This window comes from Cupressus sempervirens, chromosome 4, assembly GCF_028749045.1.
Source record: "Cupressus sempervirens isolate cs-2001-9-10 chromosome 4, ASM2874904v1, whole genome shotgun sequence".
In the NCBI taxonomy this organism is placed as follows: Eukaryota; Viridiplantae; Streptophyta; class Pinopsida; order Cupressales; family Cupressaceae; genus Cupressus; species Cupressus sempervirens.
Genome location: NC_143121.1, coordinates 508,013,540 through 508,085,628, shown reverse-complemented (window position 1 = coordinate 508,085,628; position 72,089 = coordinate 508,013,540). Strand labels below are relative to the sequence as shown.

The window sequence follows — 72,089 nt, the reverse complement described above, 5'->3', positions numbered from 1 at the left end:
TAACTTGCTTGCATTATTTACTTCATATGAATTTTGAATGGTCATAAACATTTCATATGTGGTTGTAGATTTTGCTATAAATGAAAGAATATGATATTTTACATAATCAATCATTATTTTCATAGCTTTATTATTATTTAATGAAAATAGGCACCTTGAGAATGAGTACTCTCAGTGTATGTATGTATATGTATATGTGTGTATGTGTGTGTGTGTGTATATATATATATATATATATATATATATATATATATATATATATATATATATATTCAATTTATAAATTTTAAACCTCTCATTATTATTTTTAAATTAGGTTTGAAGTTTATATAATAGTTGTAATAATGGTTATAATTAAGGTATTGAAAGGTGTTAATATTTGGGATTAGAGTTAGGATAATTGTTTAGTTTTGCATCATGGTTATGTTAAGGATTGGGTTTATAATTTGCATTATGATATTGTTTAGGATTAGGGTTTAATTTTTTTGTTAAGGTTAAGGTTAGGGTTAGAATTAGTGTTGGGATTAGAGTTATCAAAAAGGTTTAGGGCTAAAATTGTTGTTAAGGAAAGACTTTACATCATGGTCTCTATTATGGTTAGGCTTATAATTTTAATTTCCATTAGGCTTAAGGTTTCTATTAAGGTTGGATTTATGAATATGGTTAGTTTATTCTAAAAGTTAGGGTTTGATGTTATTATATTTATTTGTGCAACTATCACTTCTTTATTTAGGCCTACTATGGGGAAACATAATTTTTTTATTAATTGACCTCTTAAATATCTTCGGCATACCCATTGCACCCTAAGGTGTGATTGCTAGTAGTAAAGTTCATTGTGAAACATTGGGTTTGTCTTACTAATAAAATGAGAGAAGTTTATGATTATTTTTCAATTAAAATTCTATCATATCTTTTTTTTATTAAATTTACCCCAATTAAATATCTACTCCCTTATTGGTGTCAGGCAAGGTGTTAATTTATTAACTTGTGTTGCTTAGACAAGTCTAATACTTTTAAGGTAATGGACTCACTATTGTTACATTTTGGTGAATTAACTATCAATGTGGAGTACATTTAACAATATTTTTTTAGAAATTCATTTTCCTTTAAAGGCCTTTACAATTTAAAAATAACTTAGGTCCAAGACCACCTTCTTCCCAGTGCCCAACTTGGGGACATGACATCACTAATTTATGAAAATAAAACTCTAAAGAAAATAATTTAAGAGTACTTTATAACATCATACTTGAAAACTTTTTTGTTTTTTCATAAAAACTTTGATTACAATATATTTATTATACTATCATAGTTATAGAGGAAATGAGAATCTCAATGAGAAATTATCTAATATCTTATATTTAAATGAAAACTATTTTTATTTGAATCTAAATAGTATTTTTTAAACTCAAATTTTTAATATAACATCAAAAAATATAATGTCTTATACCCATCCCAAAAAAAAATGATATAAATTGGAAAATAAATCTAAATCCAACAATAATCTTTAATTTTAATATTTTTTATAATATATAAGGTGAGTGCACCAAGTTGGTGTACAAGAAAGTAGATACCCAACAAAAAAAAAAGAAAAAATCTCAATAACCCGATCGAGTTATTTAAAAGTGAAATGTGAGCCAAGCTTGGTATCCAAGCCTGGCCATTATAATTTGGAAAACCCGATCGGGTTTTACAATAAGTTTAATAACCTGGTTAGATTTTGTAAAACTTGATCGGGTTATTCAAATTATGCTTCTTAAAACCTGATCAAGTTTCTTAAAAACCAATTGGGTTTTAAGAAGTATAATTTTTTTCTTGTTGCTTGTATTTGAGGGCATTTTAATACCCTCAAATGACAGTAGCAACATGGAGTGCGAAGGAGAAGGTCAAAACTCGATCAGATTTGGGAGGAAAAGATATTTTTTATTACATTTTCATATATGGCTCCCTGCAAATGAGGTAGGTCTTCATTATTTTCATCGTTTATGTATTTGTCCATCAAATTTTGTAATGTGGTTTTGTAATTTATAAGTTTTGTAATATTTTACATAATTTTTAACTATTTTTAAAAAAAATAATATAGATGCATCAACGAATCCAAGAAAATGAAGGAGAGGTGAAAGACCACCTCCTGCATAATCAAACCCTCCACCCATCATGACACAACCACAAAATACTCCACCCAATGTGACACAAACACAAAACCCTCCACTCATAGTGACACATTCATAAAACCCTCCACTCAATGTTCTTGTTCAACAACCACTACCTCGTATAAACCCTTCACACATACAATTACATCATTTAAATACTACACAAGAGGACCTCATAAACCGCCTTACACAAAATAGTGCTAATATTACCCAAATGGTCTATAGGTTGCAGTTATCTACATTTTCTTACCACTCAACCCTAGTTAATACACTTGAACAAATGGTCCAAAATGTGAATGAGGTGTCTAGGGAGGTTATGAAATGGGGTACATGGAGGGATAGGTGTCATGTATTTTATGTTGATGGGTTATCATATCAACAAGTGAAAGGTAAAGACATAAAGAAAGGTATTATATATTCTCTTTTCACTGATCTTATATATGATGACTCTTTATTACACACAAAGAAAAAATTTCCTATCCATTGGTGCACTCATACTAGGATGAGGTCATATTTTTGGGATAGGTGGTATATAGTATTTGACCTACCACCATGTAATAATCATGAGGTGCCTCTATATCTTTTGAGAAAGCTATATTGTGAGTTCATCCTTGGCAAGAAGCCAAATTACTTTGACATCCATGAGTTCTACGATAGAGGGAGAGGCTTTGCTCAGGATAGACTTGGAGCTCATAGGGTGGTACCAAAAAATGAGAGGATATGTACAACATGAAAAACTATACATCATGTTGTGCTCCCATCAATTCTAAAGGACTCTATTGATTTAGAGAGTCTTCATGCAATTACATCATTGACAGATGTTATCATTGAGCATAGCTCAAAGTTAAGTGGTTTTCCTTCACCTATGGCACCTCAACCATCATTAGATGCACCTTTAGGGTCATCATAGCATGCAACAACCCCATCATCATCACCTATGGCACTTCAGTCATCATAGCCTATGATAGCTCCATCGGCATCACCTGTACCACCACTGTCACCTCTTCTTGCGTCACCTACACCACTAGTGTCATCCTCACTTGTGCTACCTGCATCATCATCACATACATCATTATAGTCTTCAGGGAATTTTATTTTTAGCTATCAGTGCATGTGTGATGGGATGGATATTGAGGTGTCTCAGGATGGAGTTTCATCTCATCCATGTGTACATTGTGGGCTTGCTTTTTATTCATACAAAGGTGGTGATTTCACACTTACATATGATTTGATGGTGATGGTCTTCGATGTAGGAGACACAGGTTTGTTTGTTTGAGTTTTGACATGATATTATTTAATCACCTAAATATTGTAAAAGTAATTAAAAAAATTATAGATCACTATAGATTGATATGTGAACAATATGCAATGTAGGGTGTAGCAAGTGATATGAGAACACCACAGAGTACTCATTCTGCTAGAGGTGTGAGGCTAGGAGAAAGAACACCCAATGTGAAAAAATAAAGAATTCTTTAAAGTACAATGATGCATTGGCTTTAAAATATTGTTTCTTAATTGGTATGACACTAACAACACAAAGTTCCCTAAATGTTGTTTCTTAATTGGTATGACACTAACAACAAGTTCCCTAAATGTTGTTTCTTAATTATTTTACAATGAACACCCAGTCTCTAAGAATTCTTACAAGGAAGCCAATAGAATATCCATGTCCAAGTTAAATTTACAAGGACATCACATCTAGTTACATCATGTGAAGTTTCTATCACACTAAAACCTTTCCATCTCCCGCACTCATCATTCCTCTTCCATGTCCCATAACTATCGTCCCTCTTTCATCCAACCTACTTATAGATCCTCTTCCATCTCCTACCATCATTTAAACCCCTCTTATAAATCCTCTTTCATCTCCTACCATCATTGAAACCCTCCCATTCATCAAATCCATCCAATTCCCATCCACATCTCTTGCTCCTAGAATTACCCAAACCCCATCTAATGAACCTCATGAGTTTTGACATTATATTATTTGATCACCTAAATATTGTAAAAGTAAATATTTTTATTTTATAGATCACTTTAGATTGATATGTGGATAATATACAATGCAAGGTGTAGCAAGCGGTACAAGAACACCACATAGTACTCGTTCTGCTAGAGGTGTGAGGCTAGGAGCAAGAACACCCAATGTATATATATATATATATATATATATATATATATATATATATATATATATATATTCTTAAAAGTACAATAATACATTGGCTTTGAAATATTGTTTCTTAATTGGTATGACACTAACAACACAAATTTTTGTAAATGTTGTTTCTTAATTATTTTGCAATGAACACCCAGTCTCTAAGAAGTCCTCGAGGAATCCAATAGAATATCCATGTCCAAGTTAAGTTGACAAGGAAATATCATCTAATTACATCATGTGAAGTTGCTAGCACACTAAAACCTTTCCATTTCTGCACTCATCATTCCTCTTCCATGTCTCATAACTATCATCCCTCTTTCATCCAACCCACATATAGATCCTCTTCCATCTCCTACCATAATTGAAATCCTCCCAAATTCATCAAATCCATCCAATTCTCATTCACATATCTTTCTCCTAGCATACCTGAACTCCATCTAATGAACCTCATGAGTTCATCCTGCATATACCCATCTGCATCGAAGAACCTCCATATCACATAGGGTATCTTGAAAGAGTGTGGAGATCATGAATATCCACTTTTAATCCTCTTATTTTATATGTGTTTCTTCTTTAGGGTACTCCACATAGCTCAAGGTTTGGAGGAAAGGGAAGGAAATCAGCATGAACACCAAAACAAAAAAAAGGTATTAAATACAAGTCAAGTTTATATTTTGAAATTTATTATGAATAATTGTATATACATGTACTCAATTTTGATGAATATGTGTTGACTTGTTTGTTGAATATATGTAGAAACAATTTTGTTTTGTAGAGTTGAAGAATGCACCTAAGACTACCAATGTTGAGGCAATAGAAGAGGTAAATTTTTATATTTTTCTTCTCATAAAATTTAGGTTATAGTATGCATTTGTTCTATATACATATTAAATAGTTGCATTTACAAATGAGTACATTTTTTTTTTAGTTTTATAGTAATTATCTACAATTTGTCTAATTAACATGTGTTATTTATCTTTTACCTATTACAACACTCTTTGATACTTCATGCAAATCCTTTCCTATTTCATTTTTTTAGGAGTCCCAAGCATCAAAGATGGGGTCAAACACAATAGAGGCCAAAGGTATTTATGTAGATTCTTAGTTGAAGCCCTATTGTGATCTCAATTTGGATTTCTTTTGTGTGTGATAGAAATCCCTAATGCCTACTCTACAATTCTAACATTTTATCTCTTACCATAAAAGCTATGCCTCATACCAGCATTGATTCATTAGTGGTTGTGCTTCTTGCTAACACAGGAGATCCAAATTAGGCTACAATATATTTTTTTGCTCTATTTGGAATCCCTAGTGCCACTCTATAATGCTAACATTTTATCGCTTACCATACAAGTTGTGACTTATACCAACATTGATTCATCAATGGTTATACCTCCTACTAGCATGGGAGATCTAACTCAGACTACTTTTTTTGTTTTTTTACTCTATTTGGAATCCCTAATGCCACTCTATAATGCTAATGTTTTGTCACTTACCATATAGGTTGTACCTCATACTCGCATTGATTCATAAGTGGTTGTACCTACTACTAGCACAGGAGATCTAGCTCATGTTGCAATACTTTTTTTAAAAACTTTATTTGGAACCCCAAATGCCACTCTATAATTCTAATATTTTATCACTTACCATATAGGTTGTGCCTCATACCAGCATTGATGCATCAGTGGTTGTGCCTCCCTTGAGCATTGATTCATCCATAGTTGTGTCTCCCTTCGTCACTCTACCTCGTCATTTTTTTAGGAGTCTCACCCATAGATGAAGGAGCCCATTATCGTTATCATTCAGTATAATAGTGGTAAAAGGGGATTAGGTAGTGAAGAACTCAACTATTCACAATTTAGAACCCAATTTCTAGTTATTTTTATATTACATATAGATAAGATATTTGATAGTGTATTTTAATTTTTCTTCTGCAGACACCTAGCGAACCACAAACTTCTTTAAAGAGGCTCAATTTTGATGATCCTGCACAATCATAGATATTGATAGTGATATACATATGTAGTTGTGGTCATCACATGACATTGACATATATTCAACTTTTGTATTGTATATATTCAAGATTTGTATTGTGCACATTTGGCATTTCTATTGTACACATTTGACATTTGTTAGGTATTTGACTTTTTTATTGTATATAATCAAGATTTGTATTGTACACATTTGACATTTCTATTGTACACATTCAAAATTTGTCAGGTACTTGACTTTTGTATTGTACCGATGAGACATAACATCTTTTTGTATCTATATGATTGAAATGGCATAATATATTGTTCATTTTTATATACATTAAACTTGGATTCCCATCCAACTTGTTCAGTGTGTGGATACAAACTTGTATTCCATCTTACTTTCTTGCAATTAATCAAACACATGAACATTCATTATTTTATATCAAAAACGTAACATGTTTATCAAATTCATTATAACATGTAATAAAACTCATATGTCACTTATTTTGATATAATAAGACATAAACAGTAAAAATATGTCATAATTTTTGTATATATGTCAAAGACCACAGCCTGATAGTACTTAGAGACCATTAGGGACTCTTCCATTCAGTGTGGTTGATACCGTTGGAGGGATCTTGTGGCTAAAACAAGGTTGGTCTTGGTCTAAACCCAACCAACTAGAGCTAATGGAGTAGATGATTTGATCCTAGGACCAACGGTTTGAAATATCCACAACCTTGCTCATCTAAATTGAGCAACATTATAACTTTTGGAAATAGGTGAGATACGGATGTCAAATCCAAACAAAGTTGAATCTCTACAAGGTGAGATAGATTTTTGTAGGCCTAGACAATGTGATCCTATAGCACCTGATAGTTCATCAATACCTCACATGAACTCAAAGAAATTATTGATCAAAGATCGTAGCCCAATGGTGCTTAGAGACCCTTAGGGCCACTTCCATTTAGTGCGGTCGATACTATCGGAGGGATGTTGTAGTTGAAACAAGGTTGGTCTTAGCCTAAACCTGACCAACTAGAGCTAATGAAGTAGACGATTTGATCCTAGGACCAATGGTTTAAAATATACACAATCTTGCTCATTTGAACTGAGCAACATTGCAACTTTTGGCAATAGGTGAGTTACAAATGCCAAATCTAAACAAAGTCAAATCTCTAAAAATTGATGTAGGTTTTTGTAAGACTCCTCTTAAAAGTTACATTTTTTTGCAACTTTTCACCAATTTGGTCAAATGACCTTCTTATCTTCTCAAACCTAACCACAAACCTTGCCTATGGTAAAAACCTTGCCCTAACTCTTCCTAGACCCTATTGAGCTCATGATGACATCAGCATCATGCCTTGTTACAATCAAAGGGCTATTTTAAGCCTAAAAAGGGGTGTCACAGTGTAACAAAAAGGACACGGTCCAAAATAACCCTATCCAAGATTTTCATATGTTATAGAAAAGCCAAATGCGTATCCAAATCTATCATTTATTTTCCTAATGTTTTGGGAAATTTGGGACAAAAATGCAAGAGGACAGCCATCTAAATCTATATAAGTTGAAGATAATTGAATTTTTTTAAGGATGTCATCAAACCCACAAAATGGAGTTTAAGAGATAAATTTATAACAAATTTATAAAAATAATGTACAATATTTAAATCTCTTATCGGTCTTATATACAAAATTTGGTGTCTAAATATGCACATGTGACATCTCTTATCAGATTTTTATACAAAATATGGCATATAAATATGCACATATTACATGTCTTGTAACACCCTGACAAGGGATCCAAGAGAACTAACCTAAAATTTTACTACATTTGCCCAAACATTTTTTTTAAAAGATAACATATAAAAACAATTCTAAAATAGTAGAAGCAATAACATACAATCATAAATAAGCAAACATAACATATTACATTCCTTAAGGATCCCAAGACATTGAATCACATTTGAATTTAAATAATACTAAGTCAAATAAATAACACATCTACATGAAAGAATAACTACAAGTTTAATTCATTTAAGTAATATACATTTGTTCCAATTACCACTTGGCATCAATCAGAATGCATAATCATCCACTGTAGATGTCATAGGGTATGAAAGGCTGAAAGAATATACATTTATAAAATAGATTACATCATCCCTTTCGGATCCATGAAACAAGATACAATACAATCAGTAAAATCATCCATCATATAGATATAACCATTCATCATAATACACAAGATAGAATGAGAGGACATGTAAATAAGAAACTCCAACCATGGCATCTATGGATGGATCTCAATGCTAAAAGTAAAAAGCACTACCACCCGACCTCATGGTAACCCAAAAAGATCCACTCCCACCGCACTAAGGAGATAGTCTCAAGTCCTAAACAAGATATCAATCCCAAAAATCAAAAGTAATATCTAGGTCAAGAAAAACCCTAAAAGTAATCCAACTCAAAGGTTCCAAGATAAATTGATATCTAAACCCATAGGCAAACAAAGACATGTAGGGAATCTATACTGGTAGTGGGCAAGTGTCATCGCACGAACCAACTCTAGGGTTACTTGACTAGTCTTTTAATCCTTTGGCCCCCTAGTGACTCTATATGGTACTAGTATCCTTTCGTACTAACAAGGCATACTAATGATGCATGGTGGAAATCAAGCGTCCTCTCTACTCCCACCCTAGTTTGTACTAGCACTTGAGGCATGGGTGAGAAAAGACAAAGACTCTTATTAGGTTCAGTTTACTCTCATTTAGTTTAGTGTTTTTAACTTATTAACTACTTGCAATGGGTTACTAATCAACCTCTTTAGGGCCTCGGCCTCCATTGCAAGTCACTTCCCATCTTAACATACAGATAACCTACCCTAAGCTCAACAAGCAAAAAAGATCTCAAAAGACCAAAACCCATACATCAGTTCTCTAAAAAAGAAACTAACAAGTATAAAAATCATTCATTCAAAGTACAACATCACAAATACGATCATCCTAACAGGACTATTCCAAGAAGTACACATGTCAAAACATAATCACCAAAATAATACTTCTCGGCCTCTGGTAAACATCCTAGGACTGGTCAACATTCTAGTCCATTCCCAATTCTGACAAATAAGAAAATACTCAAAAAACAGTGTAATTCACAATTTTGTTTGATTTAGAAGACACACAATCTGAGTTTATAGTTGGGCTTAAATTTCCATTTCATTATACATTTTTTTCGATCTAATAAAGTTTACTATATTTCCCCATAAGCTTAACCCATTTTCACATTTAAGTGTGAAAACATCATTACCATAAACTCACAAAACAAACGTTATCTCTAAAAAAGATCTTAAATTTTATGTAATAATTAATAAATAATTGATTGGCAATTATTTAATATTATTAGATTTTAAATAGAAATTTCCCATAATCAATTTCTTTTATCACATCCTATCGATAATTAATTAATAACTAGATTAATTAAATTAATTGTTTATAACAATATTTAAATAAAAACCTCTTTTAAATTATTTATCATATTTTAATAAGTTAAGAAATTAATTAATAAACATATTAATAAAACTTATTAAAATTTAACTTTTAATTAATTATATTTTAACTTAAATAAATTTTAATAAATTAAATATAATTTAATTTAAACTTTAAAATAAATTAATTTAAAATAATAATAATTAAAATGGGACCATTTTTTTAAAGGCTCGCTGGCTTGTGAACTTGTGGTCACAGGTTTTACTGTTGCCACAGGTAGCAATACATAGTACTACTACTGCGTGCAATAGTACCATCTGCTATGCACAGCCTTCAATGGTTGTAGCAAAGGTGGGGTGTGGGAATCGGTGGCCCCGCCCCACCTTAATCAATTTTTTTTTTAATAAAAATAAAACCTCCCCCCTATGGAATCATATTTTATATTTTTTTTTAAAAACTAAAACCACAATCCCATAATATATATATATATATTATTTTTTAAAAGAAATTCATAAAAAATAATCTGATAGAGAAATTATGATAAACCAGTCAATTTAATATTCTAAAATTTTGATTTCTTTTCAAAACTATCATTGATTAAGTTATCAACATTTAATCTACAGAATGAGGGCTTTACAAATTTTCAATCCTCACATACAGATAGAAATTCTATATGAATATCAATAGAACACAATGAGAGATTCCTCATAGACGAATTTTGGAAAACAGATTCAACAAACATGATGTAGATAGGAATATCAAATAACATAATTCATTATGCAAATAAAGCACAAGATTCTACATGAATCTAATGCTAATGCATAACCACCTGAAGATTGTGAGAGAATTCTCTTTTCTCTCAAAACCTTCTCTCTGAAAAATCCCTTCTCCAAAAACCCGGTCCCTGTGAAATAAACTCTCAATCTCTGATATAGAGTTCTTCCCTCAATTTAGGGCACTAATTGTGCAATCGCACAAGGGAACTCGTTGATCACAATCTTTTTAACTCTTTATTTACTTTTTTGAATATTCATGCACACTTTTTGCAATTTAGAATATCTTTAATAAATTAATTTCTCTTTCACTCTTTAATTAATTTTTGAAGCATTTTTTGTTAAAATATTTATTAACTTAAGTAATAATAATATTTGGCGTTTATTTTAAAATGATCTCCTAAATATATTATTATTAAATTAAATTAATATTATTATGCTCTCAAATTAGACTATAATTTTCTCTTTAAATTTAATTTTTTTATTTAATTAATTTCTCAATTAATTAAATATAATTAAATATTGAAATTATCTTAATAATTTTTCAATAAATTAAATCATTAATTAATCTTATAATTTGACTTAATTACAAAAAAATCACCAAAGACCTACAAGACGAAATATGAAAACTCATCATAAAATACCTCATACAAGATCAAACTCAAGGTTTGTAATCACAAATTTATCTCCTATGAAAAATTTGGAAGGGTAATCATATCAGATATTTGTCCTAATTCTCTAGGACAATTGGTTTTAAAGGTTAGGATTTGGACTTAAGAATTTATCTACCCTCTCTTACCATTGAGATATTGCGATAGGGTACGCTCATCCTGGCAATTCAGGGAAGTCGATACCCTATACTTGCAATTTGCATAAAATCCACACATGTACAAACACATATATTCTAAACTAAATAGGCAATGGCAGGAAGTGGTACATTGTGTAGATCTCGACTAGCAAGTGACTATGACTCCCTTCCTTAACCACATCAGAAACGTCATACATAAGGAAAACATACATGCACACCATACACATGCAAGTATGGGGTAAGTATCCATATAAAAATGTGCAAATAATACATCCAACTAACATCATCAAATAACTAAAATCACTGTAAATAATCATCATCAAGACATAATCGTGCGTACATGAAGTAGGTAGTACCAAAGTAGTCTCATCATATAATCAACTGAGTATGAAAACAATATCCAATAATTTGAAAAAATAATGCTACTAATCATCAAGCATAAAAATAAACTGGCCTAAAAGAGTTCGGCAATAATAACTTAATGTAAACTAGGGGCAGGCACTACATGTCTTCTCTTTTTTATATACAAAATTTGGCATCTACATATGCACATCATTGCGAAGTTGCAACATTTCGCATAACATATATACAAAATTTTCAAAATTATTCTACCATATGTAGAATGATTCAATTATATAGCACAGAATCAATCAGGAGAACCTTTTGGATTAGCTCTAATCCTTATTGTATCAAGTATTGCCTCGTGATCAGATTCACGTATTTTCCACAACTTCTTGTTAAAAGGCCTACCACGATACGGTATCAATTGAATATTTGTTGCAACAATACGGTTAGAGTAATGAAGAATATGTTTGTGTGTCTCAAAATCCTCAAATAACCACATGGTAGAATTCTAGATAGAGTACCTACATTTAATTATAACGACAATTTAAAGTCAAAATTGATACATTATAAATGAAAATTTGACTTAAAGAGATCTTCATGGTAGGGAATAAAAATATACTACCTTCTAAGCCATGTGCCTCTCACAATGACGAATCTTATTGGGTACTCAATATCCTCACCATCAATGATTATAGCTATCAATTTATTTTTGGGTGCAATACACCAATATAAAGAGTAATATGTTCCTTCATCATTAATGCCATGTCCAATAACTGCATATACATGACCTGCATTACATAGAAGGATAAGTTAATACCAAAATTGAAAGTAATCTAATTTAACCAAGTATTAAATTGATAACTTAGTGCATGGTTCAACTAGGTTAGATAAATGTTCAAAATCTGTCGATGCTTCAATCTGGTTGAGTTGTAGGGTAAAAGCATAGACCTGTATCATTCTTTTGTAAAGGAAAAGGCTAACAAAAGTATAATTGTTTGGTATTATTATTTAGAATTTGAATATGAAGAAAATAAATGAAATGTGTAGAAATGGTTGAAGTTTAGGATTAAAATTTGTAATAAGTATTTGGAATAAGAAATGATATATTTTTCTAGTTTTTATAGATAATTTTTTAGTTGCTGAAAAACTCTAAAAATTAGGGGTTTAGTCCCACCACAAAACTATATGGAAATAAACATGCTTCTATTTGAACTCAAACTATGTTATAGATAATACATATAGCTAGAACAATCAACCATAAAATTTGACTTTAGAACTATATTTTCTCTTTTATAGTGATTCAAATTTTAACTCACCCCAAATCGATAGTTTTCATCTCCCACCACATTTTTATAAACAAATCTATTCTAACTAGAAGATAAATTATACATTTTGAAAGAGGACTCTCTCCTCTAGAACATCATATGATTTTTTAATTTTTTTGATATGATTTAATATTTTCCTTTCTCAAAATTAACATTTTTTTAAGTGTTAAAATACGTGCTTGTAGAACTTTTTAATTGCAATATACTATATCTAATTAAAACACTATAAACTCTATATGAGAATATTCTTCACTTTGAACTCCATAAAATGGTGTTTTTATGTTACCAAAAAAATATCATAAAAAATAGTAAGAGATATTGAAATGCCAGTAATATTATATCTTTAGTAATTGGATAAAAACTAGTATAAAACATGCATTTAATAGACATTTCCAATTGCAAAAGTGTGAGACCATATATAACTTAGCTAGAATGAATTTATCTAGATCATGTGTTTGAAAAATTTTGATTTTTGGATAGAAATACTCAAATTCAATCGTTCTGATAAATCAACCTAAAAGGTGACACAACTTTGTACTTTTACCTTATAGTGTTGTAGGAAGTTGATATGAATCAGTTGGATAAAAAGGTCTACAAGACCATTGTTCAACCCACTCTTTTGATTCACATTCATCCCATAAATGATGCATACAAGAAGAGAAAAAATATGCAAGATTTCTAGTATGAATAGCTAGTGATGTTGCATTTGAACTTCAAAATGAATGCATCTCACTTGATCCTATAAGTGTACAACAATCTTGAAAATTTTCAATGGTAGGTTCATGTATCAACTAAAAATATGTAGAAACCATAGACTTACCTGGTCCCATCGTAGACTTGCACCGTTGGACAATTGTTTCAGCATTTTCTAATATTGTGTCATCTTTGTACTTTAATTCCTCTCTACTAAGGGCTCTTTTCACACATGCTCTAGCACCATCATGCTCTCCCTTTCCATGTCCTGCCTCAATGAAATTCTAAAAATGTTGCACTCCACTTGTCACACACATCCTATCAACCAATAGAACATCCTTGCATTCTTGAATTATGTGGTGCAATTGTCTAACCATATAATGTGTTGATTGTATCTTTCATCTCTTTCCCTCAAATTATCATAGAAAACTCTAAACATCTTTGCAAAAATTCTGTTGAAAGAGTTCGATCATCGCTGATATAGAAGTGATACTCTCCTAATACTTTTCTATCATCCTCTATGCTATCATGTGCATGAATAAATTATGTGTGTACAAAAATTGACACTTGTATAGAGTTGTAATACAATGGTTGCACTTCATTTTGAGGTTTTAGTGTATATTTTTTAGTGAAATCAACAATTGACACAATCGTACCCAAGGGAAAAGTGTCCTTACCAACTTGAATTGTTCATCTAACAATCTAGATCTATGTGTATGACCTATGTGGTCATAAACTATATTCTCTTCAAACAATTTCATAAAATCAGCTACACATAAATCACTTTTCACTAACTCACACATCTTTAATTCTTTTCCATCTTTAACACCATATATAATTGACTTGTACTTTCCAAGAGAAACTAGTGTCTTACCAATTTCATGTGTACTATCTAGATGTAGGCATCTACGCAACTTTTACAAACCACCACATTGAAGACAAAAATCTTTCAAACACATGGTCTTATAATAAATGCACCCATCATTTACATAGTACACTTACAATAAATTCTCTTAATGACTTAGGAGGTAATTGCAAACCACATTCTTGCAATATTGTATTGGTATGCAAAGTACAACACATATAACAATAAACAGCATAATGTATAGAAAACTCAACATGAACCCTACAACATGTAGTGCATGTATGACTTATCTTAACATAGAATGGTTTTCTCATCTCAAAAAACCGTTGAATTATTTTAATTTGAGGAAATCTTTGAAGAAACATTTCATAAAATTGTTTTTGAGTCATATCCAAAAAATGATTTGCATATGACTTGCAGTTTGTTTTTCCAATTCGCCTTTTGACAACATCTTTTTGGTTTGGTGAAGCCCTTGTGTTGTCATGCCAAAAAAATTTTATTATTTTTTCTTAGTGGATTCACAATAACTTTATCCTTATGTGGGAGTCTAACTTGGAATGACCAAATAGAAGTCTCATTAGAATTCTCAATTTTCTCTCACCTCACTAAGCCTTTGACTAACGTTGTTCTACTTATCCTTAATTATTTACTTATTTTTCTTACTATACGAGTTTTTATCATTTCCTTTCCCATTATGGTTGATGTGAGGACCCATCGACTTGTATTAGCATCTTTAGTATGTGGTTTTGAACCAATGGATTGGTATGCATCAAAGGGATTTCTAACAATGCTTCTTTCACTACTATTTTCAGATGTTCTTAACCCCAAAACTCTCATTGTCTCTCTAAACTTCAAATTTTTAACCATTTCAACAAGAAGTTGGCATCTTCCACTTGGATTTAAATTTTTTAAATAGTTATTCCAAATCTTTTGAAAAATTCTCCTACAATTTCTTTTTGAGATTTTATCATGCATTGGATTAAAAATATTTTCATCAATGTCAATTAGAAACTTTGGTTTTCTACAAATTATTCTAGGAGATTTTGATGCACATGCATGCTCTATATTTTTATTACTTACATTATGTGTATTCATCATCTCAACTTGAGATGTTGCATTAGGGGCATCAGGTGATGTAAGTGTATTTGTCATAATCATTTCAATTGGAGTATGTTGAACATTTTCATTTGTCAAATTAGGTGTGTTTGAGACATCAATATCAGTAGGTAGATTTTCATCACTTACATTGGAGGCATTTGATGATGTACCTTCACGTAATCTCCTCATATGCTCCCTTATTTTTGTCTTTGTTGTCTCTCATTTTTCAATTGTTCCTCTCTTGTTCTTTCCCATGATTGTAGATGTAAATTACCCTACAAACAATAAAATGAATAAAACAAACACTCAGATACAAAACTAAACAAATTTGCATGATTATATTATGCTCAAACACAAGGTACTAACATAAAATAAGATGTTGGCACATGAAAAATATAAAATTTAGGATTTCCAATCACAAAAAATCTTACACTTGCATACCTGGTATAGAGATACAAGTGAAACAACAGTAGGATCTAGTGGAAAACATTGAAACAACATAATAACCGTTATTTACAATTTTCAATAACTCAATCAAGTTATTGAGTTATAACTGCATTGTCCATATGGACTAATAACCTGATCAGGTTTTGTAAAACCTAATCTGATTATGTATTACTACTACACAAAGGTAGATTGAAGGAGGAAGGGAGTGATGGAGAGAATGAGAGAGAGAGAGGGTGGGGATGGTATAAAGAGGGATAAGGGGATACAAAGAGGGAGAGGGAATGTGTGTGTGTGTGTGTGTGTGTGTGTGTGTGTGAGAGAGAGAGAGAGAGAGAAGGGGATAGGAGAAAGAGGGAGTGGATAGGATAGAGAGAGAGGGAGGGAGGGAGGGAGGGAAAGGATGGAGATGGAGAGAAGGATTAGAGTATATGATAGAGAGAGAAAGAGAGAGATTAGGTGATATGATAGAAAGAGTGAGATCTAGATGAAGAGAATGAGTGAGAGAGAAGGGGATAGGAGAGAGAGAGAGAGAGAGAGAGAGAGCAATAATCTGAGAGAGATGGTGGGATGGAGAGAAGGATTAGGGAGTGTGTGTGTGTGTGTGTGTGTGTGTGTGTGTGTGTGTGTGTGTGTGTGTGTGTGTGTGTGTGTGTGTGTGTGTGTGTGAGAGAGAGAGAGAGAGAGAGAGATTAGGGGATATGCTAGAAAGAGTGAGATCTAAATGAAGAGAATGAGTGAGAGAGAAGGGGGTAGGAGAAAGAGAGAGAGAGGGTACATGTGTGTGTGTGTGTGTGTGTGTGTGTGTGTGAGAGAGAGAGAGAGAGAGAGAGAGAGAGAGATTAGGGGATATGATAGAAAGAGTGAGAGAGAGAAGGGTATAAGAGAAAGAGAGAGGGGATAGGATATGATAGGAAGAGAGGGCGATAGGATAGAGAGAGAGAGAGAGAGAGAGGGGGGGGGGGGGATATAAAGAGTGAGAGAGAAGGGGATAGGATAAAGAGAGGGAGGGATAGGAGAGAGAGAGAGAGAGAGAGAGATTAAGGGATAGGATAAAGAGTGAAAATGAGAGAGAAAGAGAGAGAGTGAAAATGAGTCACAAGGATTAGGGGATATGATAGACACTTGTGTAGTATAATCCATAACCCAATCTCTATCTTCCTCACTCCATCCCTCAATCTACCCTTGTGTAGTAGTTTTACAAAACCCGATCAGTTTCTAAATGCATTTTTAATTTTCATAACCCGGTTGGGTTATTTGAATCCAAAAAACTCAATCAGGTTATGGCTTGGTGGTAGCCTAGGGAAATGACCCAAAGCCTTGGGAGATTGTTATCCCTCCATTTTTTTCCTTTAGATGTTTTTTCATCTTCTAAGATGAATTTTCATCTTTCTCTTCATCAGGTAGCTAATGGTGAAGTGGGTATCTCTAAAATCACCACTATAAACTTACACGTCTTCTTAGCTTTTTAACCATATAATTTTTTCTTTTTTTTGGACAACATTAACATTGTAAACTTTAATTACTTTTACCAATGCCTTGACATTCTTCACAGACATATGTCTACCATTTTTTTAATAACTTTTGATATACTTAAGCAAATTCAAAATAAATTACATATTATTGTTCTACACTTGATTATATACACATTTTAAAAAAAAAGGTTTCCATTTTCAATTATTTTGATGCAAGTTATGCTTAGCTAACGAACAGGTACCAAAATTTCAGAATGTAGTTTGTTCAATAGTTCATAATAATAAAATACTAGTCATGAAATTACAAAAAAAATACATAACTTCTAGATATGATTATTAACTATCATCCTACCAAAGGGATATGCAAAATACATAATATAACTCTGTCATTTGTGCTGCACATGAAAATAGCTATGTTATGTTTTCTAAAAAAATTAGGAATTATTTTTCGTGTGCGCAGGGTTTGACCCACATAATCTTGTCCATTTTGTAAAAACTCTAATAGTTTGGAAAGTAGATTAGGAGTACTAAAATTTATATGTTTTACACATCTTGTCATTTTTAGTGGATGGCCCTCAAATGTCTCATCCAAGTTTAGGTTTACCTGATTTCAGAAAAAAGGTGTCCATTTATACCCCCCTTTTTGTACACCATCTTGGTGCACTCACCCTATATAAATATTTTTCACGCCACACAAGTTGGGGGAAGTCTTTAGGTTAGAGGAGGATGAGGTTATTCACATCTGAATAAAATGTTTGGAGAGGAATTTATCAATGGAGACTTTCGTCCATGTACAAATGTGAACATTTTGTCCATATTTTGTGTGTGGGCATTCCTATTAGCCCAAAACAAGGAAGAGGCTTTGTGTATGGTGGAGCTATGTGTTGAGTCTATGTCGCATCTTTGAATCATGTAGTGGTTGAATATGACAGATATTGGCATGGGTTTTCATACAACAAAGGGACAATGGTGTCATATCGAAGGAGTGTGGAAGGCTTCTAGCCCTTCTTGGTGTTTGGCACCTCGACAATGATAGTGTAATGTGTGGACAAAGGTAAGATGACTTGGATGAATTTGGTGGCTTTCATGGATCAATGGGAGGTTGACCAACAATGACTGGCAAAGTAATGAAAGCACAAACGCAAACACATGCCAAGTAAGGTTCAGGAACGAGATGCAAGAGAGATTCCTCAGGAGGTACCTCGGCCTTTGATGGGAACGAAGAAGCCCAATGTGGAAAACAATGTAGGGATTGTGGTAAATGAAACTAGAGAGGAGATGTTGGCAAAGTGGAGTTTCAATGATTAAACATTTGGTAAAAGATATGTCTGGCATGTGTGCCCTTTTATTTAGTAGGGTTATGTTCTTTGCTTCCATCTCCGTGTAGTGTTGTGATGGTGTTGTGGTGATGGGTATGAGCGTAGATGGTTGTTGTGTAAGGGGTTGGTAAAAGACTATCCAAGCTAAAGGCCTATTTTTGGAAAATGTAGTAGTTTTCCTTTATGAATCAATTAAATTATCACTTATCAAAACAATATATAAATGGAAATGTTTATATAATACATAAAACTAATTTATTAAAATATTGTGAATGCAAAAAGCTCCACAATTGTCATTAACAAAATTATAAGAAAATATTTAATTTTATAAATTTAAATTAGTTAAATTAGTTTTTTAAATATTATCATAACTCTTGCTACTAGCCAAAGAGAACACAGTTGGAGCATAAACATGTGGAATTTTAATTCAAAATACAAAGTGGCATAATACAAGAAATAGTATACTTAAAATGATAGATTCAAAAGTTTTCGAATCTTAAATTAGTAAATTGGATAACTAATAAATGCACAAAATTTATCACCTTTTTTTAACAAAAGGCAAAGACTCTAGCTCAATTAGAGATCTTATTTGCAATAGTCTTCACGTATCGGTGTTTACTTTAGAATTTTTTGAATTTGAAACTATGCAAAACAAACTAGTGCATATGAGATCATTTTGTCTCTCTTCGTTTGTTAATCCCGCCTAGCCATAGGCAGAGACTATAGTTTTCGGGAAACTTTTTGCGTATTAGTCCTTTCTTTGGTAATTGTGCAAGTAGTTATAATCTATGGTTTGAAAGGGATTTTTCATTAAACTAATTTCATTTCATTTTTCTTCAATTTTCTGATTGGACAACAAATTTTTGGTGGTAGTCTATTTAATTTTCCATCATCAAAAATAAGGAAAATATTCTTAATTTCCATCTTTCTATGTTGTGTGTTGACGGTTTTTAATCCTTCAAATCATCATTTTGTTTATGTTGTCTATTCCTACATTGCCAAGGACTATATTGCAACCACGTACTTGCCAAATGCCAACTCTTCTATCTTCTGTAAATCCTTTATTTTATACTTTGTCTCCATAACAAAATCTACAATATTTTTTTATATCTCCATTTAATAAGAATTTCCTTGCCTTTGATTACTAAAAATAAATTTAATCATTAATTGTTTCATGTTTGATTCAATGTTTTGATTAAGTAAAAATAGGTTTTGATAGGACCCAAAACCTTTTACAGAGTACGAAACAAAAAAGCTAAGAAAGCCCTCGAGAAACTGTGCATCAGCACTAAAAAACAATACAAACTATGACAAGTATCCTTAAAACTCAAATAGGAATGAAAGACAGCAACAAAGCAGCATAAAGATAACATCAAGACAGCTATAAGGTCTTCAGTAAATTAGCAACCTAATCCACAAGGATATTCATGTTCACAGCAGAGGCCCTCAGCTCATTGATTTCTTTATCATCCATAACCTTTGTCTTATTTGAATTTTCCCTTGTGCATTTATAGGGGCTTTGATCCTCTTTCATATCCTTAGAACCCCGAATGCTCCCTTGTTCCAGTTTATCTAGCAGATTCTTGATGTTCTCCGCAACAATCTTCAAGATGGAACAACTCTGTTCTGCAAATTTCTTTACCGGATTCTCAATACTATCAAATTTGTTTCCCATCACATCCATCTTTTTCTACATATCCCTCATCATTTTCTCCATAGCTCTGTTCTTCGCTTCTAGAGATGGGATGTTTGATTCAATGTTGATGGCAATGGCATTTTGATTTGTTTTCTGTTGGATGCATTATAAAGTTATTGATATGCACTTGTATTTGTAGAGGACTTTGGCTATAGTCTCAAAAAAAATCTAATAAAATTCCTCCTTAAATGTTCAAGATTTGTGGCTTTCAAAACCTCTGCTCTTAGGTGTTTAACTACTGAAGTAGCCCATGTCGAAGCCATGCCTCATTTCTCAAACTTTGCCTACAATTTTAAAAATTCTTAATAGTTTAGTTCTATGTTCTTCTCAACTTTCCAACCTCTTTTTTCTCATCAAAATTCTTCATATTTTAGTTCTTTTCAACTTTTCGGCCTCCTTTTTCTCATCAAAAGCAATAGAGAAGAATAAATTTTCCAGCCACAGTTACCGAGAAGATCTACAAAGAAATATTCTAACTATAGGAGATAAGGAAGAAATGGCACTCATAAAAGATAGAGAATGAACATGTTGAAATGGGTGAGTAACGGTGTAAGCCATGATAGGGAGCAACTTTCCATGAAAAAAACAAGTGCTTTATTTGAAAGAGAATTTTGCATATTTTAAAAAAGCAAAGGCACATTTTTGTTATAAAGTTGGTCTGCAAATTCAAGAGAACAATTTTTGAAGTGCAAATTTTATGCAAGTTTAGGGGGAAATAAATAAATAAATTTGCATATTAAATTAGAGGGAGCAATTATGTATGAAGTCTACGTATATACAACACACACAATTAGAAGGTGGTGATATACATTTGGTGTAAATGGTAATCTCTTGGATATCATTTAGGTATTTGTTTTGTGTTTGTTTCATTCCTAAACAATTCAAAACATTATAGTATGTAATGGAACATGAGTAATTTATGTTTATTATTTCATTGATTTATGTTCTTTCTAGCCCTTTCTACTTTATTTGGGGACACATATTGTGGGTGTTGGAACTTACCATTCCTTCTGAAAACAATCTCTACTGCTAAATTTCAAAATAAAGAACTTTAGGTTTTCTCTCTTCATAGGTTGTTCCGAAAAACCTTAGATAAAAGGCACGTGGATTTAGGGATAGGTTTGATAGATAGAAGAGGATTATAACCCATAAAGTAGAATCATTTTTTTCCATACCAAATCCCATCATTAAAGTTGAAATAAAATTTTCCATTTTTGTAAGAAAATAAGGCTACCTTTGAGTTTTGATGGATAAACTTCCACAACTTTCTCCAGATTTTTAATAAGCTTTTTGGGCCTACATATCCATTGCCAGAGCAATTATCGAGCCAAAAAATATGAGGGATTTCCACATTTCTTCATGGATCTAGACAATATTTTTTTATTTTGATGGATTTGCACTTTTTTTTATTTTTCTACCTAATCCATTTTTAGGCTTTTGTCATGTCATAAATGAGGACAATGTATATAATGAAGAAAGTTCCCAACCAAATTAGGGCTATCATTTTGAAAATTCAACAATATCTTTGTTTTGACGTTATGAATCTATGAACATATGAAACTATAAAGGAAGTGTCTTTTACTCTATATCTATATTTCAATATAATTTAAGTTATATCTATATTTCAATATAATTTAATTGTTACTAACAAACAAATATCTAATTTAAACTATCATACACCTTCACAAAATTTGAATATTAGTACCAAAAAAATTTATCTTTTTTGAAATATCATATTCTAATAGACTATAAATCATTTTAATATAAAATATATTGGACACTATAGCTTTTGGTTATTGATGAGCGTTACTTATAAGCAAGCGTACTTGAGTGACATGAAATAGAATTAATATTTTGATACCTTATTATTTCAAAGTTAAAATAATTCAAGTGGATGATTATTTTATGAAATTTCTAATTAGTATAAGGTTTATAATTCATGTCTTAATATATGTGAATTTAATGAATTGCAATATTTCAAAAGTATTTGAATGTTTATCTATGAACAATAGAATTTGTTAGGCAATTTATTAAAAAAAAAATCAAAATAGTGAACACTTTTGTGATTGAGAATACTTTGGATCATGTGTATTTCAATTTATATTTTATAATTTCATAATTGAAAATTTTGGATATACATCATGTAGTTTAACATTTAATGTTTGTCAATTGATCATAATTATTTGAAATTTTTGCTAATTTTACTATTACTGTTGTCTTTTCTATTTTTTTCCTTGTTATTTTACATTAGGCAGTACTCTAGCTGAACTGCACAGCTCTTGTTTATTTAATAATCTTTTTTTATTGTTTCATGAATACAAACAGTATCTTAAAACTATAATTATATGAATTTTCTAAAATGTAAATGTCTCCCCCTCCTTACCTCCACCCCTCCCCTCCCCTTTTACATTTTTTTATTGTTTTATGAATACAAACAGTATCTTAAACCTATAATTGTACAAAGTTTCTCAAATGCAAATGTATCCCCCTCCTTCCCTCCATCCGCTCCCCTCCCCTTTTAAATCTTCCTTTTGTTTCCTATACTGGTGGCAAATTTACTATACAACTTTATTATTAGCTCCAATTTATATTTTTGTCATACAATGATATCTTTTGTATGTTTTATCTCATTCATCTTATTATTTGCCTACATAGGGGCAACAATATCACATGTATAGTTAACAACGTTACATGTTTTATCAATTGTTTATGTATTTTTCTCTCCTTCAAGCCATTGCATACTTCATATAGAACAAATTGAAGGAGATTATACATACATGATACACACTAGCATTGCATTGAGTTCTAATATATTTAAGAGTGGCATTTTCCTTTCAACATGATAAGTAATCATTAGCGACTTATATTGCTTAATCAGATTCTTCTCTGAATAGTTGGTGCTTTTGTATCCTTTGCATAAAAAAGCCAAAAACTCTTACATCTATGGAGCTCTACCTTTCCTATTATGGCAATAACTCTATCATCAACGAAATTGTAATTAAAAAAATCTATCATAAACAGTGACCAACACTATCAGCGTGTCGTGTTCTTTGTATTGCAAGTTCAACGGGTGTTCATTGCAAGAAGCATCGAAGAATGATATATTGCTTCATATCGATCAATACATTTTTTAATGTCTCAAACATATAAATTTACACATTCAACTCAATTTGACATATTCACATTTAAGTGCCGCGAATAGTTCTTGAAAAATTTGCATGCTAATATTTTTTTGACTTAAACGTTGTAAATGCAATAATTCACTTATAAGTTGCAGAATTGTGCTGATCGTGACATCCCGTAGCTTATTCTATATTGACACTAATCCCCAATTTTGCATTTTTCTGATCCCTCTTACCTTATTTTTTTACCATCCAAGCCATTGGTGTAGACTTAACCCGGGTACCTTTAAGATGTAAATATTTCGTTTTCAAAATTTAAAATTCAAATCCATTATTGACACATTGTGTTCGTTTATTTTTCAATGGATGTATTTAAAATCCCTCAATTCGCCAACCCCGCATAACATCACTCTTCGTGCCTTTGCATGTTTAGAGGTTTTCCTCAATTTTCACGTCCTAAATCTAATCCATCCATACATTTGGCTTACGAATAACACAGACTTTAAAATCTGGATGGTTCCATTTAGGTATTTATGACCACTTCTAGTCCTTGCAACAATTCAAATATTAAAATCTAGGCAACGAGATAAAATCAAGACACGTTAACTTAGATCAGCCCAATTATTTAGATTTATTAAAGTGATCAATGCCACCTCCATTATTTAAGTTAATTTCTATTTTAAATTATTCCATTTGTTTAATTAACCTAAATACAGGTAATACAAAACATTTTTATTTTCTTCAAAATAGTAAATTTACACAAGACGAGCAACATCACTGACAATGAAAAGCATGAGCTGTGCATTCAGGTATATCATAAACCATTATAATCCAACATTAATGAAAACAACAAATGAATACCATATTATTTTTCCCTGAATAACAGAAAGATTAATCTGGCTTCCAAATCCCAGTTATTTTCTATCCATGGACAAATAACAACATTAAAAATCATGTCCTTCAGGAAAAGTTTTGCCACATGAACCGTAGATCAATCAACAACTGCAGTTTTTGGAGCATTTCCAGTAGTATATGGATAGTACTCTGTTCCATTATCAATCCTCGTGGTCTGCCCACTTGCATCCACAAGCGCAGCAGTAGCTGCCAGTGCAGCACCAGCTTTAAGGGCAGCAGAAATACTACGGCCTGTCCATTCATAGTATTGATAGCATTGAACACAATTAGCTATCTAAGATCTTAAGTAATGAATTATTCAATACATGTAGGCAAGTAAAACCACGCAGCCTTAATTGCATACTATATATCAACTTAACCATTGAGAGATCATCTAGTGTGGTAGACAAATATCCTGAAGATCTCATTTAGCTCAAAAATAGGAAATAGAAAACTTGACATTTGTACAGATATTTCTTACAATTACTTGTTAAATTATACTAGGTTAGATATCATTGATACAAATAACTTTTAAATGCTAAGAAATGCCAAATGGGAGTCTCTTACATAATATGTTTGCTATCATAGGCACCTCATAGTTGACATCTCTCGGTGAGAAGAGATTTCTGATTTACGATATCTGAGCTAATTATTTCAATTAAAAAGATGATTGTATTGAATAACTCAAAAACAGCCGAGGACAAGTGAATTGAATATTTTGTAACACCTGTGGATTTGAGGATTACAAATTTCCCTTTCTAGTATGATAAATAATTTGACCGAGCCTAAGGAACGAAATACTCTGAAGGAATTCTTAGTTTGCAAACGTACAAAACATGTGTGCCTTCATTTGCACAATAATTAGAAGTTATTGTAAAATATATATATATACACACACACACACACACACCATTTTAGAAATTTGATGAACTAGAATGATCAAAAGATTAGGTGGAGGGAAAAGGATTACTTCATCCATAAGAGTTCTAAGGATTACACTTCATTAACATAGATTGCTGAAGAATAGGCACAGAAAACTCCAATTGTGCCAGAAACATCACTATCAACTTGGAAAATCTTGTTAAATCTTAGTACCACCAACACAAGCTCCTCAATCACTAAAACACCTTCAAAAGTTCAAAATGCTTGGCAACAACAATAGTCTTATACAAGCTTGCCAACCCACAAAAACTTCAAACTTATGCAACAATCTAGGTACTGACTATTCAACTATTGATTGTCTTTTTTAGGTGCAACCTCAACCGATATTAAGATATTACAAATCCCAAACAGACAAGTTCAATCCACGCGAACATAATTTGTTCTGGTTCAATAATAGTATCCTTTCCTAAGTTGTGCAAATCACTGTCATCGGTGGACAACATGCTCCTAACCTATCTTGTTGAATGCCAAAAATCATCCAAAAAAACAACTGCAGACTTGCCAAGAAACAGTCCGAGGACCTTGTTCATCAATCTCACTAGAGTGTTTGGCAAACCAAATGGTATCACCATTCATTCATACAATTTATCCTTTATCTTCCATTCATTTCCTTCATTGAATCTGATTTGATATAACCACTCTTCAGATTTGTCTTTTGGTAAAATAATGTGTTCAACCCAAACAATCCAGGAGAACATCCCTCCAGAATAACAAGAACCAATATTTTTCTAGTGTTTTTGTTAATAGCACGAGTGTTTGTAACCTTGTACAATCCTTTTTTCAGCTCAAGTACTGCAAAAAAATGGGACTCATACTTTCCACAATCAAGCCTTTCTTCAACAACTTCTCAACCTACTTGTAATGTCCCCAAATTCGGAGAACCCAAATTTTATCCTAGATTATAATTTCTCTATAAAAACAAGCAGGGTTTGGGTTGCCATTGTTCTCTAATTGAGAACCTGCAAACAAATTAGGAAACATTATAATCATAATTCATGATCAGATTAACAGATTGCTCGAATCAGATTTAAGATGTCTCAACCATAGAAGTAATAAGGTAGGGTGATTCAATGAGGTGCCTAAGGGACTCCCTACCCCAGGTCCAAGAGCAGATATCACCTAGACACAATGAGTGCCAAGTATTCCGTTCATTAGCATGAGAGATGGAATCTTGTGAAGCACTACTCATGAAGCATGGATCAATTAGTTTGACTCAAAAACTACACAGTAGAATCCTGGTAGCAATATCACAATAATATATTAATTTCCAACTTTATATCTCCTTCGAATGTAGGGAGACACACCCTTCCAAGTGATAATGCCCTTGTGAAAGGGCCACACCCTTTAATTATGAAAAGATACATCTGATTGACAACAGCTGCTACCCCTTTCACTTCTTATTTAACCTTCACCTATCTCTCACATCTCAAATCTGTCTTTACTGCTTTCCAAATCTGCACTGCATGTCCTCATCTTCTAGATATACATATCTTATTCTCTTGTGTCCTCAATTCTCATTTCAAATCCCTCCTTATGCTTCTTCACCTCATTATACTTCTATTCTAAATCTGCTTTAGATCTCCTCTACTCCTTCTCCATTCCATTTGATCATTCTTCCCCTTTATATCTTTTGTGAGGACGAGTTGTGCCTCTTCACCATGTCTGCCAAGCTTTACAATGGTCACACCCTTTCACAATCACCACTTTTTGAAGAGTCACAGCCATTCAATCTTTTAAGTCACTTTCTTATTTTCTTCCTTTACCTTCCCCCTTCCCTTAATCCTTTCTTATTTCTTATGCTTCGTCTTCTTCTTCTCATCTTTTCCCCCTCAAATAAAGTTCTCTTCCCTCCCTTTTATACCTCATGTTTGTGAGAGACACAATTTTCCTTTCAAGCCTTTTGACCATTTGTTTAACTTAACTAAATTTAATTGATTTTTTTGTATTCTTTATAATTTTAATTTAATTATTTTTGTTTATTATTTAATCCTATTTCAGGAAGGGGGCATGACATCATGTTTTCAAATTGTTATTCTAAGGAATATTTTGTGTTAATATATCTTCCAACAAGTATACAAAAGCTGAAATTATAAACTAAGATATCTTGTTGGATGATCAAATATATCAGGCATCAGTTGAAACTGTTTTCTTGCCCATAAACTCTATATTAAAAAGTATAATTTGAAGAAACAAGATTTGGTTGAACCATGATTTCCTTATTGTGTTAAGAACATTATGAGACTGGAAGCCAGGCATTGTCATAAATCTGTATTAGTAGGGAATCATACAAGTTGTATATTAGATTGATAAATCTCAGAAAAATATATATACTGAATCAACGGGCAGTGTATTCGGTTGTTTCAGTTCTTAAATTGTTAGTACAAGTAACTCCCAGTTATATAAACTGAAATCTAATTTTATATTGAGAAAACAAGGAAATTTAAAAAAAGGCTAGAAAAACTTCCAAAGCCTTAATTTAGCATGTTCCATGACGTTTCAGGGATACTGACAACAGAATGGCTAGTGTTAGCTCTTTGAGCTTCAACTGCATTTGAATATGCTCTTCTAGAGAACTATGGGAAAGGGGGGATGACCAGTCCTCCCTTTTCTCATATATATATATATTATGCTGTACCAAATTTAATGGTAATCTATTTGTAAATATTAGAATGTTTCTAATATTTAGTTAGCTGTAGATAACTGTCAGTTTTCTCTTTAGCTAGAATGCAAAGTTTCTATTATTTATGATTGTTTCCTAAGGAAACATTGTTCCATTCTTTTGTATATATATAGACCTCTCGGTCTCTGTTAATTAAAAACAAGTATTTTACCAATTACTTCTGTAATATAGTATCAGAGCCAATACTTCAATTTTTTCAAAAAAAATATAATTTCTTTTTGAAATTATTTGCTAAAGATTTTTCAAAATTATTTCTGAGATTTTCTCGAAAGCCTGTCTCGGGTTTCCGTTTTTTCAAGAATTCCTCTATTCTCACTTGGTTCTTGGCTAGGATTTGAGGATCTGAAAAATCGCATTCATCCAAAAAGATCATTTTCTTTATCAATGCTTGTTTTTCTTTTGTTTGCAAAAACTAAAAATCTTGCCCTCTTTGCACAAATCATGACTTCATTTGTAAATGGCGCTCTCTACACATCAATCGCGATTTTGCTCTCTCTGACTTCGAATAGGTTAGGAATCTTATACTTAAAGTTTTGCTCATGATTTGCTCATAGAGAAAATCACGTACGGAAAGTTCATGATTTTCTGCCTGCAACTTGTGATTTTTTGTGTTGTTTTGTTGACGTCTCTACAAACTCCTGTGACCTCTCAGCAAGCAACACCCGTCCCTATGGAAAATCGGGCATTTTCTCCATCAAATCCACCATTTTTGTCTGCATATCCGACCTCCATGGCCACCAACCTGCTTTTTTGCTCGAAGCCCTAATTTTTTTACCTCAAATTTTTTTTTCTAATTATAAATTCTTGGTGGGCTTTACGAGAGCTCAACTAGGTTGTCTGATTTTTTTAGATGCCTTGATTTTCGAGCCAACAGATCTAGAAACTAACATCATATTCTTTCTTGGGTTTTTCGAGCTCTCTTCTGGGTACCCCTTAACTTTTCCAAATCTTCCATTTTTTGCCTCGTAGAATGTGCCTTAACAGATTTTCATGCTTTTTCATTGAAAAATGTGCTATGGCATCATTGACCAATATTCTGCTCAAGAGCAATTCAAAAAATTCAACGGTCAGAATTATGGCACTTGGAAGCAGTAAATCATAGCTATTTTTGAATATCGAAATACCGATCAAATTGTTCCGGGTTCTACAAAGCATCTGACTTGTTGGTTCCCAAAACCACAGATTGGAATCCTATGAGCCTTGCCAACTCAATGTTGGGATATCAAACCGGTTATGGCCAACTTGACGGAATTGAACAATGTGGTCCGAGTTCCCTGCACTTCTGGCTCTGCGAAACCAAGGTGGGTGTACCTGATCCTAGACAACAACCTTAAATCCAAGATGCTTAAAGCAGATTGCTTAGAACACAAACACAATGAAAGTTTTCCAAATGGCAAGAATTATAGAAAACTTCAAATTTGCAAATTACGAATTAAGAATAAAGGTAAATGACTGTATGAATGTTTTTAAAATAAGAATAAGTATAGACTAATGCAACAAATGAATATATTAACTCTTCAAAGGAAAGATATGAAATAATTGTCAACATATGGATTCTGAATTATGGAAACTATAAAGACCAATGCCGAAGGGCAATAGAGTTAGTATTATAAGTTTATAATATACAACTTTATAAAATTCTACACGCATTAATTATAATCAATTTAGTAATCAAGATGCGACAGATCAAATATATGGATGCAATTTTAAAACTGTCTGGAATGTATTTTAACTCCTATGGTTTGGAGACAAACCAAACATAGATTCAAAAACAATTATTCTCAATATTTATGATGTTCGATTTTAAAATGCTATAATTGATCCTATCCACTTACCTATCATATAAATTATTTATAAAATTAAAATAATAATTATAAAGGACAAAACTATATAATATTTTAACTCTAAAGCTTCATGCAAATAAGATAGAATAAATATTTCTTACTGATCATGCCGAAAATAAAATTGCACTGCAGACACTCCTTACGGATGATCCATCCAATATAGTTTGACTCCAAAATCGCATAAGAATTTAATAAATAATCCGAATTCACGAGCTTAGTTCAAAAATTCATTTATTCACCAATAAAAGAATAAAATATATCATAGAGCGTATATATAACTTGGCTATGTAAAAAATCTAGGAATATGAATTGTTGTTTTGATTTTACATCTATATTTATAGAGAAACTAAGGGCATCGGTTGGCTTTTCAAACATTGCCACCTTCTATAACAAATAACCAACCTTTAACCCTAATAAAATCCTGATTAAATATGATCAAGAGTTCTATAGTTTTATGTGTTATATTTTTTAAATAGAGGCCACACTAGGCTTGAAAATTTCTTTCCACGTGTATGCACTTCAATTCTTCTACTATATATATCGAGACTTCTTCAAATTTAGCGCTTTCCTCATATGCATCCTACATTGGATTCTATCCTTCCATCTGTCACGCGTATTCAAGGAAAAATCCCACGAGTATGTGCTCTCATGGTGTTCGCATGGTGATCATTTTATGTCCATGGAGGGTCTTCCGCAAATTTTCCTAAATGCTAAGATCATTGTCAAGTACAAACTTTCTGAAGTCCCAAAGCCTTTCCTTTTTAGCCGTGGATGCTTCCAAGATCATATTTCTCCATATGCCTGCATCAATAACAAAAAACCAATTAAAAATAAATTTATTAGAGAATGATTGAAGTCATAAATATATGGTTCATGCTCTGACGGCTCTATAAAACGTGGAAAAATGAGAACTCCATCATTCCAGCGAGCATTTTCCTAAATGTGATTGCTAAAATGTTATTGCTGCAGAGTTTATAAGTGTAGTTTTTGTCTTTGATCGCTTCATTATACCAAACCTTGTGCGTGTGCAATGTATACCAATTTATATAATTTCCCTTATACTCAATCTAAGTATAGTTCTTTGACATTCGATGATTCTCAAAAATTTATGGCATCCCTATGTGAGAGATCAAACTCATGGCTCGATGATAAATATTGTGCCAAGTATGAATAGCATCCTCCCCTTTTGAACTGTCGAACATGAGAACATCCAACTCTATTATCTTCCGCATAGACTGCATATACTAAAAAGATCAGAACTGTCAAAACAAATGGTGCCTTTTATTCATTCCAGAAACCATTACTATTGATGCTCACAATATCTAACTGGAAATGTTGCATGTGGAGCCTAATCAGCCTCAGAGGTTTATTCGGCATGATTTCTCTCCAAATTATTTCTAAGGGGGTTTGAGGGCAGCACCCCCAAGACGGGGTCAAAAAGCAACGCCCCTATGGGGTTCTGAGGCAGTGGCTACTATTTTTCTATTATTCTAGCCCTAATTTTGTAAGCGGCAAAAGCTTGTATAAAAAGGCTTAGGGTTAGGGATTTTTATATTGAATGGTGACGTTGTAGCTTCTTGCAATGGTATTGAGTTGCAAGGGATTACAGATTGTAATCAAGTTGTAATCACTAGATAATAATAATATTCAAATTCTTGTTGGTGGACGTAGCCCAGGGATTGGGTGAACTGCGTTAAATCTTGGTGTCTTGTGTTCTCTTTTATGTGATCTACCATATTCTGGTATTGGTTATATTTGCATGTAACTGTTATTTCTGTCCAAGGTTAATCCTAACAAGTGGTATCAGATCCTAGCTGGTCATCGTTTTTTTTTTTGGCCAGATTGTCGTCATTTTTTTTAGCAATCCTCTACAGAAAGGTCTCATAGTTGAGTAGGAGCGATGGCAGACGAGGGTAAGCTGAGGGTTGACAAGTTTAATGGGTAGAGCTTTCAATTATGGAAAATGCAAATGGAGGACTATCTTTATCAAAAGGATTTATGGAAGCCGTTGGAAGGAAAAACAAAGAATCAAGGATCTATGACAAATGACGACTAGGATCTTTTGGACAGAAAGACACTTGGAAGCATTTGATTATGCTTGGAACCATCGGTGGCATTTAATATTATAAAAGCAAAGACAACAAAAGAGTTGGTGCAAACCCTAGCGAAACTATACGAAAAGCCTTCCGCTTCAAACAAGGTATTTCTCATGAAGCATTTATTTAATATGAAAATGACGAAAGGTGAATCTGTTGCAGATCATTTAAATGAGTTTAATACTATTACTAGTTAGCTATCTTCTATGGGTATCAATTTTGATGAAGACATTAGGGCTCTCTTGATTTTGTGTTCTTTGCCTGAAAGTTGGAATGACTTGGTAATGGCTGTGAGTAATTCTATTTTTGGATCTAGTACCCTAAAATATAATGATGTGATCGGTGTTATTTTGAGTGAGGAAACTCATAAGAAAACATCAGGTGGATCTACATCAAGAAGTGCTTTGAATGCACAAAGCAGAGGCAGAACGACTGAGAGAGGAAATAATTCTGGAAATCGTGGAAAATCAAGAGGAAAGTCAAAGGGGAAGAGGTCTCAATCCAAAGGACCGAGAGATTGTTGGTACTGTGAGAAATCAGGACATAAGAAAAAAGATTGTTGGACTCGAAAGAACAATGAAGGAGATAGGAGGCAAATGTGGTAAGTAACAAATTCCAAGAGGATGCTTTGCTTCTGTATTTAGAAAGTATCGATGATTCATGGGTTTTAGACTCTGGTGCTTCATTTCATGCTACACCTCATAGAGGTTATTTTATTGATTATGTCCAAAGGGATTTTGGGCTTGTTTATTTGGGGTATAATGAACCCTATTAGATTGTTGGAAAGGGAAAAGTTAAGATTAAGTTGTAGAATTGGAATCATTGGCTACTACATGAGGTAAGACATGTTCCAAGGCTGAGTAGGAATTTAACTTCAGCAGAGCAACTCGGTGATGAAGGTTGTGTAATTACTTTTAATGATAAAAATTGGAAAGTTTCAAAAGGTTCCCTTGTAGTAGCAAAAGGTGTGAAAGTAGGGACCTTATATCTTTGTACAAGTCGTATTGTTCCTCTTACTTTGATTGTTGTAGAGAAAAACGAACGTTCAGAAACAGCTGCTGCAGTTGAGCAGGGAGAACAAATAGCTGTTATAAATTCTGATATAGGGTTGTGGCACAACAAACTTGTGCACATGAATGAGAAAGGTATGAAAGCACTTCATTCAAAGCAAGTTTTACCAAGTCTGAAATGTGTTAATATGGATTTTTGTTAAAGTTGTGTGTATGAAAAACAAAAGAGAGTGAGTTTTGTGAAGACTAGGAAGGAAAATAAAAGTGAGAAATTAGAGCTTTTGCATATAGATGTATGGGGACCAGCTCAGGTATCTTCTCTTGGTGGCTCTCATTATTATGTTACAATTTTGATGATGCCACTAGAAAAGTATGGGTTTATTTCCTTAAACAGAAATATAATGTATTTCAAACTTTTAAGAAATAGAAATGCTTGGTTGAAAATGAGACTGGAAAGAAATTAAAATGTCTTAGATTTAATAATGGTGGTGAGTATTGCAGTTATGAATTTGAAGATTATTGATCCACTAATGGTATTCTTAGAGAAAAAATTGTTCCAAGGACTCCGCAGGAAAATGGAGTGGCTGAATGCATGAACAGGACTATAATGGAGCATGCAAGAAGCATGAGGTTGCATGCAAAGTTTCCCTTAAACATGTGGGCGGAGGCTGTTAATACTGTTGTATATTTGATTAATAGAGGTCCCTCTACTCCTTTGGGTTGTGGTATTCTACAGGAAGCATGGACCGGTAAGAAGGTGAGTTATTGTTTTCTCAGAACCTTTGCTTGTGAAGCATTTGCTCATATAGATTCTGAAAATAGAACCAAGTTGGAAGCTAAGTCAAAGAAATGTTTATTTGTTGGATATGGCACTAATGAATTTGGTTATAGACTTTGGGATTTTGAAAATCATAAAATTATAAGAACAAGGGATGTCATATTCTATGAAAAAGTGTTGTACAAAAATCCGTTGCAACAACATAAGAAGAAAGAAAATGATTATGTAGTGTTGGATGATACTCCAGAAGCTGATGTTCCAACAATTCCTCATGATGTGCAACAACCGCAACAACAACTACCACACACCCCAATGAATGTTAGACGATCAAAAAGGATGAGTAGATCTCCAGAAAGATTTTCTCCTTCCTTGTATTCTATTTTACTTACTAATGTTGGTGAACCTAAATGTTGTGATGAAGTTGTGCAGATGGATACAAAGATTCAGTGGGAGTCCGCAATGAAAGAAGAAATAGACTCTTTGTTGAAAAATAAGACATCGAATTTATGCAAGTTGCTTGCAGGTAAAAAGGCTTTATAGAATAAGTGGGTTTACAGGTTGAAAAAAGAGGATGGAGGTAAAAAAAAGATTTAAAATCAGGTTAGTTGTATAGGATTTGCACAGAAAAAAGGCATCGACTTTGATGAGATATTCTCTCTTCTTGTTAAAATGACTTCTATTTGCACTGTTTTAAGTATTGTGGCTACTGAAGATTTGCATTTGGAGCAACTTGATGTTAAAACAGCTTTTCTTCATAGTGATTTGGATGAAGAGATATATATGGCTCAGCGACAGGGATTTGAGGTCAAAGGTAAGGAGAACTTAGTGTGCAAATTGTAGAAAAGTTTATATGGCTTGAAGCAAGCACCTCGGCAATGGTATATGAAATTTGACAATTTTATGTATGAACATAGATATAGCAGGTGTCATTCAGATCATTGTGTTTATTTTAAGAGGTTGGATGATGGAGGCTACATTATTTTATGTTTATATGTTGATGATATGCTTGTAGTTGGGTCTAACATAGATCACATTAAGGGGCTGAAATGCCAGTTAGCACATGCATTTGCTATGAAGGATTTGGGGGCAGCAAAAAAAATCCTTGGTATGAAGATTTGCAGACATAGGAAGAACAAGAAATTGACATTATCTTAGACTGATTATATTCAGAAGGTGTTGCAACATTTCTCGATGGAGAATGCTGAAGTTGTCGGCACACCTTTACTTGGTCATTTGAAGTTGACTAAGAAGATGTGTCCCAAGACATAAGAAGAGGAGGACAAGATGTCTAAGGTACCTTATGCCTCAGCTGTAGGACGGTTGATGTATGTTATGGTATGTACTAGGCCAGATATTGCACATGCAGTAGGAGTTGTTAGCAAGTATATGAGTCATCCAGGGCTTGAGCATTGGAATGCAGTTAAATTGATTCTCAGATATTTGAGAGGAACATCCAGTAAGTGTTTACACTTTGGGAGCTCTACTACTAATTTACAGAGCTATGTTAACTCAAATTTGGTAGGGGATATTGATACCAAGCAGAGTACTACAAGTTATGTATTTACTGTTGGTGCAGTAGTCATGTGCTAGGTTTCTAGGTTACAGAAAGTTAATGCTTTATCCACTACAAAGGCAAAGTATGTTGCTACTACAGAGGCAGTTAAGGAGATGATATGGCTTCAGTTCTTCTTGGAAGAATTGGGACACCCTCAGAAGGATACCTATTTGTTTACAGATAGTCAGAATGTCATTCATCTTGCGAAGAAATCAGCTCTGCATTCAAAGACAAAACACATTCAGTTGCGGTACCATTTCATTCGGTCAGTTTTGGATGACGGACAGTTAAAGTTGGATAAGATATATACAAATGATAATCTAGCAGATATGTTTACAAAGGTTGTGACAGGGGAGAAGTTAAATTCATCTTCAACTTCGGTTGGTCTTCTCAACTAAACAGAATAAAAGAACAGCAAAATCCAGGGTGGTTTGATATTCTAGTGGGAACTGCAGGTTTTGTAGTGTTATGATTTGTCTCCAAGTGGGAGGCTATTGTTGTTGAGTTTGATCAGTCTCCAAGTGGGAGATTGTTGTGATGTGGAGCCTAATCAAACTCAGAGGTTTATTCGGCGTGATTTCCCTCCAGATTATTTCTACGAGGGTTTGGGGGCAGCACCCCCAAGATAGGGTCAAGGGACAGCGCCCCAAGTGCACTCCCTGTCACAGTACAAGTTGGGGTCAAGGGGCAATGCCCCCACGAGGGTTTTCGGGGGTAGCGCCCCGAAGCCAAAAATACCCTTATATTGTTAAAAGCGTCGGCTACTATTTTTCTAGTATTCTAGCCCTACTTTTGTAAGTGGCAAACGCTTGTATAAAAAGGCTTAGGGTTAGAGATTTTTATAATGAATAGTGATATTGTAGCTCCTTGTGGCGGTATTGAGTTGTAAGGGATTACAGATTGTAATCGGGTTGTAATCACTAGATAATAATAATATTGGACTTGTTGTTGGTGGACGTAGCCCAAGGATTGGGTGAACCACGTTAAATCTTGGTTTCTTGTGTTCTCTTTTATGCGATCTACTATTTTCTCGTATTGGATATATTTGCATGTAACTATTATTTCTGTCAGAGATTTATCCTAACAAGAAATTCTTCAAATCTCTCAGAATTAATTTTGTTTATTCATGCTTGTGCCTCTGTTATAGTCATGACGAAAATCCCTAGAATTATCCCTTGGAGAATTCCAAAGTGAAAGAAATATAACATCTTCCAATTCTGAAAATATATTTCTCATGCACAGACTACTCTAAATGCTATCAAATTCACATAACAAGGATCTCGCATTTGTTCCAAATATTTCAAATGCTTCATCTTGTACATGGCTTCATACAACAAATGCAAATTAAGCATGGTCTAATGCCCAATCAATGATGCCAAGTAGAACAAATAGTTTGATGCCTTTCATAAATATACCAAAAAATACATTAGTCACTTCCAGACTTCACATGCTTTACCAAGGTTTATCCAAGTTTAAAAAATGTTTGTCTTCAAGGTTCAACACATATTTTGAGTAATAACAGAATTTGAATAGCTATATGTGTAGTAGTAGCATCCTTCATAAATGTATACACCGTTCACTTATCCCTCATTATAACTGGCATAATGATGAAACAATTTTAAAATATCTCCTTGTTGTAGTTGCTTGCATAATTCTACTTCAATCCTCTAGCACTATAAATGTGCATATATAATTAGTTATTACCATAACATCAACCATATCACAACAATAATTAAAATCTTTTTATAAATTTGTCCACAAGGTTTTCATATATTTACTTCAAGATTGCTCTATCCGTTGGTACTTCTAACTTTTATATCTTGCAAAATATATCAATGACAAAAAACCTCAACATTGTTTCACGAATGGAGACACAAATTTTAGGCTCCATCACAATTGCCCCTGGCATTGATCAGAATTCATGGGATCTGAATAATCAAGAGGTGATGATGCTTCTCAAATTATCCATTGCTGGTGATCAGCTTTCTCAGATTCCATCTGACAAGACAACTACCAAAATATGGGCACATCTCAAAGGTCTTAATTAGACTTCCGACAAAAGCAGAGCTTTCTTCCCTGAAAAACAGCTTTTTTCTATAATCATAGATGAGTGAATATCGCTTGAAGCTCACTTGAATAGGATTCAAGAAATCTATGATTAGTTGCTTGCCATTGATCGCAAGATGTTGGAAATGGACATTGTGGTTATCACTCTCCAAAGTTGACCAAAGTCCTAAAAGCATTTTATCGAAACTCTCAACATCACATCTTCTGGTGTCAATTAGAAGTTCACGAACCTCTGCACACTTCTACTTCAACAAGATCGGTGGAAACAACATTTCGGTAGCAATTCCAACTCCACCTCCATAGAGCAAGCCTTTGTTGCTAAGTCTTTTCAAATGGATAAAGGCAAATCTCAACAAAAATCCTCTGCTCTAGCTTTAGAAGGCTCCCGAAAGAACATTCAATGCAACTATTGCCACAAGTTTGATCACATGAAAGTTGAATGTCGGAAATGCTTAGCTGCCCAATCTAAGCAATCAAGTTCACAACCCAAAGCAAATAATGCAGAGCACACTAAGCAGACGGAATCTTCCTTGTATACCTTCATGGCTAAAAGACCTACAAATCATATGATGTCATCTAATTGCTACATTGATTCAAGTGCCTCTTGTCATTTCACCCACCCCAAAGACTGGTTCACTGACTACCAGCCTTAACAAATTCTGTTACTTTTGGTGGCGGAGAGGAGTACACTATTGTCGGTAAAGACAACTTTAGATTTAATTTGCTAGTAGGAATCTCATTTTCCCTGATCTGTACTATGTTCCAGGGATGGAACTAAATCTACTCTCAGTCAGTCAGTTACTACAACATTCTCCACACTAGATGTTGCAATGGATCTTGAGGATTGTGGTCTTTTTTGACTTACGGATTCTAGTGATTCTCAGGTTTAGCTATGGCTGCTCAGTGGTCTTCGGTTAGCACACTCTAGCATCAACGGTATGAGCACTTAAATATGCATTATCTCTCTCCGCTTGCTCGAGAAGAGCTTGTCCTTGGATTGTCAAAGATTCAGATTCAGCAACTTGGAGTTTGTGATGCATGCCTAGTTGGGAAGCAATATCGCACACCTTTCACTAGTGGTGATTCATGGCAAGCTTCTTAGGTACTTCAGCTTGTTCGTGCTGATATGTGCAGCCATAGGGCCACTCCTTTTGTTCTTGGGTCTACGTATTTTTTGTTGTTTGTTGATGATTTTAGTAGAAAAAAGTCATTTTATTTTCTTAAAAAGAAATCAAATGCATTTCCTATATTTCAAAAGTTCAAACCATTGGTTGTAAAAGAGTCTGGGAAATCTATTATTACTCTTAGACCAGACAATAGGGGAGAATTTTGTTTTAATGAATTCTCTAGCTTCTTGGATACTCATGGCATCAAAGACCAGTTAACCACACCCCACACACCACAATAGAATAGTGTAGTTGAACGTTGGAATAGAACAATCATCGAGATGGCTCGATCCATGATCGAACACAAACATGTTCCAAAGAAGTTCTAAGCAAAAGCAGTTTACACTGCGGTTTATCTTTTGAACTGATCACCCAAAGTGGCAACCAAAGGTACAACTTTGGAAGAGCCTAAATCAAGTCGCAAGCCCAGAATTAGTGACCTGAAGATTTTTGGATTCCTTGCTTTTGTTTGCATCCCTAATGCATTACGCACCAAGTTGGATGCCAATAGTCAAAAACGCATGCTTGCTGGATATAGTAGTCTTCACAAAGCCTATCGCTTGATTGACATTGAGACTTCTTGTCTCCTATGCAATCGTGATGAGCAACAAGGACCATTCATGCATGTTTCTCTTATTCTTGATCCAACAGACCAGCCTATGAGGGCTCGTGATTTGGGATTTAGGCTTATGTTAGGTCCATTTGATCGGAGGGCTCCAGTAGCTCCTGTAGCTCCAGCTATACCAGTGATCCTTGTACAAACACCTCCAGCTTCTCATGTAGGAACACCTCACTTTGTAGATGCTTCACCTGAGTTTGATTGGAATTCTTCTAATGAGAAATCTGATCACCAAGCATCTCCTGATACTAATGTCGGACATTCTCCTCTCCAGCCTAAGTGGTGGGCTAAGACGCTTGTTGATCTTCATGATGATGAGCTCATTGATGGGAGAATTGCTCGGAAGAAGAGCAAACCTACAGTCTGTTAACTTTGCTCTCATGGCCAACATTCATAATGTGTTTGAACCTCAAACATATTTGAAGGCTAAAGAAATTCCAAAGTGGGAACAGGCCATGACATCTAAACACCAGAGCCTGCTGAAGAATAACACCCGAGTCCTTTCTGATCTTCTTCCAGCAAGGAAGAAACCCATTGGCTGCAAATGGGTTTACAAAATCAAATACAAATCTGATAGTACTTTGGATAAGTACAAAGCTCATTTAGTTGTGAAAGGCTTTTCTCAGTTATAGGGCATTGATTATGAAGACACATTTGCTCCTACTGCAAAGATGAGCATAATCAGATTAGTCCTAGACATGGCAGCACAGTTTGGCTGGAACATCCATTAGATGGACGTCAAGAGTGCTTTCCTAATTGGTGATCTTCACGAAGAGGTTTACATGACACAACCTCCTAGTTTCATGGTTGCTGGTAAAGACCATCAAGTTCTCAGATTGGTGAAAGCTCTCTATGGCTTGAAGTAGGCCCCTCAAGCATGGTACATGAATACTGACAAGTATCTCAATGATCAAGGCTTTCAGAGGAGTTATTCAAACTCAAATTTGTACATCAAGTGTTACATCCCAATTCCCAAATTTTGGCCTAATTTTAATTTATTTATAGTCGTTGAATTAAATGGATTTTTTTTCATAATCATGTGAAAAGAGTGGTTAAGTATATCCATTGTATTCATTATGTTAAACATTTAATGATGATGGTTGTTATCCATTGTTTTTCATGTGATGATTAGCAATTGCTTGACTTCGGAATTATGCTTAATAACTAAATTCCTTATCTACATTAAATGTTATTATGGATTTATCATGGAACATGTTATTATCGTGGAAAATGTTGCACAGGTGATTGCAAAAGAAGATAAGGGGAGAAGCATTGCTAAACAGGATCAACGGAATGGGATACTAGCTTAGTCCAATTATCGAGTTGACAGGTATGACCTTTAATTGTCTTGGTAAGGACCTAGCGACTTGAACATCAAAACACAATCGATGGACCCGAATGAGTTATTAAATAAACATTTAAAACATTAATTATTTTAATTAAAAATAATGCATACTACAAATGGTTTTTAATTGACTTTTCCACTACATCATTATAATGTATATTTATGTACATGCACATAGATATAGAAATAAAGGTTACACCATAATATTATTTTTATACAAGATTTTATCTAGCACATCCCTGGATTTAGAATTCTGTCTTCATTTGTTCAACACCATAACGGCTTTCTTCAGTTCAATCAAACCTGGATATTGTTCAGGAACAAGAGGTTGTTGATATACATTACTTCCACGAATCAAAATGTCACACAGCCTCCCAGGATTAGAAAGTTCTCATTAGAATTATCGTGCCAAGAGATTAAGCAATTGTTCCAACTTCAAAACAAAGTGAGGACACCTGGCTAAGGCATTGAGCACAGGTATACTGCGATAGCATCTTCACCGAGACCTGAGTCCAGTGTGATCAGGAAATCAACCCATTAATTCCTATGTCCCAATTTTTTCTTACGTTATTCCAATTAGGAATTTGAGCTTTACGCAATTCCAGGAATCTTAATTCTTGGAACAACAATGACTGCTTTCACCTCCTATACCAGAAGCGTTACTCTGTGTACCTTCTAATTTTTCAATATCTCAGTTACTGTTACTTCTGTATTAATAATTTGATTGTAATGCTAAGAAGGGGATATCAAAACCTGCTTACCGTTTTGAAATATGAAGAGTCTCACAGGACATGGCATCTACACATTCTTTGAACAGAAAATACAAAGTTCCATTTATTTCCAGAGTCACTAGAAAAGCCTGTTTGTCTCCTATCTTCCTGTTCTGAGAACCGCAGGGTTGTTTTTTGTGTAGTCTAAACACCTACGACCAAGCTCTGTCTGTTTGAATTCTTTATTTCATTTACTGCAGAGTTTATGAATACCTCACATAAATTCTCCCCTTCATAAATGTTAATCTTGGCAACTATATTCCTCTTCAATACATTCCCTCAGGACCTTCTGCCAACAAACATCTATATCTGGCTTGAATTATTTCAAAGATATTCTTATTTCTCGCCACACTATACAATATTTGTCTATCCATATTCAACTGGCAATGCTCCCCCAAACAAGCCATTTCAATTCATTTTGCCTTTAGTTATTTGATTTCAAGAGCACACTCAGCTCATTTAATTGTGCTCCAATGTTGCACATAAATAAACTTATATTAGCCGTCCAGACTTGTGATAGCGAAATGGCATGAATAATATAAGATTATGTTGTATATTCAATTGTTCTCGATCAATTATTCATGGCAAATATCATTTTCACAGTGTTATTTCTTCAATATATATCAAACCCTATTACTCGTGAAACTGCACATGCTTGCAGGAAAAACGGCTCTGATACTACTATAATATCCCCCCCTAGGATATTATTTCCAGATCTTTCACCAAATATTTAACAAAAAATTCAAACATACAATTTTCATGCAAAACTGATTTCTATTTATCAATAGTTAATACTGAAAACACATAATATCTGAAAATAGAGATGAATATTGCTCTCAAAATAGCTACACCATTAAAGCCATGTGATTTCCAAACAATCATGGAATAACTCTAACAATTTCGCCCAGCTGTGAACTCCGTCAGGAATCCACCCTCTAGAAACGAATTGGGTTTCCATCCAATCCACTGAAAGAATCCCAAGGGTTTCTGTCCTCAAAAAACTAGAACTGAAACTAGAAGCTCTCAGAGCTCTACCAACAGAATCAATAAACCAAGCATGCTGAAATGAATATATCATTCTTTTTTTAAAGCCCAATGCAGTGACTTCATTTTCCCTTTGTCTATCTTTTCATCTCCTTTCTTTTGTCCCTTTTTAAATCTCTTTTTAAAAATTAAAAGGACTATATTAGTTTTCATAAAGTTCCAATTAAGTCATTTTAATACTTTTTTAAATTGTCATTTAATTTCCAATGTCCAAAAAAGTTTAAAAGGGATATTACACTTTGCCACGCCTGTCTATGAGACACCCTTATAAATATAAACAAATCCTTGATGGTGGACGATCTTATTTAAGAGAAAAATATCACCTCGAGAGCTATGTTACTGGATTGGCCCCTACAAAGCCCATGTCATGATCCCATCCACCTCAGGTTCAAAGTCTAGATTCAATCCACAGGACAAGTTTAAAACATTTTTAAAAATTTCCCTAAAAAGTACAATTTTGCCCCAAAACCTACAATGTCAATTCCAATGCATATTAATGATAAAAACAAATTCTTCTTATTGTGAGCAAATACAAAATGAAGTGCACCATGAAGATTTGTGTGGTTTTGAAGGACTTAATTTGGTTGTGGAAAAAGAACCAATGGCACTACCCTCGGACCCTACAAGAGGCCCTAAACCTGGAGCCACATGAGGGGTGCTGCCCCCAAACCCCCATGATGACGGGTACTCACATTTGATCCCATTAATGACACTACATAGAACCCTACCCACTGTAGTACTTATTAATTTGCTGATTACTCTCCAAGTCCAGGTTGGCCTGCAATGTTATATACAATACTGTCAACAATTGAACAATCTCCATTTATATTACTTGATTCTCTTGTTGTTTAGGAGATGACTAGTTTATTCAGGGCGTTAATGATTGTAGCTTCGATTGGATGATTCTAATTGATGAAATCAAATGTTTGAATGACCTATCGGCCTCAAACATTTGATATATATCCTACACTATTATTATCACAGAGCATTAGTATTATTAATATAAGTATATGAGATGTATTATATATAGAAGATATAGATATATTTGTAGATATTATTATCACATATTTGAACTATGATAATACCTTAAGCAAAAATTATTTGTAATAACTAATGAGAATTAAAGGGACGTGTCTCTTAATATTATATACATATTCATTGAGAAGGTAATTTGAAACACACAGAAAAAATATGTGCTATTACAATTTACAGCTACATACACTGTGATATTCAACATGGTATCAGAGCAGGAATGATCTTGAATTGCAACTCGGCAATAACAGTAGGGGCACGAACTTGGGGTTGGTCCGGAGTGTATGTTATGCAAAGGCATACCAACACTGTGTAAGATGCACTCATCAGAGGAGCCCGATAGAGTCAAGTTGGGAAGTTGTCCCCGATCTTGGTAGTTTGCTGAAACTAATATTGAAGCTATAAGCTTAGTGTTGGTCACAAGTATTCATCTACAGCATAAGTTTGGGCATCACAAATTAATACTTCATCGAGATATTTATCTGACAATTGTGATATGTTTGAAAGGATTAATATATTTGAAAGTTCAAGGAGGACATATAGCTGTCTACAAATTATATAAATATAATCAGACATATTATCAAACTCATTGGCCTCTCTCTACAAAAGAGAATCTTATATGTAGAAGAATATATCATCAAACTCTATTTGTCTTCTATGTTTTATTGGAGGCATCAATTTCATTCACCGTATCGAATTCAATATTGGCTTAATGGTGTCGTGAGAAATAAAGATTGGGAATAAAATCTCACCGAGTCTTGAGTAGATTTTTTAGCCGAGGAGTTGATATATGTAGCATATACTATAAGACAACTATATCAACTTGACAAGGAAAGCCAAATAAAAAGCACTCAATTATTATGTATAAGTTGCCAAATTATAGACTTTGTGACAATATTTGGGGGCCTCAATCCTTTTCAAGACTATCATTCATGCAATCGGGAACTAATATTGAAATGGTAAACATTATTGCAGAAGTATATGTTTTATTGATTCATTAATTCGGCCATCACCAGTGAAGGATTGATGAGTAATATATTTTCATAAATATTCCAATGCATAGAGGTGAAACTTGCCATTGGGAGTCAATAATTGATGAAGATCCTCGCAAGATATATTTCACCCGCCATATGTGGTGTGTGTTGCACATCATCTGAACCGTCCAAATGTTACTTTGTTGATCATCTGATGATCTTGACATCAGAAGGCTATAGACTTCCTACCAGAGGTGAGTATCGAGCCATCTAATCAACTGGAAGAAACAAAGTAAAATAGTGATGTATAGTGAGGAATATCGGAGATGTAACTATTATCAGGTCTCTATATATGCGGTGGATGGAAGTTATATGGAGGTTTGAAACTTCCCAACAAGTCTAAACTGCCTAGTCAGTTAGCATACTTATCATTTTTGGAGCTGATGGAGAAAGAAGTTTAAATATATCAATGGTAAGAAGTGTTATGCAGCATGTGTACTGTATTTACTCAGATATATGTGAAACAACATTTAAAATCATATAAAATAAAGAGTAAGTGGAAAAAAAACAGATTATTTTGAAAGATATTCTTTGGAGATTCTGAGGGCCATATACAATAGTGATAAGCCTTAAGAGTTCATCCTCTCCATGGAAAATTGAATGCTATGACTGCATAAATTTGGAATATTGAGCTTACAATGTAAGCGGCATCGTTTGTGTTGAAAGAATAATTTGCAAGGGTTGAACAGATACATCTATGCTGCCAGAAAAAATTATACTTAGCACCTCTTAAGCTAAGAAATAATATTCCCTTTACAGCACTGCAGTAGAGTGTATGAGATTGTAGTTCATATTGTCATTATCTGAAGGCATCATTTAGCTGTACTGGCAAGCCTGCAATACCTGTGATCATCTGATGCTCGAGTGGAATACATAATTTGTTCAAAACTCTGCATTCTGATTGCTGTTGTCAAGTGGAGATACTGATATGTATGGAGCTTAATACTAATATATATGTGGTTACTGAAGTCAGATCAATGTTTTCTGAATATTCTAGTTTCAACAGGCTCTGAAAATTACACTTGAATACAGAAGGCTTGATAAGTTAGAAAAAGTAATCATGAAAAGTGAAAATGTTTCTGGTATACTTTCTCATTACATCAGTGTTTCTTTTAATTTGTAAGTTGAAGACAGTACCGGTGAAGGAAAAAGAACAGAAAGAAGTTTGCCATATTTAATGTAATGCAAAACTGTTCAACGATATAAGAGTGGGAATTTCACATTGTGGAAAGGAATAATAACCAATGTTCCATTCCCATTTGAAGCATCCTTAGACAGGAGATGTCAGAGAAAAGACACTCTTAGAGTTCCAATTTGAACGATCCTTAGAGGGGAGATGATTGAAAGGGGAGATGTCTCTCAAAAGGCGTTTTCTGATTTGATGTGTATGGACCTTCATTGAAGCAACTTGTATCAAGGATGTGCAGATAAATAAATATTCATCATCTCTGAGTATTATATTTATTTTGATATAGTCTTTCACTTATATGTATGAACAATAAGAGCCATTTGCCTTGACATAATCTCCATTCTTTCTTGGGTATCAACGGAACTTCTTCAAGGAAGAGAAGAATGGAAGGTGTTTTCTGATTTGATGTATATGGACCTTCATTAAGCAACTTGTATCTAGGATGTACAGATAAGTATTCATTATCTTTGAGTAATACATTTATTTTGTTATAGTCTCTCGCTTATATGTATGAACAATAAGAGCCATTTCCCTTGATATATTCTCGTTCCTTTCCTTGGTCTCCAAGGAACTTCTTCTAGGAAGAGAAGAATGGTGCATTAGGAATGCTGTTTAGAGATCTTTTGGAGGTGATAACGATCAAGACAAGGGGCTTTTCCAATGAAAGGGAGCAGATTGTGATGGAATTTTGCTCAAATATTGAGATGGTCATATGATAGTAACTCCAAAGTGGTCTTGGATCTAGCACCTTTAGCCACATATGAATCATGTCAAATAATAAGAGACTCTTGAAGCAAGATATCTTTGATGATTGAGATTATGAGTACCCTTCTATATCAAGAGGGAGCTTGACATTTCATTAAAGGCAACCTTGGACAAAGAGCTCAAGAGGTTGATACAAGTACTTAAGAGAACCAAATTAGCTTATATCTAATGTTGCCAAGTGTGAGGATATATCCATAGTTTAGTACATCCACTCATATTATTATTAATCAAAGTAAGCTTCAATGATAGAGGGAGTAGGTAGTGGATATACTTCAATTGACTTTTGAGGATCTTGGTTATATTGATTCAGAGGGAGTAGATCATGTTGAGATGGATTCTCTACTAATCAAGAAACTATAGCAGTTGAAGGACTATGATTCATGAGATGTTGTTCCATATGTGTAAACTTCGAGGCCTTTATACAAATGCCTAAATTGTAGTGAATACGTGGAATGCTATTCATTAAGAGTACATCATCACTGAAATTCTAACAACTGATATTTTCTCCAAAGCCTTCAGCCAAAGTGAAGTTTGCACATTGTTAAAGACTAGCAGTCACATGCTTTTGTGCATGCTACTCAAGCCAATAGGAAATATAAATTTTACATTAAGGTACACTGAATAGAAAAAATATTATTAAGAGTATAACATGTCAACTAAATTAAATTGTTGATTAATTAGATTGATTTATTTTTCTATTTCTTTGTTAAAAAAATGTCTAACAAATTAGACATTATTAATTTTTTCATAGTCTATGATTAGAAATCTTGATGAAAAAATGAAATATAACAAAAAAAATTATAATTAATTTATTATTACTATACTTCTAAAATTTAATTATATAAAAGAATTCTATATAAAATTATCATACGAAAATTTATTTTATCTAGATTAACATTTTACTATTTTATAAATTCCAATATCTTATTTTTCAAAAAAAAATGCTTTTATACAATTTTAAAATTAATTTTTAAATCGTTAAATAGAAATAAAATTGTAAAAGATTTGTTTTTTCAATATTTACATACAAAACAAAAAGATCTTAATTTTTATATAATATTTCAATTTACTATATCTAAATAAAACTACTTTTCTATTATTATCAATTAAAAATAATCTTCCAAATTACCACTATTAGAATTTAAGAAATTTAAGATTCTTACTTTTTAAAATAAGATATTATTTAAAGATAAAAATCATGCATTTTTTATTCTTTTTAAAGCTATTATTGTAGAAGTTGTGAAAACCAACTTCACAGATCACCAAAAACACCTGCATGCAAATAACCTGTACAGAAGAGAAACCGGAAAAGGAAAAAGCAGAGCTTGGAAAATCTCAACGGTGTGAGAGTAAAAATGTATTCCAAGTTATGAAAGCGAAAAAGACAAGAGTTCAACCTTAAAGGTGAACGAAACCCTAAAGGGAAATAAAACTAGGTTGCACAATATAATTAATATAAAATATTAATTATATGCACCTAAGAGATAGCTTAAGTAACTAGAGTAATAAACAACTTAATTAATTAAATCAAGACGATTTAATAAGTGTAAAAGAATAATTACTCTAACAACCCCCGTTAAGTGAAGCTCAGGGGGTAAGCTAACCTAGCAAAGCTATGAAAGCAGAAAAATGGGTCCCGGCAACAAGGCTTGATCAGGTACCCAAAACAAGGAAATCTCTGTAATCCAGAGACAAAGGAGAAAACCCAATGGGAAAAACTACTCTCCAAAAAGAGATAAAAAAAAACAACAAAAAGAAATGGCTCAAGAGACTCTCTCAAAACCATAAGTACAACCAGCCCCCCCATGAGAGAGGAAAGAGACACCAAAGCCCCCCCGCAATGACAGAGCCCCTGTAAAATTGAGCGAACCAATGGAACTCCAATGCGGAAGAAACAGGGGCACAGAACAAGGAAACCCCAAAAAGAGAGGTGAAACTAGAAGGCCTAACTAATGCTCAAAGGAGAAAACATGCGGATCCTGAAAGGGAATCCCCAATGCAGGTGTACTAACACTGTCATGAAAGAGGAGATGAATGTCCTCTGTAGAATCCTCAACAAGTGCACCTGGCGGCTCGATGAAAGGAGTTGGATGTCAAGAGAGCTGAAGAAGAGTCCTGCTGAAGAGAAAAGACCTCAACTAGATGTGGTGCGGTAGTCAAAACAGTGATCTCAGGAACAATACGAAGGTTCAAGTGTCCTGACTGCACCACATGATGCTCTCGCGAAAGAGAAGAGTTGTGCTCTGACAATGGAGATGGTGTACCAAAGTACGAGAAGGTGTAGAGACGAGTGGTATGATCAACTGTCCCTATAGCAATAAGGCCTCCTGTTGCACTATCCTGAATGTAGACTAAATCTGTAGTGAACTCAACTGTCTTCCTTGATCCACTGTGTGTAATCTAATACATCGAGAGAAGGTTTGCAGATAGAGATGGAACATACAATACATCATTGAATGTGCCATCCTGAATGCAAACTAAACCTTTCCCGCAGATTATTAGGGCAGTGTTATTCCCCATGAGAATATGAGGAATAGGAGAAGCCTCAATAGAGGAGAAGACCCCTTGAGAAGATGCCATATGGTGAGAAGCACCTGAATCCAATATCCAAGGGACTTGGGAAGGGGATGCAATGGATGACCCTGTCCAAAATCCAGTGTAGATGTTGAAGAGATGGAAGAAGACTAAAAGGCAAACACTTGTGAGGTAGAAGAGGATGGAGATGAAACAGTGCTCTTCTGAAGAAGAGCTTGCAAATCTGCAATCTATTTCACAATGTGACTCATCATGAGGTCCCTTCCGACAATAGGAACAAGTAGGAATCTCAGTCTTCTTTTTCTCCTTCTTAGAAGAAGATGATGAACTAGTTGAGTGCTTAGAAGAGGAATCTAATATCTGCTTCAGCTTCTGCTTCTGTGTATCCTGAGGTGACTTGGCAAGCAATGCCTATGACTATGACCCTGTAAGTGAATCCATCTGAGTGAGCTTGGACTGCTCACAAGTTAACCTATCACAGAATGTCTCAAAAGAGGGCAAAATATGTCGTGCACCTAGAGCATCCATAGTGGAGTAGAAGGTATAAGTTAAAATCTGATAAGGACCTCAAAGCTTTGAGAGTATCAGAGAGATACGCTCATCATCTGACTTTGTCTTTCCAACCTATAACATAGATCGAAGAGACTTGAATTTCATCAAGAAGTCCTCAATGCTGGTGAATGATTAAAGAACCAAGGAGGTAAACTCTGCATCTATCTGTAGAATCTTGAACTAATTCATTGTGCCAAACAAGGTGGAAAACTTGTCCCACATAGCCCTGGGTGTAGTCAAACCATCCAAGTGAAATAGTAAGCCATTTGAAATATTCATTGCAATGAGGCCCATTGTCTCATCCATCTTATTGCGCTACATAAGAAGCTCATAAGGCCTCTATAGAACTGGCTGAGCCACATCGAGGCATGACCATAACACCTTTGCCATAAGCAATCTGGTCATCTGTCCTTTCCAAGTATGGTAGTTGTGAAGTGAAAGGCAAGTGACATAAGAGTCTGCCATTGAGAGAAGAAGACATAAGTAGAAGGGTTGATTTTGAAATGAATTACAGAAAAGAAAATGGTCCCCCCCCCCCCACAACGTATAAATATATCCCTCAAAAATCAAAGAAAGAACTACTAGAAGCACAAAAACTGAGGAAAAAAAACCTAGACGCCAGATACAGAGAGGGAGGAAACTGAAGCCTCTACTTCAACGCCAAAATAGGGAGCTCAAATAGACTCGGAACGAAATGAAACCAACATCATCGTCTCCATCTTGGAACCAGCTTTCCAACACTTCTTTCGGATCGAAAAAAGACCTGTATGCTCAAGTTATGGCCAAAAAACCAATTGCTGCTCCAAAAGACAAGCTCACTGGAAAATTACAATCACGGCAAACAATTTGACAGCCGTACGACTATCAACAGCCTGTCGCCGGGAAAAAATCCGACTGTCAGAATGTTGACATCACCTACCGGATTATGATGTCATCCTACTGGAAAATGACATCAGCAGGGTCAAAAAACAACGCCAAAAAAGTGACATGGTCCACCGGAATGTTGACGTGTACCATCGAGAAGCTGACGTAGGCTGACGAGTTGATGATGTCACACCGAAGTGCTATTGTAGGCTGATGCAGAGGGGGCCAAAAGTTGTGCCACCAGCAGAGGCAGCAGTCGGGCTACGAATGGAGGCGGCGACTCGGCATGAGGGCGGGAGGCGCTGCGGCAGCACCAGGGTGGTGTCGCGGTGGTTGCTGGGTGGAGCGGCTGCTACAGCTGCCGAACAAATTTTTTTAATCTTTTTCGTAAAAATCGTTCATACGGCCCTTCTAGAGGCCAAAAAAAATTTGCCTAACGCTACAGTGGCCAAAATCGAAAATTTTATATGGATTCTGACTGTAACAAGCCTTTTGAGCGCAATGGCAGCGTCCGTTTAGGCCCAAAGTGCCCCGAAAAAAATGCACTTCCTCCAGATTGAAGAAAAAAAATCACAAACTAGGGTTTTCATCTCTAAATCACAGCTTCAAACTCTTCAATCCAAGAAGTAGCGGGGACACTCAGATACCATGTAGATGTTGTGAAAACCAACTTCACAGATTGTCAAGAACACCTGCATGCAAATAACCTATACTAAAGAGAAACCAGAAAAGGAAAAAGCAAAGCTTGGAAAATCTCAACTATGTGAGAGCAAAAATGTATTCCAAGTTATGAAAGCGAAAAATACAAGAGTTCAACCTTAAAGGTGAACGAAACCCTAAAGGGAAATAAAACAAGGTTGTGCAACATAATTAATATAAAATATTAGATAGCTTAAGTAACTAGAGTAATAAACAACTTAATTAATTAAATCAAGATGATATAATTAATAAGTGTAAATGAATAATTACTCTAACAATTATATATCCTCAAAGATAAATGAAAAATTGAAATATTCAAAAAAGAAACAAAGCTATAATTAGATATCCTGCAGTCAGTATGGAGAAAACCTTTTCATTGGCATTGCTTCTAGATTCATCCCCACTAATGCAGTGAATGCACGGGTTAATGAGGAGAAGTCATTTTATGATTATAATTCCAATTCATGCGCTACGGAGAAACAGTGCAGACATTATACTCAAGTGATGTGGAGAAATACTCACAACACAAGAGACACTGCGAAAAGGAAATCCAATCGAGCAAAACTGATTAAAAAGGAAAATCAATGAAACGAAATCTTACAAAAATCCAAAAACCTAAAATACAAAAACAAATCCAGAAACATAAATGGAAAAAGTAAAGACAATCATTTCCAGAAAAACAAAGAATACAGAAATGGATCTCATTGTCACTAAAGAAAAACCCTCAAAAACTCCACAAAGTTGAAGATCAAAGCTCTTGTTAAGCCTATACAAAGATTACAAAACAATTGAATGCAGATACGAAGCGGGGCTTCATGAAAACTTATACAAAGATGTCCGCACGAAAGCAAAACAAAGGAAGAGATGATAATAAAATCGCACAATTGCAACGAAGAAAAACTGTGCACATGAATGGGGTTTTGTAGAACGCAAAAAGGCCTAGCCATTGCGGAAGATGAAAAATAAAAAGTTGGGATGGTCAGGGAGTCAAGAAATAGAATGTAGAATGTGTCTTATCACATTACTTTTCTACATGATCTACTCTCCTTATTTTAGAAAGGATGATCAGTTCACAGGAAAAGATACATCAGAAAAGAATCTTACAACTTTTCTGATAACAAATATCATTTCCAAGAGCAAAGCTCCCACATAAAGCCTATCGGCTCAACAAGCCCAGTTATGGATTAGACCCCTTACTAAATGGGAAACTCAACACTAGTGATTTCCTTGGATGTATCTTAATACATCCTTCCCTATGAGAGAAAAGTTTGAGGTGAAAACCCCTATTCCACCCTCTGGGAATATTCACGGTGGATCCATCCTTTGATATGGTTCATGGTGGATGTCACATGAGTTATTATGTGAACGTGTGAAGACTTCTTGAGAGGTGACGATCTTTCAATAAGTTTACTTGTGGCTACTATCATAAGGTGGCAATCTTAACAATAGTTTAGCCTACTATCATGATGGATATCATTTGGTTGATGTTCCTCAACATCATGATAGTGTATATCTCATGTAATTGAGTTAGTAGTTACTGAGATATGTCATGGTGTATAAATTATAATATGAGACTTTGTATATAGAGACACCGTGTTTTCCTCAATAGGCATCATGAGACTTCATGCCAATGCACATACCAAGGAAAATATAAGTATGGTGAATATCTTATGGTTGATATTCATGTTTGGACCATACTTTTGATGATATTGTAAGGTAACATCTAAATAATGGATCTATGTTAGATATCCTTTAGTAGACATCATGAGATGTGATGTCAATGCACATACTAAGAAAAGATACAAGTATGGTGAATATTATATGGATGGTATTCTTGGGCATACCATACTCCTGACTTTACCGTGAGGTAACAGTTGTACATTGTATTCTTTATTTGGATAGAAATCATCCTCCCTGGCTAAGAGGGAGTGTTAATGATTGTAGCTTTGATCGGATGACTCCAATCAATAATCAAATGTTTGAATGGCCTATCAGCCTCAAACATTAGATATCTATCCTACAGTGTTATTATCAAGGAGCATTAGTATTATTGATAATAAAGTAGATATATATGTATATTAGATATACATATATATATATAGTATTATCACATATTTTTATTATGATATTACTTTAAGCAAATATTAGTTGTAATAACTAATGCGAGTTAAAGAGACATGTCTCTTAATATTATATACATATTCATTGAGAAGGTAATTTGAAACACACAGAAAAAAATAGGTGCAATTACAACTTACAGCTACATACATTGAGATTTTCAACACAGGGGAATGTAGTTAGCAGACAGTACCTATTATTATGTTCTAAAAATATAGTCCATCCGACTACATATTTGCTGGTGCTTGTGCCAATGACAGTGATTTTTCTAAATCACGAGCACCTACATCATCTAATGCGGCTGGTGATGATATTTTTGAAGACTTGCATGATGATGATTGACCAGTGATGGCTGATTGGTTTATTATACAATACATGATGCTATGGGCGGTATTTTAAGTACTACTCCAAAAATGTATTTATTTATGATTTTTACATAGTTTTGTATCGATGAACCCAACCACAAAAAACAAATTGCTTGAACCCAAACCCAAACAAGCACCAGGAACCATAACTATGCTCACAGGGTCAACTATTTAATAACAATTGCTAAACCTACTCAGCTGGATAATCCACAAGGAAACAACAGATACTTCCTGATATGCACAAATTCAGAATCCCCTCATTGCTTGAATATCATGGCAATGTTTAAAAGACAATACTAAAAATTAATTTTAAAAAAACATTTGTTTGCTTGCAGACGGCACAGAAAATTGAAGATGGGGACTACAGAGTTCAGTGCATCATGAATCAGAAAACATTGCATTTTATCAAGATTCATAATATAGAATTAGGCTTTTTGAATAATAGGACGAATAAAGAATGTTTGGGATGTCTGGACATCCCTAACACTATCAAGGGGCATCTCAGACATTCCCAGCTGTCACCGGTATGGCCAAACATCTGACAGACGTTCTGCAGGTTTTGCTAACATCCCAGGACATTTTAAAGTTTAGAAAAAAATGATGGAGACTACTAGGGGACCTGCACTCCCACCATCTTGAAAATGTCATGGAAGACAGGGACATCAGTTTTAGGGCTGGAGACATGTCCCCATGGAACATAGTTAACTTAATATTGTTAATATGGGGTGTCTACATCTTATATCCGTATGATAAGAAGAAGCTTTCCAGATGGCCTATAGACACCACTTCTGGCTAATGTTTCTTTAAGAACAGTCTAGATACTGTACTAGTAAAAAATCTCAGTCTGCTCAGTTGAATACTAGAACTACTTCCAAGGCCTTAACAACTTAGCAATGGTTATTTTCCATTGGAAACTTGTTCCTTTCTTTTATGTGAGAATAATTTTTTGGGTGATCCATCTCAAGTAACCACAAAGAATAACTGTTCATTAAAGGTGAAACACATTTATATGTGGGATATATAAAATTAAAATTTGGTAAACGAAAGTTGATTGACCTACTTACTCTCAACCCCTACCCTATCTTAGTCAAAGATCAGCACTTTTACTAGTAGACACCAAAAGATATCAGTCTCAAGGCACCTCTATAGGATTTTCAACACAGATTAAATAGGCATTTTAGATTGAAACCTCTTGGTAACTTTTAGATAGACATATTTTTTAGATATCCATGCTTGTCGAAACCTCTTGTTGATTGGATTTATTGGTTGGCTGGTGTCTAGTTTGCTATATGTGAGGAGTCTTTAAGTGCGAAGAGGAGAAATATCTTTAGGTATTTCCACTATTACCTCTGTTGCATGATTTCAGATTTGGATGTGTGTTCAAGTGTAACTGGAAAGCAAACATTTACCTTAATCTTGTTTAGATACCTTGTTGCTGTTAATCTCAAGATATGGCTGACATATATTAGCTTCCAAGGACTGAAATAAGATAAATCCCAAAAAGGGGCATTACAAGTGGTTTCAGAGCATTGTCCCTGCCATCCTACGGGAACAAAGAGCAGGTTAATAGAAGAGACTAATATTTAATCCTTTATATGTACTGATAGACTCTTAAGGTCTGTCATTGTAGGGGAAATGGGGGATCAAAGTTCGGAAAACAGTAATGAGGTCACCTTCTAAACACAACACCTCGTGCTATGTGACCAAGGAGTCACATGTGGCCCAAGGGAGACAATGGTGACTGCCTTTGGGCTTGGGAAGGACGGACCATCTGGACACCCTGTTGTGAATGTTTCTTATGACCTCCATCAAGGTAAACAGGTGCACAAGGTTTTTCAGTCACCGGACGCAACATAGAAGTGGCGAGAAACAGTAATAGGACACCTCACTAGACACTCCACCTCATTTGGATGGCACAGGTCACATGAGGCCAAGAGGGATAGTATATTTTCTCTTGGGCCTGGTGTAGAGGGTCTCTAGGGCACCTTATCTTAGCACCTCTTATCCCAAGAGGTGGATCTAATCCTGGTTGGACATCCCTGCCTCTTCTGGGCTGATTGATGAGTTGGTTACCCCAACAGATGGACATGGTCCTGAGGATGTCTTGCCTCTTGTAGATTGGTGACTCCAAGAAATGGATCTGGTCCAAATTAGATGTTCATGCCTCTTGTGGAATGGTTACTCCATGAGATGAGTGTGGTCCTGGTTGGACACTCCAGCTTCATCTGGATTGAACACCCCAACAAATGGATCTGGTCCTAGTTGAAAATTCATGCCTCTTGTGAATTGATTACTCCAAGGGATGGGTCTGGTCCTGGTTGGACGTTCCTGCCTCTTGTGGGCCAAGTGAACTATGTCTACATATATTCATGTATATGCTCCAAGTTTTCATGGGTATACCTTGTGTCTGGACATATTCATGTGTCTACTTTGTGTATGCTTTGTGTCTACTTTGTGTGTGCTCTGTGTCTTCGTGCATTCATATGCATACTTCGTGTTTTAATTGTATGCTTGGTGCTTCACTCTATATTATTAGTTGATGTAGAAGAAGAGAATAACTAAGAGTAAACCCAAAACATGAATTTCAGCTAAGTTACCAATTCTGAATCTGATGCTGATGTGGGTGCAGGGTGCTTATGCGTGGATGTGCAGATTTTTGTTGGGGGGATTTTGGATGCGTTTGGGTGCATCCATACATAAATATATATATTTTTAAATATATATATATTAATATATATATATATATATATATATGTATGTAAAGTTGTCAACTATAATTTATGTATGCAAAGAAATACAAGAAATATACAAAAATAAACCATTCATTGAATCATTATCATAATCAAATTGAAATAACAGTAATGTCTAATTAGTAAATTACTCAAGTTCAAGATTCCAATGCAATTTGAATTACAAAATCCAAACATAGTTCATGGTTCAATGTTGATCAATCATGAGTAAAGGCTCAAGATTCACAAATCACATTCAGTCATTCAGAATCATAAGGATTCTCAAAAAAATCCACATTCTCATCATCTTCTCCTGCTGCAACACTTGCAAGTTCATTTGAACCATGCATGGTTCCAATTGTGCTAGATGCACGTGCTATGTTGTTATCAACATCATCATCCGTCATCACAGTAAGATCCTGAAGTGATGCATCCAAGTTTGCACATTCAAGGACTACATCCCAAAGCTTGGTTGACCCTTCCTTGTATCCATCCTCCTTATGTGACAAAAGACGCAAGTTGGTATATATATAAACCAAGTTCTCAACTTTCTTTGAGCCCAACAATTTGCGCTTCACTAAATGGATATAGGAGTATGTACTCCAATTCCCTTCAGCAAAAGAACTTGTAACCTGAATAGTGTTCATAAAAATTAAAAATTAAGCATACAAACGAAAAGCAAATTAGAGAATGTTAAACACTAAAGTGTAGAATACAATTGCTAAATAAATAAATAAATGAAAACTTACTTGTTAGAGATCTTGATTGCAAGAGATTGTAGAAGCGTGAATGGTTGACCATACATGTACCACCATGTGATAGCTCCCATGTCATTTTGGTTCTTTATTGCATATGGAGTAAGTTTTGATCTTGAAGCAAATAAGCCAAATTCTTGCCTCGCATTTTTGTGCATTTCATCATCTGGGAAGAGTTGCAAATGCAGTGTAGCACACAGTAGCAACTTCTTCATCCGCATATGGTGCAATTCTATCCAACATAGCAAGTATTTCCTAGCTATAGTACCTTAGAGATAAGGCATATGCAAAGAGGTACAATGGGGTACTCATCCTCTCCCAACGATGATGAATGATATCCTCCACCTTTTTGCACAAAGCTTCACATTCTCTAGGGTTAGTCTCATGTGTTTGTATGGAAAGCTTTACCTTTTCTACCATGGTGTCCATGCCATCATACACATCCCCCAAGCAAGGTGCATTTGTATCGGCAAAGCATACCATAGTCATGATAGGCTTGATGAAATCCAATGCAAATTGCACACGAACCCACCAATGCTCATCCAAGATCATACCCTTGACCTTCAAGGCTCTCTCTGAATTTGAAGCCTTCCATATAACCCATTGTTTACAAATAACCATTTGGCCCAATGCTGATTGCACCTTGAGGGGTTGTTTCAGAACAACAATATGAGATGTAAATCTAGTCTCAGCAACCTATAAGCAAATTGAGAATATGATAATTGAACATGAATATAAAACTTATTCAAAATAAATAAATAACTAAAACTAAGTAATTACAATTTTAAATCTACCTTCAACAACTCCAACTTGGAGAATGATCACAATATAGATTGTGACATGTGGTGGTTTGTCACAAACATTTGCATCTCCTCTCCCTCTTGGTATATTTGCTTCACCCAATCTATTTGGGTGCCAATTTGTTGCATGACCAAGTTGAGAGAGTGCACGGTGCATGGTGTCCAAAAATATGGGCATATCGAGACTCAACCAAAGCACCTGCAACCCTACAATTCCTGGCATTATCTGTGACCACCTAGACCACATTCTCACTACCCACCATCTCTATTGCCTCAATGAGAATTCTAGAATGAATTGTGAATCCTTAACTTGTCCTTCACAATCAATAGCCCTCAAAAACATTGCCCCTTTGGGCAACATTGCAATCACATTTATCAATAGTCGATTTCTTGTGTCTTTCCATCCATTAGACACAATAGTTATGTGGGAAGTTTTCCAAGATGTCCTAATTGGTTGAAGAGCTTTGTCTAGAGAAATCTTTTATATTTGCAAAATTGTACGCACCTTTTCAAACCTAGGGCTAATGTAATCAGTTGATGCTCTAAGGATGGTTGCAACCATTTCCTTCCAATATGGCAATCTTACCAAATTGAAAGGAAGACCATTGGCATAAAGGCAACGTGTGATTGCTTCATCAGCAATCTCTCTTCCCTCCATTTTGAATGCTTGATCCAATGGACGTCTTTTGCGGGTAATAACTTCTACTTCATCATCCTCCTCTCCCACTTCCAAGAATGGATGTTTGGAGGACGCAACATGATCGGTGGGCACATTCACTTTGTGCTTTGTAGATGAAGGTTTGTACAATCTTGTTTTTGATTTGCTCACTAAATGATCAACAGCCTCTTGTTCTTTTATGAATCCGGCTAACTGTGCACTGCTCAACCTTTTTCCATCTTTACTTCCCTTGCACAATGCTATTTCTTTACTAGTAAGGCCCATAAAATGAGCTTTGATCCAAGAATATGAATTGTTGAATGGTTTACTATGACATACAATGCATCTCCAAATGTATGACCCACCTTCGGAAACCTGTGATGGTCTTGTGGTGTGTCTCCATAATGGAGATGCCACATCAATATTGAAGTTATCACTTCGTTCTTGCCCTGTTGCTGAACTTTGACTACCAGTAGTGGCCATTCTTGCACAATAGGAACTATGAATCTAATAAGAAAATAGAAAAAATTAACTTAGAAATGGTTTTAAAAATTATGAAAATGAAACATACAAGTGCAAATATACAATACAAATATACTAAAAAAAGATGGCTACACTTATTCCTTCATCTCTTTAAAAAAAAATCAAAAAATCTTGAAAATTATCTTCTAAAACTTGGAAAGTTCATGAAGATCTAAAAAAATCACTAAAAAAGCTCATGAAATGGATTGAATGCTTACCTTAGATGCTTAATCGTCCTTTGTGGAAGCTCAATAGACACCCTACGAATGATCCTCTTCAAAACTAATGACCTTGCTTTCAGAATGGCACAATGGAGACCAAATGAGAACAGAGCCCAGCTGCAAACAAAATGGGAAGAATGGGCAATGAATGGCCTCTTTTAGGGCCGTTTTAGGGTTGTGAGGCAAATAGGAGAAAAAAATAATAAAAAAACATATTAAGCACATGTTTTACTAAGTCACTTAAGTGACTGGCTGCTCAAAGCATTTGGATGCTCACAGTATGCGCCCAAATGCTCTCCCAAGCACCTCGTGCGCATTCGCAGGAGAAGGAAACGCTTCCTGGCAGCATCCCCTGTGCATCCTCCCGCATCTGCCCACCAGAACGCATCAGCTTCCGCATCCCCCTCTATCCTAGACGCATCGGTAACTTAGAATTTTAGGCATACTATCATGTAAATGTTGGCTTTTGCAAATTCAGTTGGCACCATTATGAGATGAGCTTGATCCTTTCCTCTGGAAGATGATGAAAACTTGTCTTTAAGTTAAAACTTTGCCAAGTTTCTACCATCAATTGTAATTCATATTCAACATAAGGGAAAAAACATATATGATAATCTCAAAGTTGTAAGGAAGGTGGAATATGGATGGGATTCTATGATCATTCAATCATTGTTTGATGATAAGCAATTTCAGGGAGGAAGTTTTGTCAAGTCCCCAATATGATATGAATATCAATCCTCTAAGAAAATTGTCTTAAATATAAGACTTCACAATTTTCTGCAGAAAGACCAAACACCGGTCAACATATTCAGGATTAGCAACTGCATTAGAAAAGACATTAAGCTTTAAGGAAAAAAAGAGATCCTAAGATGACAAAGAAAAGGATTAATTAACAATTAGCAACTGGGTTATGGCAGCGGTATTTAAATAATTAATTTAAAAACAAAAATTACCTAAATCAAAAGGCTGATTTACCCTAGTTAAGTAATTAAAGTTGCAATAGGGATGGGTTAGAATGAATAGTTAGTTCCAAGGATCACAAGAAGAGACAACTCCACCATATAACTCATCAGAAACTATTTAAAGGCAATCACACATTCTCTTAAAGGCATGGAAAAAGTTTATCACTCGACAGTTTATTGCCGTACAAGAGAGAGGCAAACTTCTTACAGTTTGTGCTTCCTTTGGAGAGTCATTGTTGCTATTCACCTCAGAAACCTTGGGCACTGAAGATTCCTGAGTCTTATGCTTGCAAGCCGTATTACCTTCTATGAGCAGCTAAACCTTCTTAGTCCTATGAAATGTGAAGAAAGTTGTGTGATGATCAAGGGTTAAATCCAGGCCTTTCCTATTCATCACAAGAATTTGTCACTAATGTCAATGATTATGTTTATGGCAAAGGTCATTGCTGCTGGTATCTTCTTTGGTGCAAACACCTTCTATTGTAGCGGACATCTCTCTGGATTCTTCAATTCCTTGGGTACCAATAACCTAAGTCACAAGGTTTGAATTCAAATTCAAGTTCGAAAATCATAAAATTCGGATGAAATTCAGCAGGGGTAAAAATTCGGAAAAAAAAAATCTACATTAAATTGAACTTATATATATTTATCTATTTTTAAATAGAATTAATATATCCACAAAATTGTCAAATAGTTTGGCATTGCTAAATAATTAACCCAAATAACTTAATGTTATTTTAGAATAAAATAATCTTATTATAAATAACAATATTAAATTAAATATCATAAAATTCGGATGAAGTTTGGAAAGGGTAAAAATTTGCCGAAATTCAAACTTCATGGATGAAATTCGGTGAATCCTGTGACTTAGCCAATAACTATATGGTATAGCATGAGCACGAGTGATATCTATTTGGAAGGATTTATGTGATGACTGATATTTCATGTGCATGGACTTTCATCTTTTCGTGTGGGATTTCTATATGAGCTTGGATTCCTACTTGCTGCAGAGATAGTGAATCAATTGTGTTTTCCTTGTCCCAATTCTTCAAAGCGTGTGTTAATCATGGAAGTATCACTAGAATAAAATATTGAATATTATCAATACATTCATGTGGAAGTATTCCCAAATGAGGTGATGAATCTTCTCATTGGCTGCACGGTACATATTGATATTGACGTAGCTAGTCTCTTTGTATATGAGATACACAAGATTTCCAATGCAGGCAATTGGTATTTCATTCATACTGAAAGCATCAACTTTGTTTAGCATCCGTTTCAATCTGCACTTAAAGAGAACATGGATTTTCTACAAGATACTTCACTCAAATCAATGTGTAATTGTTGATTGGATCGTGTCGAGTTTTCTCTATGTGGGGGGTCTTTCAGTATGAAGAAGAGAAATACCTTTAGACATTTACAGAATCACTTCTGTCACATGAATTCAGATTTGGATGTGTTTCCAAGTGTGATTGGAAGGAAAACATTTATCTTAATTGTGTCTAGATACCCTGCTCCTCTTTAATCTCGTATATGGCAAAAGTATATTAGCTTCCACAGACTGAATTAAGGTAAATCCCAAAAAGGGACTTTACAAATGAGTATACGACAAAATAACAATCCTGGAGGAGCCATCTTGAACAGAAAGAATAAACTGGTAAGTTTTCGTGGAGATTCCAAGGGAGCCACCGTCATGTCTATGGTGGTTGTGTCTGGTCCAAATTGGTGAAAAGCATTGAGAGCCAATAAATAATACAGATTGAGGTAAGCCTGAATTACAGCCAAGTTTAAGCATGTAAGAGAGCAGTTAAAACCACTGTCACCAACTCAGATGAGAGTTTGGTAAAATGGCTACACCCACTAATAAATTCATGAGGTCATTTGGCTCATGCTTTTTCAATCTATTAATCGTTTCAGTTCAACAAAGTAATGGATTATTACTTCTAATTCTTTTGCATGATTTCAGATTTGGATCAAATATTTACCTTAATCTTGTCTAGATACCTTGTTGATGTTCAATCTCATATATGGCTAGAGCATATTAGCATCGAAGGAGTGAATTATGGTAAATCCAGAAAAAAGGACATTACAAATGAGTATACAACAAAATAATAATCCCAGGGGAGCCATCTTGAACAGCTAGAACAAACTGGTGAGTTTTCCTATAATTGTCCTGTCTGGTTCAAATCGATGACAATCATTGAGAACCAATAAAAAATACAGATTGACGAAAACCTGATTACGTGTATGTATAAGCATGTAACGGGGTAGTTAAAAGCACTCCACTCTCACCGGATCAGATGACAGTGAGGTGAAAATGGCTACACCTACTAATAAATTCATCTGGTAATTTTGTTCGTCCTTTTGAATCCATTGAGACGGCTCAATTCAACTAGTTAGAGCTTATGGTTGAAACAGTTATCCTATGGATAGGCATTAGAGTCACTACCTCTATACCCTTTATAGGTGAAAGACTGTAGGTCCTCAAAACTGCTGCTTCATTTCTTCCGTGTGCTATTATTTGAATCAAAACAACTACTGTGGGTCTTTCATTTTAATTCTAAAGTGAAATTTAACGCGGGCTTGAAGAAATCAGGATCTGGCAATGCCTAGGGATATGACGATTTACGAATTCTAAGCACTTGTGGTGTCCCAAAACTAATTTACCAAGTCTTCAACTGTTATGACAATCAATTTGCACATATATATTCAGGTTGACAAATTCTTAATGAAAACATTATGTTAAATTTCATAATCTAACAATTTGACGGGGAGATTTTCCAAAGACACTGGATAGAATGTGAAAAATACCTCTCAATCCCAAGACGGAAGAGCCGGCAACAAAGCCACCAATGGCACCATTCCAGAAATCCTGCTTGCCCCGGAGGCGTTGGGCGACATGGTCGGAGAAGGCGAAGATCCCTCCAATGGCGGCGAAGGTGAAGCCGTAGTTGCCCATGAGGTGGAGGGTGCGCTGGAGACCAGGCAGGGCCACGTTGCGCTCCACTTTGGGCACATCGTGCCAGCTTGCTACCACCGCCCCCCAGATGCTCCCAGCAACCCCTCCGCTCACTGTGCCCGCGAACGTCTTAAACTCTAGACTCTTCTCCGTGTCATCGAACGTCCTATCTCTCTGATCCATTTCTTTCCAATCACCTGCAAAATATTTTTAATCGCCATTGCTCTTGGATCAAATAATGCAATCATGAAATTGGTGTAAATTTACCTGTAGTACCCTCCTCCTTTTCTCGGTTCAAAAATTGAATTTTGTCCGACGGAGAACTTCTCCGTGATCCCACAAGACCAGTGAATCAATTTGCTAACTACGAAGCAGCCTTTTCGGGGCTCTGATACCTGTCTGCAAGGGTTTTCCAGTAACACACAATTGCCTTAGTACCCTGCAACCAGCGAGTACTAAAAATGTGTAGGGGTACAAACACCACCTCCCTTGAGAATGGCTAGGCTAATTAAAGGGCAGAGTACTTCAACTATGCTTGAATCTATAGGATAATTCCATGAGATGCATGTAGTTATATATTTTGTTGAAATAGTTTGATTAATTACTTATTTTTCTTAAATCAATTTCAATTTCAACTTTTTAAAGTAATCTATTTTAATTTATATCATCAAATATGATGACTCGTGACCATTCTTTTTATTGATGTATCTAAAAAGGTCCTAAAAAGAAAAGTAAGGTTGCTCATTAAATCATGTTTTATTGAAGTACTAATGTGTCATTGCGTGATTTGTTATTTTAGGTTTAAAGAACACATTTCATTCAACTATGGGTACTCATTAACACTGACAACTTTAAAGTCAAAACTTTTTGTGCAATAATATAAAAAATGTTGAGCATTCAATCAACATATGTTTTAAAAATTATTTGAGCATACTCAATTACTTCTTCCATGAAATCAAATTATTGGGAAGGGTTGAGAGATAATTGGAGTTCTCCTATGTGTAGGGAGATTATATTGTCCAAGAGGAAGTTTATGTGTAGTCCCCATGTTATGAGGTAGAAACATTGTGGGGGGTGTATTGCCTTGAATCTCAATTGAAGCGTACTTCAACAAATTGGGGTCATTATTGGGTGTTGTTTGCAATTGTTGAGTGAATTGTTTTGTAATTCAAATTTGATATTGCATATGACATAATTGTCATCAATTCTCATGGGTGGGACGTATACTTTATTTTAAATGTGTGCATATTACTAGTAATTGATGCTTGGGTGGACATGTGGGTCCACTTGTTACATGAAGAGTATGTTTAGCCCCTATCATTAAGTCAGGAGACTAATGTTTTTCATATCATTGTGAGCATTTATTTGCTCCTTGGAAAGTGTGCACTCTAAATTTTTTCCCCAAAAACTTAGTCTTAAGTAAATTCTAGAAATAAATTGATGGCAAAAATATAAATTTCTTTTCATATTCGCTTGATAGTCTTCTTATTTTTTCATAGAAATACTTGTAAAATTGGGATAAAATTTGCAAGTGGCATTCTACAAACGGACTACAGTGTGGGAATGTTATAATAAAGGTGATCTTTCTCGCATCCTTTCTCTTTGACACATCATTGCATGTGTTGTTAACCAGAGTCTATTCCAAAAGGCATATTTTATGAATTGGTCCTCTTCGTGAAAATTATTCAACATTTTCTCTTTATAATTTTATTTTTACTTTTTTATCAGTCTAGTAATTCAGACTGGAGACTTATGTACTGGATTAAGGTTCACACTATTGAATGATTCTATTTTTACTTGATGAATTTGAAGGCAATTCAAGCATTGTGGATGTGAGTTCATTCTCCTTTGGCAGGCTTCCTCAACTTTCCAAAGTTTTAATTGATGGTTCTTCTTATGGAAATGTACAAATAGATCCAAGAAAAATAATTATAAATGATTTTTGTTATTTTCATTTTTGTGCTAAGAAGATTTCCTAACATTTTCTATTCCATTAAACGTGAAGTTTAGTATTCTATTTAGAACTTAGTTAAATTTCCTTTGAATGGATGTAGTATTTTTTACAAAGTACAATGATAATATTTGATAATATTATGATAATGTTTCTTGCTTTCATTTTTTGCAATGATAATTTCTAGTATTTATTTAGGCATGAGTTGAATTTCACTTCATTAGATGTAGGAAATGCCTAGAGAGTTTCCAACCAAAATGACTTGTAGAATCTTTAAAGATGTGATTCTCAAGAGACCAAGTGATCACTTATGGCATGTAAAAAAACATTTCTACTGGTGTTTCTCTAACTTTTAGATGGAAAGGATTTGTTACTAATAATCACAAAAAATAATGTATATATTTTTAGGCATGTCAAAGATAAAACATTTGTTGTATAAGTTTTTCATGCAATTTAGTGATATCACAAACTAATTATACAATGTTTGATCCTAGAGAAGAAACCTAAAGTCAATTTTTAAGCACAGGAGTTGCAAAATTAAGGAAAACTAACTTGACAAATTATTTCACTTTAATGTCCAATGCAGCTTCAGTTGTTAGAACTTTAGGTAAGAAAGTTCAAAGATATCAAGGAATATCTTATCATTCCAAAGCTCATTAAAATCTCAAAAAATTGTTAGATATGAGGGTGAATATTTATTTACCTTTTTTTCTCAAAATGAAAATGTTCTATCTCATCCATTGAAACAAAGGTATTTACAATTCCCAATCTTGTGAGAAACACGGAACTAATATTTTTGGTAACCTTAAGCAAGAGTGTCACATCTACACCTTTTGCCCTTGTAAATTAGTGTCTGTATAATTAATTGACTATAGTGCAACCAAGGTAAAATCAACTCATTTTTTGTTACCAAATAAGAGGGTGGAACTAAATTTTTGCATCACAAACATCCTAGAGAATGACAACTTATTTTTTGATTATATAAGGATGAGAGGCAATACGTAGTGTGTTGGAAAGGATGTGTCATCCATAATAAGTAGCAAAGAGGATACAAGTGTATTTTTAAGTTGATAATTGGAGTCAAACACATATTTCTGATCTACAATAATAAATGGTTGCACTCAAATGATAATTTCTTCACCTAACAATAACTACCTTTCTTTATGTTAAAAAGCAGGACTTTGTGTCAATGAAAAAAGTATTGCTTAAGGAATTTTCTACACGTATTTGAAATTTATTTTCTCTTGGAACATTACAACAGGTTAGTTACTTTCTACATGAACTCTCTTATTACTAGATTTGATTCCAATAGTATAGAGCCTAGCTATTTTTCTCTTCTAATCAATCACCAAAAGAGTGCTTGTCATACATATCTTTGTTTGTTTGGATGAACTCAAATTGGTAAAACAAATCTTATATATTTTTATCTTTTGTTTGATTTTTTTTAATATTTTAAAATAAGCGATTTCATGAATTTTGAAATGTAATTTTAAGGTACATATTAAATTTACAGAATATGATAATTTAATTAATTGAAAGGATTGTGACAACACCAATTTTTAAATATTTTATATAGAAAGAAGTTCAAATTTAATTTTTTTGCTAAATGATACTTTAATATGTATTCAATTATTATATAGTTTGTGAGACTTGTTTCTTACATTGAAAACCATGATTTAATTCTATGAAAATACATCTCAATATCATAAGACCTGTCAAACTTTAATTTAACCTATTAGAGTGCTAGTCAAGTATTGTTGAAAGATGCAATACTAATGTAGTTATATAGTGTTGGAGGATGTTTCCAAGACTAAAAAATCTTATAGGTTTATTTTTGTAGACGAGTTACTATTGTATGCTTCAAAATTAGGGTTTTCTCAAATATGTTTGTTATATAGTTTATGAAAAAATAATTGAAAATTTATAGAGAAATGTTATTTTAAAATAATTGCAAATTATGTATGTAAATTAGGGCTTTGAGTTCAAGTTGTTTAGAGTTAATATTCAACAAGGAATATTGAAGATGTGTAACTCAATTTGAAGAAAACTAATTATGTGTCATTCTTTTTTATTAGCAAATTTACCATGTTGGTGTACTTCTCCCATATTTGGATTTGGATATGGTATCTTGTCCATTTCAACATGTAACATGCTTTATGGATATAACAACAAATATGAACACTACAAAAATGTAAATATTTTATCCTTGTGCTCTCTCAGATTTAAATTTGATTGTTATAATTGCTATAATTTAATCATGTGATCATCAACATTAAGCTATAGGTTTTCTTTTCCTATACAATTTATCTTCATCTAGTAGTGGATTGTTCTTATCCACACTTTGTCTCTAGCACACTCTACTGTTAACCCTCTCAACATATACTAAGGTAACTTTTCTAATAAATTCTCAACATATACTTAAAGCCATGGGTGAATCATTCATTGTAGAGAAATTCCTATCATATTTAAAACTTTGATATTTCTATGTAGAGATATCTTTGTTTATTTGGACAACATCAAATTAATTAAACAAATCTTATGTATTTTTATCAAGTGTTTGATATTTTTAATAATTTAAAATAAGTAATTTTGTGAATTTTGAAATTTAATTTTAGGTTGCATATTAAATTTATAGAATTTGATAATCTAATTAATTGAAAGGATTGTGACAACACCAATTTTTAATATTTTATATAGAAAGATGTTCAAATTTAAAATTTTTGCTAAATCATACTTTAATATATATTAAATTATTATATAGTTTGTGAGATGAGTATCACTGCCTATTTCTTAGGTTGAAAACCAAGATTAAACTCTGTGAAAATACAACTTAATGTCATAGACCTCTCAAACATTAACTTAACTAATTAGAATTCTAGTTAAATATTGTTGAAAGATGAGACAAGAGCCTACAACACAACGATAAATTGCGAGCCTCTTATATGGGAGGTCATAGGTTCAAATCTACCCAATCTTAATCAATAATAATAATAATTAATCACAACACATAATAATTAATCTTGGCTTCGACCTCTCATCGATTTAAAAAAAAATTAAAAAATGTTGTTGAAAGATGCAATATTAATGTAGTTATATAGTGCTAGAGGAAATTTCCAAAGGTAAAAAAATTCTAAATTTTTGTTTCCAGACAAGTTACTATTGTATGCTTCAAAATTAAGTTTTTCTTAAATACATTTGTTAAATAGTTTGTGAAAATTGAATCTAAAACTTGTCAAGAAATGTTATTTAAAATAATTATAAATTATGCATGTAAGGTAGGGTTTTGAGTTCATTTTGTTTCGAATTAATATTCAATAGGAAATATTGAAGATGTTTGACTCAATTTTGAACAAAACTATCAGTGTATTGTTAATTTTTTTTGGCAAATTTACCATGTTGGTGTACTTCTCCTAGTTTTGGATTTGGATATGTTAGCTTGCCCATTTTAAAATGTAGCATGATTTATGGATATAACAATAAATATTAACACTATAAAAATGTAAATATTTTATTAGTTTTGATTAAGTAAAAACAAGTTTTAAAGGACCCGAAACCTTTTGCAAAGTAGTTAACAACAAGAGCAAAGAAGCCTAGGAGTATTGTGCATCAGTACCAAAAAAGAAAACTAACCAAGACCAAAAGTCTTAATACAAACAACAGGAAAAGACAACAAAAGGAAAGCAAAAACCCAGCAAAAAGACAACTACAGAATCTTTAGTACATCAATAGCCTGATTAGCAAGGATATTCATGTTAACCATTGAGGCCCTTAGATCATCCATTTCTTTGGCTTCCATGACCTTGATCTTCTTAGAATTAGCCATGGTACATTTGTTGGGGCCACATTCCTCTTTCAAGTCCTTTAAACCTTAGATTCTCCCCTATTCCATTTTGTCCAGCAGAGTGTTAATTTTGTCCGCTATAGTAATTTTGTCCGCTATAGTCTTCAAGATGGAGCAACTCTAATCAAAATGTTTCTTAACCATCTTCTTAGTGTTGACCACTCTGTTATCCATGCCATCCAACCTTTTATGCAAATCCTTCATCTTTTGTTCTATAGCTCTATTATTGGCTTCCAAGGGTGGAATTATATTCATTAGATTATTAACCTCTTATGTATTAACAATCACTTAATAAAGTCTATCAAGATGTTGACCGAGAGTTCTCTCACCTCTGGTGGTCCCGCTTAACTGATCAAACTCTCTCCTAATGTCATGCATCCTATTGATATCCCTTTTCATAAATCTTGGATTACCAATCATACCCTTCCAATACCCTTGTTCCTCATAGTCCTTATTATGAGCTAGGTAATCCTCGTCCCTTTCCATATGGCTTCTATCAAAATCAACCTCGTTAAAACCTTTATCATCAACCCTTCCTTGAGAAAACAAATTCTTACCTTTCCACTCCATCTCCTTGATCAGAGATTCATCATTAGAGGGAATGTTTGGAACCCAATCAATTTTCTTCCCCTTATTTTTGGTAGCAATACCGAAATTAACGGTGGTTGTCTTCCATGTACCCTCCTCTAGCTCCTCTTCATATTTTGTGTCCATCTCAGAATCCACCTCCTTAGTTTTCCTTTTCTTCGTAGATGAGCTCCTGGGAGCAAATTATTCCCCTTCTTAACCTCTGTCTCATCATCTTCCTCCTCTGTGTCTACATCGTTGCCCTCATCCTATTCACTCCCCTTAGTTTCACATTCCAAAATTTTCTTACTAAAATGGTGTTTGTCCACTTTCTTGGCTTTAAGGAGATTCTTAATCAGAAGCATCAAGCCTTCATGGCAAGCATGGTCACCCTTAGGATTATTCTGTATAGCTAGAATGGTGTTACCCAATGATTGCTTGATGTAGAAGGGGAGATTAAGTCTAACCCTATGCCTAAAATGGTTAACCAACATAGAATGATGCCCAAAAATATTAGTAAAATGTCCATATAGGGTTAGGTATTCAATCATTGTGAACATGATAAACCTCCAAGGACGAGAAATGGAGCCAAGACTAAAATAAGTATTGGCAATTTTAACCAACTTATTATGCTCCTTAGTTGTCTCCATGAATTCTTCAACAACACGATCTAATAGCTTCCTATCTTTGTAGAAGTTGACACCCTTCATATCAAGGCCAGTTGCTTTCACTATAATGTCCTTTATGACATTTATTCATTGATTCCCTGCTAGAATACTACCATCCTTCCAGGTCTTAATAAATTGGCAAGTAATGGAAGGATTGCTACCTTTAACTTCTGCATGATGCCCGTGAAATACCCCTATTCCAAAATATCCCAAATATTTGTCTCTCCTTCCATTCCTTGTAGCTTGCAGGCTCAATCCTCTTTCTTTTGCCTCCCATTTTCCTCAAACTATAATAGATTTTCCTAGTAGTTGCATAGACAATCAATAAGGAAAATTCGGTGTCGATATCACAATAAATATTTTTGTTGTGCATAAAGACCCACAATTTGTGTGGCAATGAATGAATAGTCCCTTCAAAACTAATCATAGCCCGCAACTCTCCATTCTTGCCCAAATCATAATTATTCCTAAATCTTGTGTTCATCATTATTAAAGCTTTTTTGCAAACTTCTAACCTTGTCATACACTATCAAGGGTAGCCCATCAGTAGGGATGTTGTCATCATGATTCCAAATTATCTTTGCATGACTATTACATGCCACATTCACAGCTCAATCAACAACTTGGTTTGTTTCTCTATAGTTGTGAGTGATAACACAATCCTCAAAAGAATTAATTATATTAAGAGCCTTGCATATAATATTATGGATGGTGCAAGAGGGATTATTAATTTTACTAAGACAATTAATAATATTAAGGGAATCCCACTCGAGCCAAATTTTCTTCAAATTAAAACTCTTGGCAAAACTAAGACCATAGAGAGTTGCACTAGCTTCCGCAACATGGTTAGTTTGTTCCCCAATAGGAATAGCCATAATACCAAAACTATCCCCATTCATATTTCTAATAATAACACCATAATACGCAATCCATGGGTTGCCCTTTGAGGCCCCATCAAAATTAATCTTACACCAGCCCTATGGTGGACAGTCCACCTAGCCAAATTCCTAGGATTAATAACATTTTGAGAGACACTTAAACCTTCTAAATTCCAATTATGAGTCACTTTACCTTCTCATTCATTCTGAGGTTCATGAACTTTCCCTAAAATCAAAATATCCTCAATCACCAAATGCTTGATCTTATGAAATAACTGAAAAAAATAGTCTCCTTACCTCCAAACACCTTATTATTCCTTTCCTTCCACACACCCTAGCAAAGAAATGGGAGGATGAACTCCCATAACTTCATAATCAGAGTATTATGAGGAGACTTCCAAGCTAGGAATAACTCTTGAATACTAAGGGGAAAAACTCAATCCAAATCCAGCATACCACATATCCTTTCCCATAACCTTCTAGTATAAGAGCAGTGAATAGTCAAATGGTTAACCGACTCTTCCTCTTCCTTGCAAAGATAACACCTTCTAATTGTTAGTGGTGAGAATTTTATCCTGCAAAAGAATCTAAAAAAATATGTTAACTTTAGGGGTCAAGCCTTTAGACCATGCTTTAGCCCAGCAAGGCACCTAATAGTCTTTGAAAGCATTGTCATATAGAGAGGAAATAGAGAAAAACCTATTGGAATTATACTTCCATATTAAAGCATCATCCTCTTGAACTAAAAAGACAACATTCAAAATTTTGTTAAGTTCATTAAGGTTCTCATCCACTCTGTTAAGGTTTACCCATTTATCCTTTTTCCAATAATCAACAACAAAATTACCAAAAAAGTTCTTGCTTTGATCCATATACCCATT

General features: G+C 34.1%; 1 protein-coding gene across 1 annotated transcript; it reads right to left on the bottom strand.

Moving 5' to 3' along the window:
• Positions 1-24,512: 24,512 nt before the first annotated feature.
• OEP16-3 (Mitochondrial import inner membrane translocase subunit Tim17/Tim22/Tim23 family protein) lies at positions 24,513-63,800 on the bottom strand. Its single transcript, XM_089825700.1, has 3 exons — positions 63,571-63,800; positions 63,156-63,500; positions 24,513-24,880 (listed from the first exon to the last, which is right to left on the bottom strand). Exons 2-3 carry the CDS (start codon positions 63,484-63,486, stop codon positions 24,726-24,728), a joined length of 486 nt encoding a protein of 161 aa, XP_089681826.1. The 5' UTR covers positions 63,487-63,500; positions 63,571-63,800; the 3' UTR covers positions 24,513-24,725.
• Between the last annotated feature and the right edge of the window lie 8,289 nt (positions 63,801-72,089).

Bases quoted from the DNA above. Each gene is read 5' to 3' on its own strand.
- OEP16-3 (XM_089825700.1), bottom strand. From the start codon at position 63,486: ATGGATCAGAGAGATAGGACGTTCGATGACACGGAGAAGAGTCTAGAG. The intron at 24,881-63,155 runs GTATTTTTCACA...ATGAATGGACAG, and splicing joins TTCCGTCTTGGGATTGAGAG to GCCGTAGTATTTCTGCTGCC.